This window comes from Mesoplodon mirus (assembly GCF_964341445.2).
Source record: "Mesoplodon mirus genome assembly, chromosome: 14".
NCBI classification, from domain to species: Eukaryota; Metazoa; Chordata; class Mammalia; order Artiodactyla; family Ziphiidae; genus Mesoplodon; species Mesoplodon mirus.
In genome coordinates, this window is record NC_138990.1 from 20189155 (window position 1) to 20261243 (window position 72089).

The 72089-nt window shown below is 42.0% G+C and overlaps 1 protein-coding gene across 1 annotated transcript; it reads left to right on the top strand.

Annotated features, from left to right (window-relative positions):
* Positions 1–2025: 2025 nt before the first annotated feature.
* Positions 2026–53435, top strand: SLC9A4 (solute carrier family 9 member A4; the record flags this gene model as incomplete). The annotated part of the gene is made up of 12 exons (XM_082642681.1): positions 2026–2281; positions 7354–7817; positions 24757–25016; positions 26257–26474; positions 29462–29664; positions 30240–30326; positions 34070–34140; positions 37945–38106; positions 43394–43490; positions 46484–46615; positions 47372–47459; positions 53080–53435. 12 exons carry the CDS (start codon positions 2026–2028, stop codon positions 53433–53435), a joined length of 2394 nt encoding a protein of 797 aa, XP_082498807.1.
* Positions 53436–72089: the final 18654 nt, after the last annotated feature.

Sequence of the window (72089 nt, forward strand, 5' to 3'; positions counted from 1 at the left end):
TCAGATATCAACTGATTAAAACATGTTGTCATGTATTCACAAAGATTCAGACATTTAGAGCAGGAAAAGGATACCTGGTATAGCATCTTCATTGTAGAAATGAAAAAATTGAGGCTTAAACGGTAAAGTGACTTTCTCAAAGTCAGTCAGATAATTAATGCCTGAGGACAGAGGCTTCCTGGTGCTTAGTTTTGGTCTTTCCACAGAGCACCATGGGAAACGCTCTCTCTCTCTCTCATTTCTTTTTAGAAGAAACATAAAACAAAATTCAAATAAAAAGATAAAATATCTATTATAAAGAAGTTGTCCATCACAAGGCTATTCATGTAACCTTTTCTGAAAAGAAAAATTGACCCAATATAGCCATCTTCTGTGGTTTACCTGATAGTCTCGTTTTAGTGACTGGATCTGGTCAATTTTAGAGGCAAACTGTGAAGGAAAGAGAAGAAAAAAAATCCAAATGTGAGCTTTTAATTCTATTGCCTTACTAAGAAGTTACGTCTAGAAGCTAGCTTTCCTCAACATGTTCCACCTCAATTTTCCAGTGATCTTCGCTGAGTGTGGGGCTGAAGTGGGAACCATCTACATGCGCTAATATGAATGAAGAGAAAAGATGCAAATCACCCTGCAGTTTGATATGGAATAGGTGTTGAGATAGTCTATGGATTATGAATAATAATTCTCATTCTCTATTGAGCATTGTTCATCACTGCAACAGAATTCTTATCCTCAGACAGAATAATAGATGTGATTAATAATAAAAACTAACATTTATTAAGCATCAGTTATATGCCAGATACTTTACTTGTTTTATCTCATTTAATGATCCTAGCCACTCAATGAGATAGATATTATTCCATTCCCTCTTTTTAGACAGGGACGCTTTGAAAGGTAAGTGACTTGGCGACAGTCATCTGGCCAGATGTAGAGGAAATAGGAATAGATTCATGGCATCCATCTCAAAATTCTTCCATAAACAGTCTGTTATACTGCTTCTTTTGAACAAATAGGCCGTAATAACACGATTCTATCAAATGAAAAGTTTGGATGTGCCACAGAATTTTTCAAAACTGGTTTTTAGAGGTATTTCATGGAGCTTGTTCCTCTGCTTGTTCTTTTTTTTAATACTATGTAAAGTTTATGGAGCGCTAGAGCTTCGTGTTTTGAATTACTATCTAGACATATTCTATGCTGCCGCCTCCTCCTCCCTCTTTTACAGTGACCACATGACACAGTTTTCCAGCACTGTTCTGGTTTCCAGCTGTGGTCTGGTATGATTATTAATAGGTCTCCTGTACTTTCAGAAGTGCCCTGGTTTAGATGAGAATTACACGGTCATTCATCCTTGAACCGGTCAAGGTGTAGTATTGTGGCCGCCCACTAGGTGTCAGCAGTGTAACCCCCAGGGAACTCAGGGAAAGCATTTCATTACAAAAGTCAAATCTGAGCAAATAATTAAGTGTAGTTCAAGAGCTACCTGCAGCCTCGGCCATTCAAAACAAGTGAGCTAGCAGGGGGAGGAGAGAAGGACCGGGTGCAGAACAGGTAGCTCCTTTCCTAGGGTCTGGAGAAGAGGGAGGGATTCTCTTCCTGGTTAGAAGGGCTCTAGTGACATCTGGAATGAGCACCGTGGCACCCTTTTTAATTTTCACTCACAAAGTGAAACCAGTGTGCAGTGAGGTGAGGAAACAGCTTGGAATGAAGAAGTATTTTTGCTTCATAAATTGCTCTTCAAATCACGATCGGATGAAGGTCGCACAGGTAGATCCCTGGGCTTTCTCAAGTCTATTGAATGACTAGATGCATTTGGGCCAGAGGTTGAGTTGCCTGAACACAAATACTTTAAAGGTGATTTGAAAATATCTATACTCAGAACTCAGTGACGTGCTCGGACTCTTCCTGGAATGACCCACGGACTGTGCGTATTTCACCTGTTGCCCAGGTAGATGCTGCCGCTCTCTGGAAACCCTCCTCACTTCAGAAGTGCAGCACCCAAAGGCACACACAGTAAGAGAAGCCCACAGCATGGGTTTTCAGATGCTTGTGCCTTTCGGTCCTTGGAATTGGTTGTTCTTGATAGTGGCCCTCAAGTGTGGTGGAGCATCTTCTGATTTGAATGAATCCACAAATTCCTCTGCCCAGCATGAGCTTAATGTTCGGTTTGCTGCTGCCAGCTCTGAGCCAGCTGAGACGGTATCTGTTTTCGCACTGGATTATGACTATGTGCAAATTCCTTACGAGGTCACCCTCTGGATCCTCCTAGCATCCCTTGCAAAAATAGGTAAGGTCCCAAACATCTACCTGGTTTGAGGAGTTGTTTTCCACGTGAGATAAAATGCCTTGTAGATGGTGAATTAAGTGGATTTTAACTCTTGCTGCTATTACATAAAAAATTCTATTCCTGAGTCAAGGGAAAGTCATAACTGATTTTTGTCAAGCCATTTAATACTTCAGGTTGTGTTTTGAAATTTAAGAGCCTACTTTTGGGCTCTCGGTTGTTTGGATTTCCTCTCCTTTCAGGGTGGCAGCCATGTGACACTATTTGGCATATAAAAATCTCGAGTTCTATGCTTTAAGAAATACAGAGTAAAGTATGTTGAGCTTGGAATGATGCCCACTGGAAATTTCAGGAACCATATAATGATTCTTCTGTAAAATGTGCTTCTTTCATTCTTGGCCATGGAACCAGGGGCTTCATCAACGACGCACATTGTTTATTCTTTAAAAGTGGCATGTGCTCCTTGCAAATGGACAGAAAGCAAGAATCAAGGCAACCAGAAGCAACTCGTATCACTCAGTGATGGGATACGGTGGAATAGAGATGGTATCTGTCAGTAAAATCTTTGTTTACACCTGAGCCGAATGGAACCAGTGGAGCACCCCTGGTTTCCTCTGTGACATAAAGTGGATTCAAGTTAATAGATGAAATTCTAACTAGGGTTCTTTGTGCCCAGGGCAAAGTGATGGTTTCCACTCTGTGACCATTTAATCTCCAAGTTCACCCCCTTGTCTCCTTAGAAACAGCTTATTCCAGAGTGGGAAACTAATACAAATATCTTAATTGTCAAGCATAATGTCTCCTTTGCTTTAGTTATGAACTTTGTTATTTGAGTAGATAAGATTGCCTCATTGAAATAGACCTTATGAATCATGTTAGTGCTTGTTTATATGATTCCTCTGGAACAGCTATGAAATATGGGGTGAGCCATGAAATCGGGCAGTTAACTCCTTGGCATCAGGATGCTGGGCTCTGTCTTTTCATCTAACTCCCTGCCCATGGATGTTGGCGGGGTGCTGGCATATTCATTAGGTGCCCGTCATAACTGCTGTTCATTTTGAGCTCATAAGATGTGAAGATAGAATGAAATTCTTAGTTTGAAGAACTCTTGTGCAGTTTATCAAATGACTAAATGACACAGAGGGTTGCACATTATTTCTGAGAAGGGCTCAAGTAAAAATGGGTTTCCAAAGGGATGATATTCTCAGTTCAGAGCTAGGGGTCTAACACCTTTCATGCAACCACGTGGATACTGAGAACGTTCAAGTTGGTCTTATGTGATCTTGAGTTTTCCTTTGTCAAAATGCCAGAGATTCTGACCCCACCCACTCCCTTCCTTTTCACAGTAATGGGTGAAGTTGGTCTGGAATCAGGAAACTAGCTGATTCCACTGACTAGCTCTGTCTTTCTTCATCTCAGTTCATTCATCTGTGAAATTATTTCTGAGATCTCTTTTTGGTACAAATAAGAATTTTCTAATGGAAAGAGCCTTCTATTCTATATCAGTGAACATCTCAAGGCGCAAAGTATATGTTTTATATTAGCATAAGACACAGATTGTCCTTTAGAGATGTTGTGTGTGCCCAGACTACAAGTTCAGAGTCCTGTAAGGATGCTATTGTTCATAGAATTGCTGTTTAAGTGTTCTTGATTTTCATGAGGATGCCACTCAACATACTTTAGAAAAAGAAAATAACTGAAGTAGGTTATCAGTTGAATCATGCTTATTCAAGCACAATTTCATATTTACTGGACTTTAAGAATTCAGATTATTTTTATATTGTACATGAAAAGAAGGTCAAATTTACTGAATATATACTGTGATCCAAGTACTGGTCTTGTAGCTTTATATATGGTAGCTTGTTTACCTGGGGCAAAAAAATAATAATAATGACATAAAACTTTAACACTTAAGGAAACCATATCGCTTTTTTAGATTCTATATTATAAATCTTGAATCAAAATATAATTAATAATCGCTAGTATTCTTTTATTCCATCATTCTATCAAGACACATTTATTGAGCACCCAGGCAAGGTGTAGGAATGACTGTGGTCCCCAGCCTCAAGGGGGAAGATGGGTGAATCTAGTACTGCCTAATAGGTGCTCTGATAGGGCCATCTTTGACTTTCAGGCTGGACTTTGTTATTCGTGGCCTTTTAAGTTTCAGGCCAGGGAACTAAAACCTCAAAGTGACTGACTCTATTGTCCATTATGGAAGGGGAGAAGAATTTTGAAATGTGAAACTCACGTAGCATTTCCCTTAAAGGGCCCTGCTTACAGGTTAAACCCTCTTCCTGCTATCACTGTGTAGATGCAACTCGGCTTCAGGAAGGTGACATTGGATCCATTTCAGGAAACTAGATCCCTGGAAGCAGGACCAGACTGGGGAGACATGGGGCCTGAGAAAATCACACTATGGGCTCTTCCGCCTACTTTACATATTTAAAAAGCTAAGTGTGGTTAAATAAGCACTAACTGAAGAAGGAGGAGGAGAGAGGAGAAGGAGGAGGAGAGAGGAGAAGAAGGAAGCTGTTATTAGGAAATGGACAGAGCAGGACTTTAGAAGGAGGCCTTAAGCTGGTCTTGAAGCCAGTGGGCTGTGTGGTTTGGAATAATGTCTCTTGACACTCCATTGTATTAACCTGCCTGCTGATGGTGGATGGAGAAGTTCAAAGCTGTGGTCAGGGAAACCCACGAGTTCTTTGGATGGCTGAACCTAAAACTTCCTAAGGAGACATTCCATGGCCCCAAGGCCTATGGGAGGGAGCCTACCTCCTTAGCCTTGAACTTCAGGCCCTCCATTGCTTGGCTCAAAATCAGTACACTTCCAATAGCCAGGACATGGAAACAACCTAAATGTCCATCAACAGAGGAATGGATAAAGAAGATGTGGTACATATATGCAATGGAATATTATGCAGCCATAAAAAGGAATGAAATCGGGTCATTTGTAGAGACATGGATGGACCTAGAGTCTGTCATACAGAGTGAAGTAAGTCAGAAAGAGAAAAACAAATATCATATATTAATGCATATATGTGGAATCTGAAAAAAATGGTATAGACGAGCTTATTTATAAAACAGAAATAGAGACACAGACATAGAGAAAAAACCTACGGATACCAAAGGGGAAAGGGGGGTGGGGGGAATTGAGAGATTGGGATTGACATATATACACTATTGTTATTATGTATAAAATAGATAACTAATGAGAACCTACTGTATAGCACAGGGAGCTCTACTCAGTGCTCTGTGGTGACCTACATGGGAAGGAAATCCAAAAAAGAGGGGATATATGTATACATATAGCTGATTCACTTTGATGTACAGCAGAAACTAACACAACATTGTAAAGCAACTATACTCCAATAAAATTTTTTTAAAAAAATCAGTACTCTTCCCAATTAAAATTTGCTCTGGCCAGATGTATCTCCTCAGTGAATGTCAAAAATATCTGGCTGGGCCATCCCTGTCTCTCCCCTCTTTCTCCTGGAGTTCTCCCCTCCTAAAATGCCTTCCCTCTGTTGTCCAACTATGTAAGTCCCACTCATTCTCCAAAACCTGTTCAACTTCTCCTTCCCATGCAAGAGCTTCTCTGATGAACAGCTGACCTGTTCATTCATTCATTTATATACTTAAGAAAGATTCTTTTAGCAATTAGACATGCTGTTATGGACAAGACATCTTGCTAAGCGCTTTGGGGAGATATAAAGATGTGTGCCATCCTGCCTGAGTTTGAGGAGTTTAGAGATTAGTAGGGGAGAAAAGTCATGGACCAAAAATGGTAGAAAAGGATCGTTGTTGAACAGGTACAGATAAAATGTTACAATAATTCAAAGGAGGACATATTATTTCTTGGGAAGAGATTGGGAAAAGCTTAACCTTAAGGATTGAGCAGGACCAAAATAGGGTGGAGAGAAGCACAATGCAGGCAACAATAATAATATGTAAAGACAAGAAAGGAGGCCTCCAGGATGAAAAGGCGTGAGCTTGGCTATAATGTAGGTTGCATGAAGACAGTGCAGGGTGTGTGGGATACGGACTCGGGGAGAGCCCCAGGTGGCCTGCTGTGCCTGGATCTCTTGTCATATTTGTTGATATATTCAATATACCCTTCTCTGTATACTTATACATTATATTGGCTTTATCTTCTTATTTGTTAAGAATGTTTCTAAAATTTCATCAGTAGTTGGAATTGTAGAAAACATGTTTGGTCCTCCACCTCACAGGACTTACAGTGGGTTGTTCTTGTCACAGGGATGCTTAACAAATACTCTCAGTTTAAATTCCATGAGACGCTTTGTGTGCCTTCAGAGTCTTAGGTGGGGAATTGAACAATCAGATAACATGGTGTAGAATAGTCATGTGGCAGCAGGATGTGGAATAGACCGGGAGGGGGAGGGAGAGGGAGGAGATCAGGAAGACACCACAGTAAGTAGGATGAGAAGTGGGGCAGTCCTCAGTGAAGGTAGTGGCTGCAGGAGTGTACAGGAGGAGACGGACTTCCGGGGCAGCCAGTGGGAGACGTAACTGATGAAATAGGTTGCCAATTGCATGAAGGGGCAAAGGTGACGGGGTCCCCATAAGAATGCGACTTGATTTCCTCTCAAATGGCTGACTGGGTGGCAATGTCATTGGTTAAGTAAAGGAAACAAAATAAAGACTTTTCATTTTTATTCATTTGTTTGTGGTGGAGAAGGAAGTGAGATGAGGTAAATTTGGAAGGAACTGGGGTTTAGGTCACTGTGACAGACTCTTGCAGGAGCTTCAAAGGTGGGTTTTGCATGAGAGCAGAAGAGTCCCACCACTCGGATCCCTCAGGATGGGGAAAACAGGAGGGCACGGCTGGCTGAGAAGATGCTGGAACCTGCACTGAGCATGGGAAGCACTTCCTCACATCAAGCCGCAGCCACACTTGCAGCTCCTGCTACAGGTGGGTGCTGAGGCTGGGCCCGGAGATGCTGCCATCTGCGTGGCTTTGAAAGGCCTCTTGCACACCCCTCCCCTGGTGTCCTGGGGGCCAGAGCCGGGTTACTTGCCAACGTCTAAACGTGGTTCTTTGCTCTCCGCAGGCTTCCACGTCTACCACCGGCTGCCGGGCCTCATGCCTGAGAGCTGCCTGCTCATCCTCGTCGGGGCCCTGGTGGGCGCCATCATCTTCGGCACCGACCACAAATCGCCTCCGGTCATGGATTCGAGCATCTACTTCCTGTACCTCCTCCCGCCCATCGTCCTGGAGGGCGGCTACTTCATGCCCACCCGGCCCTTCTTCGAGAACATCGGATCCATCCTGTGGTGGGCAGGGCTGGGGGCCCTGATCAATGCCTTCGGCATTGGCCTCTCGCTCTACCTCATCTGCCAGGTCCAGGCCTTTGGCCTGAGTGACGTCAACCTGCTTCAGAACCTGCTGTTCGGGAGCCTGATCTCGGCCGTGGACCCCGTGGCCGTGCTGGCCGTGTTTGAAGAGGCGCGGGTGAATGAGCAGCTGTATATGATGATCTTCGGGGAGGCCCTCCTCAACGATGGCATCAGCGTGGTGAGATGCGGCCCCCCACCGTCCCCAGGGAGATGAGGGGCCTGGGGGGTGGAGAAGGCCAGGCAGGCCTGGGCCTCAGCAGGACAGAGGTGGGCCAGGGCAGTGTGGCCCCAGGTCTGGCCACTGCCCTTGGGATCTGCACGGTGCCCGCGCTCGCTCACTACGCTGCTTGCCATCCACTGGCTTCTTTAAAGGAGAAGCAGGAGAGAGGAAGTATGATTCTTTAGTGAATTCGGTGTTTCACTGAGCAAGCAGAAACCGTGGCTAAAGGCTCTTCTGGGTTTAAGGCTCTTCTGGGTTTTCTCATTAGGACAAGCAGTACCTGTGCTTTTATTTTCTCTCAGTCACGGGACCTCACCCTCCTTCCCTTTAGATGCTTTTTTTTAAGCTCTGTTTTAGATGATGAAGTTAAATAAAAGGTAGGGGTAGGGAGAGAGATGACAGAGGATTTGCACAAATGCATTGGCGTGTATATCAGTCTCAACTGTGTGACTCCCCCGGAGAACGTGACGGAGCAGCTTTGCTTAGGAGTCCTTCCAGAGAGAGGCCGAGAAGGGTTTACAGGCCACATCAGCGCAGAGCATTAAGGCCCAGGGATGACTTTGGCTAGAGGTGCTGAAATATTCCAGATTGGCTGCTGCATTGCCCAGTTTCCTTACGTTACTGCAAACCTTCACCAGGAGTTAGTCTATGTGATTTTATATAAATTTTTATGTACTTTTCTTATTCTTACATTTATATCACACCACATAAGTAATACTAGAATGCATTTTCAGTGTAAAAGACTTAAATAGTACAAAATCATACAGCATAAAACACAAAAGCCTCCACCTGACCCTCTTCCCTCCCCCTTGGATGCAGTTTGCATTTCCCTCCCCATTTTTATCATGGACACATGCATATACGTACGCAGATATAGATGTATTGATACATCATTCTACATAAAGTGGGTGGCATTAAATCATATGTACTGCTTAGACGTACCAAATCTTGGACTTCTTTCTAGCTCTTTTCCACTGTTGCAGAGTATTTCATAGATTATGTTTATAAAGATTTATTTAACCAGTTCTTGATGGGTGAATATTCAGGTGGTTGTCAATTTTTCACTTTAAAAAACAGTGTTGCGATAAGTATTCTTGTTTCTGCATGCATCTCTTTTCACACTTGTGAGTCTTTTTTTTTTTTTTTTGCTATACGTGGGCCTCTCACTGATGTGGCCTCTCCCGCTGCGGAGCACAGGCTCCGGACGCACAGGCTCAGCGGCCATGGCTCACGGGCCCGTGGCCATGGCTCACGGGCCCTGTGAGTCTTTTTATAGGATATATTCTTGGAAGTGAAATTTTGGGGTTAAAAAGTAGGTATACTTAAAAATTTGAGAGATGCTGCTATAATCGCCTCCTCTTCATTCAAATGATGAAGGAGGGATTCCCACCAGAAGGTTATGGAGTGACACCAACGCTAAACAGATGAGACTAATGACAACTGTGTGCGTCACCTATACTCACAGCCCAGAGTAGGGGGCCACCGCACACCATGCCGGGCCACATGGGTGCTGCCCTGGGGAACAGAGTGAGCTCTCAGGGACTGTGGGAGGAACTAGTAGAAGGATGGGGTACCTCCTGGTTCCTAGGGGATGATGTGATTGACTTATTATTTTTTTATTTAACAAACTTTCATTTGGTACATATTGTGTTCTGGGCACAGTGCTAACTGCTTGGGTGGCAATGATGTTGAATGAGATGAGGTTCCCTGCTCTCTTTTTTTGTAAATGTTTATTTTATATTGGAGCATAGTTGATTAACAATGTTGTATTAGTTTCAGATGTACAGCAAAGTGATTCAGTTATGTATATATATGTATCTATTCTTTTTCAAAGTCTTTTTTTAATCTCTTTTTTTAAATTTTATTTATTTTATTTATTTATTTTTGGCTGCGTTGGGTCTTTGTTGCTGCGTGCGGGCTTTCTCTAGTTGCGGTGAGTGGGGGCTACTCTTCGTTGCAGCGCCTGGGCTTCTCATTGCAGTGGCTTCTCTTGTTGCAGAGCACGGGCTCTAGGCACGTGGGCCTCAGTAGTTGTGGCGTGCGGGCTCAGTAGTTGTAGCCTGCGGGCTCTAGAGCGCAGGCTCAGTAGTTGTGGCACACGTGCTTTGTTGCTCCGCGGCATGTGGAATCTTCCCAGACCAGGGCTCAAACCCGTGTCCCCTGCATTGGCAGGCGGATTCTTAACCACTGCACCACCAAGGAAGCCCATCAAAGTCTTCTGAGTAATTCCACAGACTGTCAGGGAAGTGATCCCCAGTACACATAGATATACGAATACTGTGCCTGGTCCCTTGATAAGGAGGGTTATTGGGCTGGGGGACCTTACCGCGGGGTCAGATTGCAGGGGGAACTTGCAGTAGAGCCATTCAGGACCCTTCTCATTTTACCAAATACATTAAACCTTAATTTTAGTTTTTATGTATACAGCTGCCAAGATTTTCCAGAAATCTTTATGGGCTTGCATTTCCATACGCAGTGTATTAAGTGCATATTTCCTTGTATCATTGTCAACAAGGGGTATTGCTTTCTTAATGTTTTCCCATCTAATGAGCAAAAAAGGATGACACATGTTTGCTATAATCTGCATGATGATATTAAGCATCTTTTCAAAGATGGTGGATCATTAGTGTTTCTTACGCTATGAATTGGAAGTTCATGTCCTTTCAGGGTTGCCAGACTTAAAAAAAAATACAGGTTACAAGTTAAATTTGAATTTCCTATAAACAATGAGTAATTTTTTATCAGTATGTCCCAATTATTGTATGCAAATATCGCTTCTTGTCAATGTTTCTTTGAGACCAGTTGCTGTTTTTTTTCTTTTTTAATTGATTTGTAGAAACTCATTAAATTATCTAAACTTTAAGCTTTAGATAAACTTTAAATTATATAAACTTGAATGTTACATAAAAAGCAAATATTTTCTCCCATTCTGTCACTTAAATTTTTTTAAGTCATGTATCTTCTATCTGTAAAAGTTTAAAATATGTATGTAGTCAAACCTACTAACATATTCTTTTATTGCCCTGGGTTTCACATTTTGCTTTCCGAGACTGTGCCTAACCAAAGAACATGCACACACGTTTTGTTTTGTTTTTTAATTTTTTTCCCTTTTACAATTAATTATTTAATTCACCTGGCACACAATTTTTTAGTGATGTTATTCATAATTTTCTTTATTTTTTCTTTTTTAAATTTTAATTTATTTATTTTATTGAAGTACAGTTGACTTACGTTGTGTTAATTTCTGCTGTACAGCAAAGTGACCTAGTAATACACATATATACATTGTTTTTAAAATTCTTTTCCATTATGGTTTATCCCAGGATATTGAATATCATTCCCTGTGCTATATATCAATAGTAGGACCTTGCTGTTCATCGTGGCACACACTATTTTATCATGAGGACTTTATGCCAAAATGGATAGTACTGGGGGAAAAAGCATTTGAAAATAATCCAAGATATCCGGGGTGGATTCACCAAGTGGAGGAGACCCACACTTGAAGTCAGAAGCCAGGTTATTTATTCATAATGAGAATCTCTAACTATTGAGCGAGATACTAGACTCATCAGACCTGCCTGTTCTTCCCTGCTGGGCGGGCATCTCAGAAAGCCAAGGTGTCTGCCGGTTGCCAGGGGAGCCTGGACTCCAGCCTGCCATCTCATTTACATATCTCATTTCTCAGTGTGTGGCCCTCAAGCCACGTGCCTCAGAATCCCCCAGGTGGGCTTGGTGAGCACTCAGATGGCCAAACCTCAACCCAGGACCACTGACCCCCACTCTCTGGGAACAGAGCCTGGGAATCTGTATTTTTAACCAGCACCTCAGAAGATGGCTGATGTTTGGGAACTACTTGTTCACGGCCTTTAGGTCGAAAGAGCTGATATATCTTGATCTAAAACGATGCTATGTCTGGGAAAGGTCTGGGCTAGATGTGCCTCCACCCATTCTCCCTTCAGGTGCTTTCTGACTTTGGGTTTTGTTACAGTGGAATAAGTCCCCTTGGCTGGGAACCAGTTCCACCTCCTAAGGCACCCCTCTGAGCCACGATGCCTCCGTTTCACAGTTTATCCAGAGAGCATCTCATTTTACTCATATCCAAGTTCTTTGGGGTCCCTTGCTGACTGTAACCCCACGAAAGCAATGCCCTTGAGGGTGCTCATCTGGGTCAACATCAAGGCCACCTCCTGGCAGCCCATTCTGAGATAATTATCCAACTTTCCCTTCCTAAATCGTTAGAGAAATTTAGCAATGACAATATCACCTCACTTAATTTTCACAGACCAAGCTCTTTCTTGATACAACCTACAAACGTTGCTGCTGAGACATAGTCTTTGTTAACGACCCACGAAAACATGTGGCTCTGTTCCCTCTGTGGTGCTGCTTCTGAACTTGAGACGCACTTCAGCCTGAGTTTTCCCTAGACTTTACATCTAGAGCCAATCACGGCCTGGGGTTTCTTTGCTAACTGCATTTGTTTGACTTTCCCAAAGTTTAATTGTTTCCACTTGGACTTTTTTTTTGAAATGATTGTTTCCAAATAAAATTGTAATTTTCAGCTGACCAGAGTATCTGCTTGAGGGCACTGCTGTGACCTCCACGTGGTGAAGCTGCCGCGGTGCTGGCTCCGGGGTGGGGATGGAGGTGCCCACACGTCACTCGGGGTCACCCTGGGGTCACCCACAGCACAGTGATATTAAGTGTGTGCTGGGGCACTTGTGCATCCCTGCGTGAAACTGGAGAAGCTCGGGGCCGGATTTAGAAAGCAGTTTGAGAGCAACTGGTATTTAATGCAGTGCAGTTGTCTTTTGAGCCAAGGGCCTTGGACTCACCCTTTCATTGAGGAGGGAGCCTTCCCGAGGGCAGCCATCACAGGCGGGCTCTTTCAGCAGAAAGTCTGAGTCATCCAGAGAGAGACCTGTGATTAGTGGGTTACATGTGACAACTTTGCAGATCCTTATCGCACGAAAAGAGCTGCCTCTCACGAAAGAGGAGGTGCTCCAGAGGAGATGCAACCATCGAAAGAACAATGAACCTGACCCTCCAGGTCTCTTGTCCACTTATTTCTCCCTCTCGCTGAATATTTTAGGTTATGACTCCAATCATGAGAACTTCCTTAATGGTGGGCAAAGGGAGAAGAGACAAAACCCCAGTAGCTTTCAAATAATAACTAGTATCCCCAGCTGAAATCTCATGGCCAGCATCATAGCAGTAAGACAGATGCAGCCACTATACCCAGGCCCTGTATGGGGTCACTTGTACATTTATTATTTTATTAAATCCTTAGATTTTACTGTGAGCTGAATTAATAGTCACATTTCACAGATGAAGAAAATAAGGCAAAAGGAGTACAATAAATTGCACAAGGGTATCCTGCCTGGCCATGACAGAGCAGACATGGGTGCCCAGGTCTGTCTCTTCCCAATCTCTTTTCTTTTATTCTTACCTTTTGAATTTTCAACTCATGGAGCTGAGAGGAACAGGAGAGAACCAACAAGTTACCTGTGAGGAGACTGGGCTCATGTCCAGTTGGTAGGAAATCCAGTGCTCTTTCTCCAAAACAGAACTGGCTTGTTTGGCCAAGTCCAGTATGTGGCTCCGGGAAAGATTCTGGTCATCTCTGTGCCTATTTCTGTAAAATTGGGCTGATGGTATTTCTTAGCTCATAGGGTCACTGGAAAATTCCCATTAAGCTATTAGTATAGTGAGCATTCATCATACAGTGAGAACTCCAGGCATGCTGGCTATTATTTATTTTTATTATTATTATTTTTTGCGGTACACGGGCCTCTCACTGCTGTGGCCTCTCCCATCGCGGAGCACAGGCTCCGGACGCGCAGGCTCAGCGGCCATGGCTCACGGGCCCAGCCGCTCCGCGGCATGTGGGATCTTCCCGGACCAGGGGCACGAACCCGTGTCCCCTACATCGGCAGGCGGACTCTCAACCACTGCGCCACCAGGGAAGCCCAAGCATTTGGTTTTAAACATGGCACTGCGTCATGTATCGTAGGCAGATTGTTCTTATATTTGTATTCCTCCCTGGTTTTCCTGCATCAATTTGCTGAATAAGCAGCAAGGTGATGCCACCACGGTTTCTATCATCTTGCCCCATGTCCCCTCCTCCACCTCACCTGGGAGGTGCCGGCATGCCCCCCTGAGGTTGGAACCCAGGCAGCCTGGCTCCAGAGCATCTCTGCTCCCAACTCCTACTTCATGCTGGTTCTTCACCCACCTCCCTCTCTCCCCACCACTTTCTTTTCCTCCTTCCTCTGGTGGTGTCTTCATTTCACGTCTTGCTGCCACTGTAGTCCACTCTCTAGGCATAAGGTGGGCGAGAGAGTGGTAGAGGGAGAGCTGCAATAAAGTTTCTGAGCAGGACCCTTGGACTAGTCACACTGGCAGGTATTTTATCTACTCTTTCTTCTTAGAGCTTTATAGCAACCTACTGTGGTGGGATTGCTGTCCCCATTTTGTGAAGGAGCCCGCTTGATCTAAAACAGTGCTTCAGAGCAGAGGACCCCCCTGACCCCAGGTGTCTGTCAACTGAAAAAAATTGCACAACGTGAAAGTCTCGAGTTAAGTGGTTTGGGGCAAAATGTAGACCATAGCCTGGGAGATAGCCTATCAGAGAGCTTGGACGAACTGCTCCAAAGAGGTCAGAGGGGAGGTCTTAAATATGTGCTATTGGTGAAGGGGGTTCGTGGAGTCAAAGCACACACTTTGGCAGAAGTGTGTCACTTCGCTAGTCATGAAGAGCAGATGTCACCATTAATGATTTTAGTGCTTTTCTAGATATGAGAAGATGCAAGAAATTGGGCTCATAAAATCTTCTCCTGAAACTATCTACCTGGGACACAGAGAGTCTCATTCTTGATCTCTGCCCTGAACTCCTTGCAGGGGGTGTTTGAGGTCAGCGACTTCAGAGGCCGTTGGTTTCCTCCTTGTAGAACCCACTGGTGAGCAACAATTTTCAGTTGGCGTGTCTGTGCCCACTTGTCTGTACTGGCCGTTCTTGGTCCTTTGAGCCTCTCAGGTGAATTACCAGATCTCCAGGTGCTTAAGTTTCTTCATTGTTATTTTTATTATAAACCCACAGACTGTCAGAGAAGTCATTTATTGAATATAATTTATTCTATGCGGCCCAATATCCAAAAGATAGAGTGAAAAGTTGTCCTCCACTGCTTTTCCCAGCCCACAATCAGTAACAACAGTTTCTTAGCATTGACCTTCTACCTTTCATTCAATTTGCCCCTCTATTTATTATGCATTCTTATTGCTGGCATTAGAGCCTGAATTTCCTGATCGCTTATTCTAGAATTCCTTTGACCTCTTCTCATCTCCTCTTTGCATCCCTTTATCAGCCCAGCTTTGCTGACTAGTTCCTTGTCGACCCTTATGATTTTTCTCCTAAGGCCTCCCGCCATCATCGTAGGACCCAGCAGGTAGCTCTGAGCATCACAGATGCTGATGCTGCCTACAGAGAGGATAATTGAATGATGGAAGGAGTGATGCGGACTAGGAAAGGCTGTGCCCAGGCTGTGCCGTGACCACAGCCCTCCTCCTCTAATTCCCAAGAGTGATGCTCCGTTTGAATTGGGATTTGTCAGGGAAGCTACGAGCAAACCAGGGGGCTCTCCCTCTGACCAGCTCCCATCATGGAACTTTGGAATTGCTCCCTGAGACTAAAGCCTAGAGGTGGGATGCAACCACGGGTAGGCACACGCAGGGAGAGAAGTGTCCTTCCTTGCCACACCTTCGTGGAGCCCTGTCCATGGACGCTGTCCTGGGTGCTGTCCTGGGCACTGTGCGTGCGAAGATGAGCTGAGAGCCTCTGCCCATCACTCAGTGGTGGGGGACAGTCGTGGACCCGCCGGTGTGAGGATGCCATGGCGAGTTCAAACCAAGCTAGATGGCAGGGAACAGCTTGCCAGAGGAAGCTGCGTCTAATCCGGGAAAGATTTTTAAAAACATTCATTTGAGGGTGAATTTTCCTCCAGGATTCTCCCTGGTTTATATTTTCCTACCTCAAAGAAATCCTAGCTCCAGGAACATCCCATTCAAGAGGCAGTAAATTGTGCCCAAGAACATGGACAGTGAGGCCAAATGCCTTGGTTCTAGTCCTGGCTCCTGTACTAGTAAACTGTGTGACTTCAGATGAGTGACTTAACCTCTCTGGGCCCTCAGTTTCCTTTCTGTAAACTGGAGACCAGGTTGTTGGAGGGTTAAAGTGAGTTGATACAGGTAAGCATTTAAAACAGTGCCTGGCACAGGGTTCAGTACAAAGTGTTTCTAATATTATGATTTATATATTTGGTCTTTGTCCCCATTCAGGGCACAGAGCTCATTAAAACCTTGAAATTTCTTAAGCGAAGAGAGCTGCCTTTTGTTATGCTAATGAGGCGAATTTTGGAAAGCCCCTAAGTAACCTAAGGAAGGGGGCTGGTTGCCAGTGGAATGGATTTTGTGATTAGGGGGTTGGAGCTTTCAGTCTCCCTCCCTAAACCACCCGAAATCCCCACCTCCAGGAAAGGAGCTGGAGATTGAATTCAGTGACCCATGGCCAGTGATTTAATCAACCAAGTGCAAGTAATGAGGCCTCCATAAAAACTCTAGAGGATTGGGTTTGGAGAATTTCCAGGTTGGTGGAGATTCGGGGAGGGTGGAGCTCCTGGAGAGGGCATGGAAGCTCTTCACCCCTGCCCCAGAACTTGTCCTTGACCCATAACTTGTCCTAAGCATCTCTCCCACCTGGCAGTTCCTTTTTTTTTCTTAATTAAAAAAAAAGTTTTATTGGAGTACAGTTGATTTACAATGTTGTGTTAGTTTCAGGTGTACAGCAGAGTGAATCAGTTATACACGTACAGATAGGTCATTACAGAGTATTGAGTAGAGTTCTCTGTGCTATACAGGAGGTCCTTATTCGTTGTCTATCTTATATACAGGAGTGTGTATGTCAGTCCCAATCTCCCAATATATCCTTCCACTCCTTAACTCCTGGTAACCATAAATTTGTTTTCTACATCTCTGTAACTCTACTTCTGTTTTGTAGATAAGTTCATTGGTACCCTTTTTTCTAGATTCCACATATAAGCCATATCATTTGATCCTTTTGTAGTAAACCGGTCATCTAGTGAGTAAAATGTTTCTCTGAGTTCTGTGAGCCATTCTAGCAAATTAATCAAACCCAAGGTGGGGTTGTTGGAACCTCTCAACTATGGCTGGTGGGTTAGAAGCCCAGGTGACAGCCTGGACCTGAGATGGGCATCTGAAGCAGGGTGGGGGGTAGGCTGTCCTGGGGGGCTGAGCCCTCAACCTGTGGGATCCGACCCTGTCTCTAAGTAGATGGTGTCCAATTGAGTTAACTGCTTGATGGTGTGAGAAAGAAGCACACACGTTGGAGCCTGTGTCAGGGTCGGTGTGTTATTTATAGAAGTCCACCTCCATGGGTGCCTGAGAGCCACAGAGCCTTCCTTACAGCCTAAGCCATGCCCCATCTGTCTGGACTTGGCGGTCTCAGCTTTTCTGCAAGAAGCGCTGCACACAGGCCTGAACAGACTCTCTCTCTGGGGGAGTGTCGGGCAAGGTTTTTCTTGTCCTCTTTTTATCTCCTTATTTACCTTCATTTTTGCAGGTTCCTAGGAAACGAGAGAGGCTGCAGATACCTTTACAAGTAGACAGTTTCCGCTGGCCAAGAATGTGGGTATATACAAGGGAGGCGTGAACTCAACAAGTGTGATCTTGAGCAAGTGATTCCATCCTTTTGTGCCTCCGCTTCCTCATGTGTAAAATGGGAATGTTTAGTCTGACCCCAGAGGGTGTTTTGGGTTTTTTTTTGCGGTACGCGGGCCTCCCACCGCCGTGGCCTCTCCCGCCGTGGAGCACAGGCTCCGGACGCGCAGGCTCAGCAGCCATGGCTCACGGGCCCAGCCGCTCCGCGGCATGTGGGATCTCCCGGACCGGGGCACGAACCCGTGTCCCCTGCATCGGCAGGCGGACTTCCAACCACTGCGTCACCAGGGAAGCCCCCAGAGGATGTTTTTGTGGAGACTCTGAAATCAGACACACAGACGCCGACACCTAGTAAGTGAGGAATCAGAGTCCCGTTGCCCTTCCCGGGTTCGAGGGGAGGTTCCACGCAAGATGGACCATCTGGTTGGTGTCTGTCGGCCTGGAAATGGGGATCAGGCCTCAACCCCAGATGGACACTAGGCGCACCACCCTCCTAGCAGCAACAGGGAAGCGCCCACCCGGCCCAGGGCCCAGGCATCTTCCTTCTGGCCTGACTCTCATCAAAGCCGCTGGAGGTCTGCCTGGTGAGTTTCTCCCCAGATCACAGCTGCCATGGGTCATCAGTTATGGTACTGGCTGTGGAGCCCGCGGTGGGGTGTGTGTGTGTGTGTGTGTGTGTGATGCAACACACACAATAGCTTGGGTTGGCGCTTGGACCAGGTTGGGCAGTGGGAGGGGCTGGAAGAAATGATGGGCAGAGGGCAGCCCAGGGTTGGCCCCAGCAAACAAGGATGTGCAGGGGGTCAGGTGTTCACCAACAGAGAAGCCAAATTTGACTCCTAAGCTTTCCCAGCTGGGACACACCTTTACCTCCCCGTGCCTGGGGTTTCAGCTGTGCGCTCCTGTTAACCAGAAGCCTGAAAGATCTGCTCCTTGGGCCTGTATAAATAATTCAGAGACGCGCTCAGGCAGTGCAGGGTTGCAGAGGGACACTTCAACCGTAGGTCATTGGAAGTCCTCAAATCTGTTTCAGAAACACTGCTTTGGTTCATTGTCTTCTGGTTGAAGAAACAGACTAATTGAAGTCTGAGGGGTACAAGTAGGTTTTCCAGCAGCCTGCACTGTGAGCCCCTGGAGGGTGGTTAGAACTAACTCCAGTTCACAAGGGCAGCAAGAAGAACGGATCCCCGCTGGTTACCACGTTGTCCTTCCTTTGTCAGGAGGTAGGGTTGAGCAACTATGGACATGGATTTGGAAAAGAAACACTTCTTGGGAGAAAAGCAAACTCTAAGCCGGGGACTCCAGACAGCCAAGAGAGTTTCCTAGTTCAGTGGTTTTCAAGAGACTCTTCCGTCCCAAAGAGCACGCCTGCATGCGTTCTCAAGGGTGTGTCAGGTGTGTCGGGCTTTGGTGTGGAAAAAAAAAATCTGCTCAGGGTCATGTGAGCAGTGCCACGAGCTGGCCGTTTGGAAGAGGTGGTGAGCAGCTAGTCTGTTCCCCCGTGGCTTCCTCAATGATTATGGAAAACTGAACGGTCTCTGGCAGAACCTGTCCTGCGGGCCAGCCCTGTCACATCACATCCAGGTGATGGGTCAGAGACAGAGCCATTGGTTGTGTCCCCGGGCTGTGGTTTGCCCCAGTTCCCTCCTGCTCACCTGGGATCACGTAAGTGAGCATTATACTCGCAGCGTGGGAGGAAACGGAGAGCTCCCGAAATCCAGCTACTTTATTTCAAAGTTTAGTCCTGTTTGATTGAGACAGAGTTCCCTTGAATTTGAATCTTTCATTTATTTATTCGTCATTCATTCATTCGTGAAAAAAAGTTACTGAGCAGTACTTTTTCTCAGAAACTGCTCTTTCTGTAACAGAGAAGAGCCAAATCTGACTCCATGTTGGCTCTGGTTTCTTTTACTTTAATCTTTGCTTTCTGCTGCTTTTGTTGCCTAAAAGGAGACTGTCTATACACAATGGCCTGCCTCGGGGAACCCCGCCCCTCTGCCTGAAGGTTAAACCAAAGTGCCTTTGTTCAGGGAAGCATCCAGACCCTGTCCACCTGCGAATGGCTGCAAGAAAGAAGAAATGAACACATCCCCTCCCCGAGGCTGGCCATTCCAGGGGATATTTGCAAATCTTAGGGCCTTTTTACTTTACCTCCTCATCTCCTCCCCCTCTCTGTGCTATAAAAGAAACTGGCATCCAAACCCCGAAAAGATGGTTATTTTCAGACACTAGTCTGCCATCTTCTCGGTCTGCCCAGCACCTCGTCTCCAGTTTATTAGCCTGTCGTGCACCCAGCAGAGCAAACTTGGACTCGGTAACATTTCCACTGTGCCAGACTGACCCTCTCAGAAGAAGCAAATCACTGAGCTAGTCTTCAGTGAATTGACATCTACTGGTCACAACCGATGTTTGCTTTTATAGTTTAAAAAGTTTGGAGGTTAAACAGCCTTAAAATGACTTTTCCTGTCCTGCAGGTGTACTAGCACCAGAGGGTGAAAGTCAGTCCTCTGGGCGTTTGCTTCAAGTTGGCATGGAGGTGATGGGAGGGGAAGATTGCACAGACTCAGAGGGGCCAGGCTGGGTGGTTCCTTGAAGAGATCATGGCTGAGGAACAGGGGTGGGTGTGGGTGTGTGATTGCTATTAGCTCTGAACTGCTCAGTTTCATTTACCTACAGGCCACTGAAAAGAAATTTTACGGAGTTTTAGAGATAGAAGTCTGGAGCCTGGGGGAAAGATTGGAGGGAGATACATATGTTGGCCCGTCCTCTACCCTGCTGTTCTTCAGGCTGAGAAGAATGTTCAGACTTTAAATTGAAAAGAATTTCCTTAAAGAAACATCTTGGCTGCGCCCTAAATCAATAAAATGCTACTGCTTACTTCTCTTTGTTAAATTTTCTGACCTCCGCTTAGGTCATCTTCCTGGCCTTTCTGAAATTATAAGCAGCTAATGATCAAGGATGTCAGTCCTAAGAGACTCGGGAGATTCCCATATTTAATCTCCTGTCCTGAGTTTCAGATCTTTTTTCCCTTCCTTTAAGGAGTGAAGTATAAAAGCTTCTTCCCTTCTGTCTCTTTTTTTTAGCTTTTTTTTTTTTTTTTTTTTTTTTGCGGTACGCGGGCCTCTCACTGTTGTGGCCTCTCCCGTTGCGGAGCACAGGCTCCGGACGCGCAGGTCCAGCGGCCACGGCTCACGGGCCCAGCCACTCCGCGGCATGCGGGATCTTCCCGGACCAGGGCACGAACCTGTGTCCCCTGCATCGGCAGGTGGACTCTCAACCACTGCACCACCAGGGAAGCCCAGCTTTTTTTTTTTTTAATTGAAGTATAGTTGATTAACAATGTTGTGTAGTTTCAGGTGTACAGCAGTGATTCAGTTATATATATATATTTTCCAGATTCTTTTCCCATATACAAAATGTTGAGTGTAGCTTCCTGCTATAAAGTAAGTCCCTGTCGGTTATCTATTTTATACATAGTAGTGTGTATATGTTAATCCCAAACTTCTAATTTTTCTCTCCACCCCCCTTTCCCCTTTGGTAACCATAACTTTGTTTTCTATGTCTGTGGGTCTGTTTCTGTTTGGTAAATAAGTTCATTTGTATCATTTTTTTTAGATTCCAAATATAAGCAATATCATATGCTATTTGTCTTTTTCTGGCTCTGTCGTTCTGGAGACTGCTAGGTAACTGCTGGGTTTCTTATTTCTTAGTTAATTTCTTTTAATAGTCAAAGAAAGTGGTTGCCAAGGAACTGCTCTATGACAACTTAACGTGCCAGTGCCCTTTCATACAAAATGGAAAATTAACGGGATTCATTATTTAATTTCCTGTGTCAGGTTGATGAATACAATTTGTGTGTGTGTGTGTGTGTGTGTGTGTTATTCTCTGTACCTTTCTAGCATCTGATGTACAGTGAAGATCATTTCTGCTGTACTGTGCTGTGACTCTGAACTTATAATGTTTTTTTTTTAATAGATCTTTATTGGAGTGTAATTGCTTCACAATACTGTGTTAATTTCTGTGGCAGAACAAAGCGAATCAGCTATACACATACACCAATGCTTTTTTACATGTGTAGAGTCAGTACTTAGTTAGGCTTTTTTTTTAAGGAACTGGGTTTATGGCAAGCTCAAGCAATAAGGATTAATTAAAAAGATACACAAGACAATCAGGAAGACATAGATCTTCTATTCGTCCACTAAGGCTGCCATAACAAGATGCCACAAGCTGGGTGTCTTCAACAACAGAAATGTATTTTCTCACAGCTCTGGAGGCTGGAGCCTTTCTTCCTGGCTTGTGGCCAATCACTTGCTGTGTCCTCACAATGGCCTTTGCTCTGTGTGCACTCCTGGTGTCTCTTCCTTTTCCTTATAAAGACACCAGTCCTATTGGATTAATGGCCCCACCCTTAAGACCTCATTTTAACTTAATCACCTCTTTACAGGCACTATTTCCAAATCCAGTAACATTCTGCAATTAAGACTTTATGAATTTTCTCTTATAATTTTTTAAAATTTATTTATTTTATTTATTTATTTTTGACGACGTTGGGTCTTCGTTGCTGCACGTGGGCTTTCTCTAGTTGCGGCGATCAGGGGCTACTCTTCGTTGCAGTGCGCTGGCTTCTCACTGCAGTGGCTTCTCTTGTTGTGAAGCACGGGCTCTAGGGGCACGGGCTTCAGTAGTTGTGGTGAGCAGGCTCAGTAGTTGTGGCGCATGGGCTTAGTTGCTCCGCTGCATGATCAGGGCTTGAACCCGTGTCCCCTGCATTGACAGGCAGATTCTTAACCACTGAGCCACCAGGGAAGCCCAAGACTTCAACATATGAATTTTGAGGGACATAATTCAGCCCATAGAAGACACCGCAGTAACCCAGGAATAGGAAGTGCTTTACGAGGGGTCTCACAAAGGCTGTAACTAGAACCTAGCTGGTTTTAGTGATTTCAGGTCTTATCTTACAGTCAGGATGGACCAGGTTATGTTCTGGTAATAAACATCCCTCCAAACCTCAGTGGCCTACAGCAACAAAGGTATATTTCTTACTTACACTTCTTGTCTTCTATTGGCCAACAGAGCCCTCTATCTATTCTATTCTATTCCATTCTATTCCATTCCATTCCATTCCATTCTATTCTTCAGGATCTGGGCTTATAGAGCAGCCACTGTATTGAGCACTGCCGGTCTCTGTGCCAGAGGGAAGGAGAGGAGATTCATGGAAAGCCCCACCTCGGCAAACAAATGCCCAATCCCGTAAAGGACATATCGCTTCTGCTCAAAACTCATTTAAACACAACATTTGTCCAGGCAGAGTCACATGGTAGAGGCTGGACATGCAGTCCTATCAGATGCCTTGAAGGAAAAGAAATACTGGGTGAACAGTGCTAATAACTATCATATTCTTACTCCAGAGCCCCTCCATAGATGCAACTTGGCCACTTGCTCAGACTCTGCTGCATTTTTGTAGATCTTTGCATTTCTCTTCCCTCTCCAAGTAGCTTCCACATAATCTCCTCCATCATCTGTCCCCTACTCCTTAGTTTTTATTATTCAGTTTTTTGGTGCTCATAACCCATCCCTCCTTATGGCCTCTCATAATCTCTTAATCTGCCTCATTAGACTTCTCTATTCAGCCACACCTGGTCCATTATCTCTATACTTCTCCGAAGACATGGTTGCTACAGCTCATAACTGAACAGAGGGTTTCACCTCAAGCTACTTCATGGTCCCTAGTCTATGAACACATTTCTCAAGGGTCTGTCAACTCCTGTTCTTGAATGAGAGGTCTCTGGTTGAAAGTACTGTAGCCACACAGGGCTCCTCCTCCTCAGATGCTTTGTCATAGATGTTACCCTTACAAGGAGCCATGAGCATGGTGGGGACTTCGGTTATCAAGTCTAGGGGGATTGGTAGCCAAAAGTATGCAATCAGTTATCATTAAGCTATCAGCTTTCAGTGTCAAAGAAATCCAGGAGATTTAATATTGTGAAGAGCTTTTTCACTCCAGTTCTTAAGGATAGTTAAAAGTCAGTACGTTTAATGAACCTACATGGTTATAAGTTTTCTTTATTTATGTGAAGTGGTATAATGTTAACCCAGAGTGTACTGTAAAAAGTTAAGAATGTTATATTGTAGAGTGCCAGTGAACATAATGCAAAGAGGTATGGCCAATAATAAAATTATAAAAGAATTCTAAAAAGTATTCAAATAATCAAAATGAATTCAGGAAAAGAACAAAATCAGAGGAGGAAAAGAGAAAACAGGTAATAAAATGGTAGATCTAAATCCAAGCATGACAATAATTATACTAAATCTTAGTAGACTAAACACTCCAATTAAATGTCAGAGATTATCAGAATTGATTATAAAGCAAGACCCAAGTACATCCTATTTGCAGAAAACACAACTATAAAGATGCAGATAAGCTGAAAATAAATGGATGCAAAACTATACCAGACATATGGTAGACCAGGCATTAGAATGCTGGTGTGGTTATATTAATGTCAATTAAAATAAACGCAAAGGTAGAAAACTTTACAAAGATAAAGAGGGATGTTTCATAATGACAAAAAAATGTCAATTCATCAAGAACACCTAACAGTTATGCATGTGTATGCACGCAGTAGTAGGGCCATGAAGTAAAAATGGACAAATTTAAAGGAAGGAAATGACAATTCCACAATCACAGCAAGAGTTTTAATGCTTTTCATTTAGAAAATGATAGAACAAATAGGCAAAATGGCATCAACACACTGAGGAACTGAGCACTATCAACCACCTTCTTCTAACTGGTATTCATAGAGCGCTGCGCCCAGCAGCTACAACCCATCGTTTTTGTTTTTTTGTGTGTTTTTTTTTTTTACTGTACGCGGGCCTCTCACTGTTGTGGCCTCTCCCGTTGTGGAGCACAGGCTCCGGACGCGCAGGCTCAGCGGCCATGGCTCACGGGCCCAGCCGCTCCGCGGCATGTGGGATCCTCACGGACCGGGGCACAAACCCATGTCGCCTGCATCGGCAGGCGGACTCTCAACCACTGCGCCACCAGGGAAGCCCTTGTTATGTAATTTTTGTGGTGTATTATTTAACTAGACACAAAGTTAAGAATCTGTGTGTAAGCTGTTTCTCATTTCTAATTCATGTTTACTTTTCTTTTCATTTTCTTTTTGTCTAGGTCTTATATAACATATTAATCGCCTTCACAAAGATGCATAAATTTGAAGACATAGAACCTGTGGACATTTTGGCTGGATGTGCCCGATTCATTATCGTGGGGTGCGGGGGAGTATTTTTCGGCGTCATTTTTGGATTCATTTCTGCGTTTATCACACGTTTCACTCAGAACATCTCAGCGATTGAACCCCTCATCGTCTTCATGTTCAGCTACTTGTCCTACTTAGTGGCTGAGACGCTCTATCTCTCTGGCATCCTGGCGTGAGTACAAACCAAGGACCAACTCTCACCCAATAAAAGAGAGTTTAGCACCGCATCTTGTGGACCAGGCTTTGAGAAAGGCCTGACTCCTAATGCTAAATCTTCAAAAGCGTTTCAGGATTCAGGTTTTTTGAACTTTTGTAAAATCCAATTCAGGTCCTTTGCCAAACAAATGTTCTCTCCAGCATTTGCTTTTGCCCTGTTCTGGTGATTTTCCTGCATAGCAATTATAAGGTCAATTTATAACTCTCAGAAAAGTTGGTGCAGAGAAGAGCTGGGGGAGGTTCAAGGTTAAAGTCTCACTTCAGTCATCATTTTTTTCCTTGAAAAATGCATTATTTTAAGTTAAAGGGAAGCATGCCATGAGCTACTATCATTCCTGGGTTCTGCCTTCTGCTATTTCCCTCAAATCACATCACAGCTCCAGGACTGGTCAGTGTGGAGTGAAACTAGGTAGATGGGATAAGACTAGAAATTCAGATTTTTTTTCCTAATGAAAATATTTTTGAAATGTTTATCCTTGTGTAGATCTTGGAGTGAGGCTTCTCAACTTGGCTTATTCTATCTGATCGTGTTGCCTTCTTTATGACATCATCCTCATACCCAGCCACTTGGGCACAATGTTATTGTATAGAAATATTTATCTTAATTAAATACAGTAGTGTAAAGTCTAGGCACTCATCATTTTCCCACCTTAAAAGTGAGCAAACTACTAAGACAAGGCAAAGTCCTTTCTTTCCCATCCAGACTTGCTAAGTGGCTCTAGAACAAAACATTTTAAAGGAAAAATTTCTCATTAAAATTTTGTCGGAAACATTACAACATGAGGGGGTCTCGCTGAAGTATTCTTTCTAGGTAACTGCACTGGGTTATTTTGGTTTAAGGCAGGTGAGGTAGAGACTATGAGGTGGGGCTGACAAAGCTCATGATGGGGGTGGAGGGAGCAAAATAAAAACAGTCCTGCTTCTGGCTTGTGCGTGAATTGTGTTCCATTTTGTTGTGGGAAAACCATGTCATGCCCACCTTCCCTACCACACTCAACTTGTGCAGGCCCCTTAGGGAGGAAGAATAGGAAGAAGGAAAATCTCAGGAAAAACCTGCAGCCAGAAAGAGGACTGGAGAAGATGTTCTCTCTGGATAAAAACAGGATTTGTGTCTCTGTGCCATCACCAATAGGGAGGACTTTCCAATGAGGGGCAAGGTCTTGTGGCTTCTCCCTGAGACTCTTTTCCTTTTACAGAATCACAGCCTGTGCAGTGACAATGAAAAAGTATGTCGAAGAAAATGTGTCCCAGACATCCTACACGACCATCAAGTATTTCATGAAGATGCTGAGCAGCGTCAGTGAGACCCTGATCTTCATCTTCATGGGCGTGTCCACCATTGGGAAGAACCACGAGTGGAATTGGGCCTTCATCTGCTTCACCCTGGCCTTCTGCCAGATCTGGAGAGCCATCAGTAAGACACAGCAGGGCCCGGAGAGTCCCACCTGCTTCGTTTTTTATTTTTCTTATTCCTTCCTGCAAGGCTAAAGCATAAGCAATGAGGTGATGCCAACTGGTTTTACTGGTGAGGGGGGTTTGGGTACCTTGTAGTGACCAGGAATGTTCTCCGTTTGCTTCCTCAATCAGTTCAGAATAATTACTGGCCAATAAGCTTCTGCACTGAAGCAAGGCTGAAGCAGGAGCACTTTTTTTTAATTGAGAGAAAACCTTCACATCTACACATTTAAATATAACTCAGTACATTCATCCCTTGCTCTTCACTTCTTTGCCAGCTTATGAGTTCTTGCACCTTAAATCAGATATAGATTATAAACTGTGGGCTTTCTTTTATACTTTTGTTACAGGAAAAGTGAGATCTCACAAACTGTAGTCTTTGTAAAGCAAGTACTGTTAGAAAACAGTCTACTAAGTATTACAGGTGGTTTTAGTCAACGGTTGAGTGTGATATATAGAAAACAAAGGAAGTGAATCTCTATTTTTGAAAAGTGCTTAGTAAAGGCAACTCTACAATGTAACTGGTATCACCCCTATAAACTATGCCTAATTTAAAAACACGAGGTGTCTTGACTAATGGCTTTTAATTTAACTTGTATATTTATGTTTCTGGAGCTAGAAAGAACACTCCAGTACTGAACTACAAGATATGCTTTACCTTTTGATTAGAAGCGATTATATTTTTAAATGACTTTAACCAATATTTGAAGCATTTTTTTACATGACTTTGACCAGTATTTTCAAGCCAATTGCTCAAAGAGAAATTAGGAGAAATGGCTCAGAACTCATCTTGAACATATCCATTCTAAATTTAGAATGGTTTTTAGGATTTAGGCAAGAATAACAAGAATGTAGAAATATAAAAATTATTCATAGGGCTTCCCTGGTGGCACAGTGGTTGAGAGTCCGCCTGCCGATGCAGGGGACACGGGTTCGTGCCCCGGTCCAGGAAGATCCCACATGCCGCAGAGCGGCTAGGCCCGTGAGCCACGGCCACTGAGCCTGCGCGTCCGGAGCCTGTGCTCTGCAACGGGAGAGGCCACAACAGTGAGAAGCCCGCATACCGCAAAAAAAAAAAATTATTCATAAAAATAACTCTGTATATATGTGCCTATTAGGTCTCCAGGGGAGAAAAGAATTAAGGATTCTGTGATATAAATTTCTAATCTCACAAGTCCTATCAGTATTGCTAACTAGCTATTTGACCTTGGACAGATAGTTAACTATGCAAAATCTTCTTCCCCAACCACAAAATGGTGGGTCTGGACAAATTTCGTAGGTCCCTTTCAGTTCTAATACTGTAGGGATCTACAGGAGGGTAGGGTGAATGTCAAGAGGCACCACCTCAGAGCTTCTGCCCAGCCAACAAGCATAGAAACCAGCTGGGAGATTAATGTTCGGGAGACCTCACGATGCTTCACCCTTGGTGACCAGCCACCCAGCTCCTTCATTTTCCATCTGAGGGAAATGATGTAACAGTTCCCAGGAGAATGACTTGGCCACGTCACAGCAAGGGACAGAGCCAGGTGTTGGAGTCCAGCTCTCCCACTCCTGCCTGACTCATCGTAGCTAAGAATAGTTCACACTCATGAAGGCTTATAACATGTTATTCATAGATATTAAATTATTAAACCTTACGTCCACCTTCTGGTGTAAAAGTACTCAGTACCTCCAGAAAGCAGGTGAGAAGACTGCGTACATGAAAAGATTGACTTTTGCCCAAGGTCATAGGACTAGCCCATGGAGGAGCCGGGACAAACAAAACAAAATGAGAAAAATTAAATTTTACTGTCTCCTGCACTGTCAGTTTCCCTACTATCAGAGGATGCTAGGAAAAAATAACAAGAATGTAGAAATATTAAAAATATTCATAAAAGTAACTCTGAATATATGTGCTTATTGGGTCTCCAGGGGAGAAAAGAATTAAGGGTACTCTGGTATAAATTTATAATGTCACATCAAGTCCTATCACTGTTACTAACTAGCTCTTTGACCTTGGACAGACAGTTAACTACTCAAAAGCTTCTTCCCCAACCACAAAACAGTGGGTGTGGACAAATTTGTTAGGTCCCTTTCAGTTCTAGTACTGTGGGGATCTACAGGGCAGTAGAGTTAATGTCAGTGATGCTTGCTGTGATGTCTGTGCGATTAGAAACCACATGAGGATACCGAGAGGTTTATTGTTCTCCAGGGAAACCTTTGCTTTGATGAGTCAGAGCATCAGTGAAGGGACCTTTCTCACTAGGAACCACTGCATGGGTGGCAGCTCAGCCACATGGGGATGAAAAACCAATGTGGTAGAAAACACCTCTGTGTTTTCAGCAAGCTCTCCTGCCCTCCACCTTTCACTTACTGACAGTAAGAAGCCCCCCCTTGGACCCCTTGCCAACTTCCTTTCTTTTTTGCATTGAGCCTCAAGAAGATCCAAACCAACCACAAAAGATCTGCTCACCTGCACAGACCCCAGGCACTGCGAGGGCTAATCTCACCTTCAAAATCACACACCTCCTCTGCTGAACCAGTGAGAGTATGAGCTGATAAAAATGCTTCTACCCTCCAAGTGATACCCTTGCTTTTCTTAGTTTTGAAAGGCTGAGCCAAATTTATAAAATAGATTAGAAAGTATACACCATTTCTTATATCAAAAGTATCAAGATTTATTACTTTAAATACACACACACACACACACGCGCGCGTGTGCGCGCACAGAGGCAGTCATGCTGGGAAACTACCAGAGAACACTTCTGACTTGAAGCACTGCCGTCTCACAACTACCCAAGAAGTAAAACGTTTTGTAAGCTGTTCTGTTTGGGACAGACTGCCATGGGTGTGATGGAATTAGGTTGCCTTGTTTTGTGGGCACATGCACATGACTTGGGTTCACTAACGCTGCTGTGTCTCCTCATTCGTGACCCTCTGCTCTAATACATATTTCCCCCCTTCTAGGCGTGTTTGCTCTCTTCTGTATCAGTAACCAGTTTCGGACTTTCCCCTTCTCCATCAAGGACCAGTGCATAATTTTCTACAGTGGTGTCCGAGGAGCTGGAAGTTTTTCACTTGCATTTTTGCTTCCTCTGTCTCTTTTTCCTAGGAAGAAAATGTTTGTCACTGCTACTCTAGTAGTTATATATTTTACTGTATTTATTCAGGTTGGTAGATTTCTTTCATATTTGAAATAAGTCGATTCTTCTCAGGATTGTGTATTAAATTAGTAAAATACCAGGAAAGGGACACTTTATCTGATTTTCAGACAAGTGCCCAATACCCAAACTGAATTCCCAAATATTTCTAGATCATGTTTTTGGTCATCCTGTAACCTCGACATTTTGTGACCTTTTAATTGATAAAACGTATTAATCAAAATATCCCTTTGTACAGGTGAATGATAGCTCGCCTGATGTCTATTGCTGAAAATGAGATAAGAATTGGTGGTACTAAATAGTTTTTATTAGAGCTGATATTAGCTCTCAGCAAACTAATGGGAGGTTATTTTAAGGAATGAAACTAAATCCCTGCTTTAAATTATAGACATCAGGCCTATTTTTATTGCAGAGTGTCAAGGTATTAAGTAAGAACTAAAGTAAACACTGGAGCATTTATCCAGGAGAAACTAGTACAAACCAAAGACATTAAAATTGGAAGTTCTAAATTTGCAATCGCTTTGCTCTCTATCCTGACAGTCTTCACTACAACAAAATGCTTTGTTTTGTGGTTTATGATCTAGGGAATCACAATTGGCCCTCTGGTCAGGTACCTGGATGTTAGAAAGACCAATAAAACAGAATCCATCAACGAAGAGCTTCATACCCGTGTAAGTTATCTCTTGGTCATGATTAATAAGTTGATAAGTCGTTCCCTCTTTGCCACCTATGGGGGCGATTTAGAACTTTGATGAGGTGTGTATATGTCACTCGACATGGCCTCTTTCCTCTCCAGCTCCACCAACAGTGATTATACTAGTTTCCTGGTGCTGCTGAAGGAAATTATCGTAGACTTAGTAGCTTACATCTCACAGTTCTTATCTTACAGTTCTGGAAGTCAGAAGTTCACAGTGGGTTTCACCGGGATAAAACCAAGATGTAGCAGGGCTGCATTTCTTTCTGGGGGTTCTAGGAAAGGGTCTGTTTTCTTGCCTCTTCCAGCTTCTAGAGGTCCTTGGCATTCCTCGGCTTGTGGAACTGTCCTGTCTTCAAAGCCAACAATGACCAGTCAGGGCTTTCTTATGCTGCATCACTCTGATACTGACTCTTCTGCCTTCCTCTTCCACATTAAAGATCTTTATGGTTATACTGGGCCCATGTGGGTAATTTAGGGTATTCTCTCTATCATAAGGTCAGCTGAATAGCAAGCCTGAATTCATCTGCTATCCGTTCCTCTTTGAATAAAAACTAGCATGTTTGCAGGCCCTGGGGATTAGGACCCTGGACATCTTTGGGGACCATACATTCTGCTTATTGCATCTGTCCTTTGCCCTCATGTCTGTTCCACATGCAAAATACATTAACCAATCCCAACATCTCGAAAGCCTCAATCCACTATAGAATGAACTCAGAGACCAAAAATCTCACCTACATCTTGTGAGTTCAAAAGACCCAAATCTCAGCATCTCCATCTAAATCAAGGATGGGTGAGGCTCTGGGTATAATCCGTCCTGAGACACAGTTCCTCTTCACTCTGAACCTGTGAAACTCAAGAAACAAGTCATCTTCTCCCAAAACACACTGGTAGGACAGTCATCAGATAACGGCTATAGATATTCCCTTTCCAAAAGGGGGAAATATGGAAGGAAAAAAGGAGTCATCCACCCCAAGCAACTTTCCAAGTCCGCCTGGGTTTCCAGTCCTGGTTTCCAGTCCTGGGAACAATCTGCTATGATTCTTTGCTCCACCTTCTGTGTTCTCCCCTCCACCCTCTGAGTCATAGTTCTTTTTTCATGAACAGTAGCAGGTGTTTGTGACTTATTAGTTTTGTTTTGTTTTGTTTTGTAATTTTTATTGGAGTATAGTTGATTTACAATGTTGTGTTAGTTCCAGGTGTACAGCAAAGTGAATCAGTTATATGTATACATATATCCACTCTTTTTTAGATTCTTTTCCCATATAGGCCCTTACAGAGTACTGAGTAGAGTTCCCTGTGCTATACAGTAGGTCCTTATTAGTTATTTATTTTATGTATAGTAGTGTGTATATGTCAATCTCATTCTCCCAATTTATCCCTCCCCCACCTTGCCCCCTGGTAACCATAAGTATGTTTTCTACATCTGTAACTCTAGCGGCTTATTAGTTTGATCAGCCTGCTTCTTGCCTGTAAAATTTGGGGCCCAGTAGCTTTCTTTCATTTCATCTTCTCTCTCTCCCTTTTGAGTCCCAGCTAGCAGTGTTTCTGTCAGGGTTCAACAAGGGGAGCAGAACTAGTAGGAGATATATATTAAGAGCTTTGTTGTAAGGAATTGGCTCACCTACTATGGGTGCTGGGTAGGCAGGTCCAAAATCTGTAGGACAGGACATCAGGAAGGGTGGACTGGAACTCTCAGGCAAAAGCAAGTGGAATTTTCTTCTGCTTTATTCTTCAGGCCTTTCAAATGATCAAATCAGACCCACCCAGATTATTTAGGATAATATCCCTTACTTAAAGGCAACTGATCAGTGACCTTTAATCCTATCTACCAAATACTTCCACAGCAACATCTAGACGGGCATTAATAATAACAGGGGAGTAGCCTAGCCAAGTTGACACCTCAGAAAACTATCACGATGAATAATGTTCAGAGTTGCCTGACTTGCTTCTAAAATCATTACTCTGAAAAAGAAAGAAAGAAAGGAAGGAAGGAAGGAAGGAAGGAAGGAAAGAAAGAAAGAAAGAAAGAAAGAAAGAAAGAAAGAAAGAAAGAAAGAAAAAGAAAGAAAGAAAGAGAAAGAAAGAAAGAAAGAAAGAAATCATTATTCTAATGGAACATGGGATTTTCTGCTCTTCCTGAACTTATAATAAAGAAGGGGTAACAGCTTCCACTTCAGCAGACATGGCCTAGTGGCAGTTTTGGTGAAAACTCTGATAAAAGTGAAAATGAAGTTGATCATGATTTCTGCCAGTTTGTTTTAAGTCCAACACAGTATTGAAGGGATGGCGTTTCATGTGGCTACAGGAAATAGAAATGAGAACTAATGTATGGAAAACATAGGGTGAGAGGCTTCAGCTCTGTTAATGAAGAGTGTTTGGACAGTTGCTTGTATGGCTCACCCAAAGGTGAAGTGGATGTGTGCAAGCAATAACCGGAAACACTTGGCATAGTTGCTTTACAAGAGATTCAGGCTTGGAGGGGATGATTGGCCCACATAATTTGGAGGTTTCTTTCATGCCTGAAAGTCCATAACTTTAATGCTGGAAAAACTGATGAAGTCTTTCTAAAGTCAGACCTGAATTTCATGGCCAAAGTCACCTAAGGAAATAAAGTAATTTTAATTCCAGGAAACGCAAATGAAAAATTTTCAAGGCCATATGAAACTATTCAACAGATGGGGATAGGGAGTGAGCATTTTAAAATAAGTAGTGCTTTAACCCAATTGAAGACTTTTGTCTCTATCTTCATCCCCTCTGTTCATTATTTTAAGAAATTAGATATATACCTAAGACAATAGAACTTGGATATTTCACCCCTTTCTTATTTTTCTTTTTCTCAAAAAAAGGTATAATTATTGGTAGAGAGTACATCATTATTTCAGAATTAATTTAGTATTTTAATCTATTTTGCAAAAAAAAATTTAGAAGCCATGTTAAACTTCAATGATTACAAATTTAAATTATATGTAAAGTAATAAATTATGAAGAGACTGTTTTTTCCTAAATTCCTATAAACAATTTGGATAAAGCAAATGTAGTGTAATTGGCTTGGATGGTGAAATGTAAATACTGAGACAAAATGATCAGATAAAAACTGAGGCATGGGAATTCCCTGGTGGCTCAGTGGTTAGGACTCTGTGCTTTCACTGTTGAGGGCGCAGGTTCAATCCCTGGTCGGGGAACTAAGATCCCGCAAGCCGCATGGCAGGGCCCCCCCCAAAAAAGAAAAAACAAACAAAACAAAAACTGAGGCATATAGATAAATTTTGTTGTTATATGTTGCTACTATAATAGAATACCTGTTGAATTATATTTTCAGGAGCTGTATAAATTGGATACTGGCATATTCTTTTCTTTCTCAATGAAATTAAAAGAATAGTTAATTATTAGGCTTTATATCCATGTGATATCAGTAATGAGAAATTTCCTAGATCATTCTAGAAAAATAGTATTCAAAGCAAAGCAGGTACCTTGTTTTAATTGCAAGTTATGTGCTTTATTAAAGAAATTATCTACAGAGACTTTGCATCACGAAACTAAGTGGTGTTACTGGGAAAGGCATTATAAGCATCAGTTACATGAACAGAGTGATAGAAAAGAGGGTATGCTCCTGGAAAGTAAAGCCCCCTTTGTTTTCCAAGGTGTATTAACCTTCCTTGTGTGTCTTGTAGTGTTAATGTTTCATCAACAATCATTTTTCTGTGTTTGGTTTGGCAGCTGATGGATCACTTGAAGGCTGGAATTGAAGATGTGTGTGGGCAGTGGAGCCACTACCAAGTGAGAGACAAGTAAGGAGGCAGAGGTTTCACCACCGAGGAGGGATATATGTGACATGGGGAACCTCAGAAGGTTCCACTGGAAGCTGAACATAAAACTAGAAGGAGTCCTGAGGAAGGTGGCCAGGAAGATAAAGGACCTGGGAGCCATGCCATACAGGAAGCAGGCAGAAGCCCTGGGAAATGGAGAGCTACCAGGTGGAGGAAGCAGTGAACTTGGGCTTGGTTGCTTTAGAGGAAACTAGTACAACTGACAGGTGGAAATTAGAGACACCAGATTTAAGTTTAAAACAAGGACAAGTTTCCCAGTGATACGAGAAGCACAACCAGGGAATGACAGGCTTCAAGAGGCTGCAAAGGAGGGTTGGTGAGTCATCAGGGATCCTGGGGAAGAGATTCCTCCATCGTGGGGGAGGTCCTTCCCACATAACGATTCTGTAAAGATTCCGGGGGGCCCTCTTCTCCACCACATCTCACATTTCAGAACTCATCCTCTTCTGGATTTAGTCTACAGCCATATTTCTTAATGACATGGCTCTGAGAAGAGTTTACTGATGATGAGGAAGATGAGATTTTTGAAGTTTCACACTGCTGTTTGGAGGATGAAGGCGTTAGCAGTAGTTCAATTAACCAAATGGTAGACATTTCCAACATATTGATGTTGGTGATGCCAAGAGAGACTAGATCTTAAAAATTCTGGCTCTTGCAGGGTGGTGGCACAGAAACTGAGAGCTTTTGAGTGGGATTTTTTTTAAGATTTTTTGATGTGGACCATTTTTTAAAGTCTTCGTTGAATTTGTTACCATATTGCTTCTGTTTTATGTTTTGGTTTTTTGGCTAAGATCATGTGGGATCTTAGCTCCCCAACCAGGGATCAAACCTGCACCCCCTGCATTGGAAGGCGAAGTCTTAACCACTGGACTGCCAGGGAAGTCTCCTGAGTGGGATTTTTTTTTATGAGGTAGAAAGAAGCATCGTTTTAGCAGTCCTTACAGTGTTAAAATAGAATTTAAATTCTGTGACTATCCACTGATCTAGAATTTAGGCCATGGATTTATTTTTAAGTTCAAATGCCATAGTTATTCCAATGAAGCATTATTAAATATTCTTCCATTTAGCCAAATCTATACCTAACTTTCTAAACTATGTCAAGAGTAGTAAGACACCCTCACTGTGTTCTAGGTCTTCACAATGTAGTACATGTGGTCCTGGGGGTGGGGTGGGGGAGAAGAGAAAGAGCCTGAACAAATAATTATGGTCAATATGGCACATGTTATAACAGAGGCAAATGCATAGAACTATAGTAATACAGAAATGGGAGTGAGTTTGGAAAATAAATCAGTTATCCAGACAAAGAAGAATGGAAAGCCTGTCAAGCAACAGCAGTAGCGGCAGTGTATTTCCATCTGCAAAGGCAAGGAAGAGCATGTCATGGTTTGGATATGGTCAGGGAGAGTGACAAGGTAAGAAAAAAGGAGGACATGACCGGAAAGACAAGGACACACTTTTTATGGTATAGAGCTAAGGAGCTCTCTAGAGCCATTAACACTATAAAGTTCTATTTGACCTTTAAAACTCATATCAAAAGGCTATTAAATAGGAGAGTAGCATGGCCATACTTGACTTTTGGAAGGCAAACTATAATAGCCATATGGAAGCTGGATTAGAAAGAGAGGAATTATCTGTCACATGATCTCCTTAACTCTCCTGTGTTATCACTATTCGTCTCATTTTATTTTATTTATTTATTTTAAACTTATTTATTTATTTACTTTTGGCTGCATCAGGTCTTAGTTGCAGCACGCAGGATCTTTTGCTGCAGCACACGGACTTCTCTCTAGTTGTAGTGTGCAGGTTTTCTCTCTCTAGTTGTGGTGTGCGGGCTTCTCTCTAGTTGTAGCATGCGGATTTTCTCCCTCTAGTTGTGGCGTGTGGGTTCCAGAGCACCTTGGCTCTGTAGTTTGCGGCACACAGGCTCAGTAGTTGTGGCCCGTGGGCTTAGTTGACCCGCGGCACGTGGGAAGTTAGTTCCCTGACCAGGGATCAGACCCATGTCTCCTGCATTAGAAGGCGGATTCTTTACCACTGGACCACCAGGGAAGTCCCTAGTCTCATTTTAAAGATGAGCAAACCAACTCCAAGAGGTCGATTAACCTGTTGTACAGCACAACCTTGCTGTGGGTTCAGGTCTTTTGTTTTCAGTGAGCTGCAGAGCTTTCCGACCAGTGAGGGTAAGGGACCAGCAGAAGGGGTACTGAAATACTTCTGGGGTAGACAGGCTGGCTATGGCATAAGGAGGGGAAGATGAGGAAGGGGAAAATGAGAGTGACCATCAGATCTTCAGACACGGAACCTAGGGAGGTAACAGTGCCGTGGTTAAGCTTACAGTCTGTAGAAGAATGTTTGGAGTTAAATAACAGATTCTGTTTAAGACGCTTCAGATACTCACTCAGCCCCCATTTGGAATTTAGTCTCAAGCTCAGGAGGAAATCGTGGCTGTGATAGAGGTTGTGAGTTGTCAGTGAGTATTTGGTAACCAAAGCCGTGGGTGTGGGTGAGATGACTACCAGCCGGTGAAGAGGGGAAGCTTCCTGGGGACGGGACTCTGAGAAGCTTCCATCCCTCTGGGGCAGGTAAGGAAGAGCAAGGGCAGAGGAGACTTGGAAGAAGTCGTGAGCAAGGCTGGAAGGGAAGCAGGATGTGCAGGGCTCAGAGTAAGTGACCCAGTGGCCCATCAGAAGAAACCAGTGGCTAATAGGGCAAGGACAATGGCAACCACTGGCCTTGACCAGCCCAAGGTCAAGGTGAACCCGAACCCAGTGTGAGGAGCATCAGAGAAGTCCTGATGGGTGGAGTGACGATGGCAGTAGATTGAGGAATAAACAGCAACAATAGCTTCTCACGAAGAAAGGCAGAAAGCGAGAAGGCTGAGGGGTGACCCAGTTGGAGCCAGAGTGAGCCTGGTATGAACCAAACACAGATCACAGAGCCCAAGGAATCACAGACTGCTCAACCCAGAGGAGCCTCGGCTGATACAGAGTCCATCCACCTCACAGACCGGGAGACTAACCAACCACCAGATAAGCCAGCATCCCAGAATAAATCAGGCAGCAAATTACTCTTTGAATGGAAAATGATTGAAGGTGTGGAAAATTCCTCCTCCCAACAGATGGTGGACTCTGAAGGCACCGTATGCTCCATGTGGCTCCGTCTAATGGGTCAGCCAGAGCTTTGGCGCAATAGTGAGCGTCCATCAGCGTCTGGCCTATTCAGATGCTCCATCACTCAGACTGTCAGGGTATAAGTGGGTTCTCCCCACACCCCACCTAATTGGCAGGATTCAAAATGATCTGCAGTGTAATGGGCAAAACTACTGTAACTACCAGGCTGTTTAAACTTGTGGGTTCTGGTTGAACAGGCCAGCATCACTGTAAGTGAAGCTGCCACTGTTACAAGCTACTAGGACGGTACAGCAGACTCCCCGACCCCGTTTCTTCTCCCACAGCTAGAACTCAGCTGGCCTCCCCAGCTCCCCACTAATGTCCACTTTTTGCCCTGATTACAGCTTGTCCCTTCCTTTTGTTTGGTTGATTTTCAGTGTATTCCGGTCACTAGGCCATTCTTTCTTCATTTTAAAAAAATGTATAAATGCTATGATTATTTTTTTTTAAATGTGTTCAAAGTCACATGTGTTCCAGGCACTGTTGTGGTGTTTTTCAGAATAAAGTTAAGTGTAGTTTGTTTCTAGAAAAAGTATATACTTACATAACACATACAGAGATTGAAGATTTCCAAACAGTTGGTTTCCGTTTTTAGGTTTAAGAAGTTTGATCATAAGTATTTACGGAAAATCCTAATCCGAGAGAACCTGCCAAAATCGAGCATCGTTTCTTTGTACAAGAAGCTGGAAATGAAACAAGCTATTGAAATGGCAGAGACCGGGATACTAAGTTCTACAGCCTTTTCCATGCCCCATCAGTAAGTGACATCTGCCCTCGATCTAGACTTTCAATGTCAGGATTACAAGGGGCACTAACTCATTGTTCCATTTAAAGGTACCATTAGGAGTGAAGAGGCAGAGATATGACAAAGGAAAAATGGAAGAAATAAGATCTAAGTCTTGGCATCTTATAGCTTGGTCCATGCTTGATCTGTTTCACCTAGTTTCTGAAAATTACTTTCCAGCAAAAAGATGAGAGTTTTTTGACATCTTTCTTTGGGAGGGCGGAGCAAATGAATTTATAGAAGATTTTTAGCATATGTTACAAGTCTTCCTGTTTAGACATGTCTACCCTTTAACCTATGCTCATTTGCTTCCGCTAATCTTGCCATTGTCTTTCTCCCATAAGTCATCTCTCTTCCTGTCTTCTATGAGGAGAGACCAGGTCAGCATCCTAGGATGCCAACTTGGATTTGGGCAAGAGGTGTGGTGATTGGTGGGATATTTAAAGAGAAGGCCGTGTTTTGTAATTGTGTCTCAGGCAAAGATCTGTGTGCAGTTGGGAGAATGCCGCATCTGTGTGAGACCAGCTGTGAACAGGAGCAAGGAGGGAACTGGCTACCGGTGGAACAGAGGGTGGGGTAAGACTGGTACATACCCCATCATCACAAGATGATGCCCTTTGAAGGCTGGTGCTTCAGTTGGAGCATCTGGAAACCAATTGTCCCAAGAGCTGGTTAGACATTTTTTAAAGCTGCTTTAAGTCTCTGACATTTAACGAGAACTCCTTGAATGTCATAAGAATTAATTCACTCCCTCCCCAAAGATGCCCAATTTTCTCCCAAGAAATTGTTTACGAATTGGGGAAGTTAGTCACAACGTATATTTAGCATAAAGAACTCCAGCCCCTCCATCCTGACTTCTTCAGAAGATAATGAGTTTCAATTATCTCCCCACATCCTCACCTTTGAAAAGCAAGTTGAGAGAAGAGCTAAGAATAGATAGCAATGAAATTGTCATTAACACCTGAGTGTTATTTCTCATCCCTTACTTGCTAATGAACCAGAAACACCATCACCTTTCTTTACATGGGGAAAATTTCCAGCCAGGGAAAAATCTAAAGGGGCATCCCTGAGGGCATCTTTGTATAAACAGAAAGCTTTCTGCCTTATTTCTCAGTGAGACTGTGGCTTTAAGGAAATTTCTAGTCCTAAAATGGGAATGTGCTAACAAATATTTATTGGCAACACCGTGCTGAGCCATATGAGAGCCTGAGGCAGAAAAAATAATCGGGGATACTGATCTCGTCTTTATTTAAAATGTTCATATATCACTCATCATGGATACTTTTGCATTCTTCTATTTTCTACAATATTGCCTTCAAATCCTACTTCACTTGATTCCTGAACTTTGGGGCATCCCCTTAGCGAAAGGGAGTACCGGGGCACCTGTTATGTGCCACGGCCTGTGGAAGCAGATGGTCCCTGCCCTCAGGGAGCTCACCTCTGGAGCAGGGTCCCGATGGTAATAAAATAGGGCACACAAACTTACGATCATAAAGCCCAGGGAGCTGTGAGAGGGTGAGAGGGAACCTCATCTGGTCCCCAGGCATTTGACCTGCTCACTGAAGGATGGATGAGAATTAACTCAACGCTCAGCAGGAGGGCTGGACCTGGACGGGTACAGGCAGTTTAGACCATGAGGAACTTCCTCGACCTTCTGCTCACTAGTGATGTAAGCGCTTGGTCTAGGAATGTAGGGGCACTTATCTCAAATGAGAATCAATCTCTCATGTGCTAAAATATATTTTGAATCTCTGTACATTACGTTGCACTGGTCATAAGCAGGTTTCCCAGTTCCTAACCTCAAGGCAATTTTTAAGCCAGTTTCATTTAGAGGATGCCCTTGTGTTGAGTCAATTATTTTTCAGACATTGACTCAAGATTAGTAAGAGAGCCTTCTAGGTTGGAGACATTTTTTCCCCTATAGCCCAAACCGGTTAGTTAACCAAGGTGGGAGAGGAGATTTTTTAAACCGATATTTACTACAAGTTTAGTATTTAAATTGCATTCATTTGATCTCATCAGAAATCTGTAGGACGTCAAGCAAAAAGGAATTCCTCTCCTAAGATCAAAGCAGTAATTTCTTAAAAAACAAACCTTCATACAATAATAGGAAAAAGAAGTGTGTATTCAGCTCGCTTTTTGTGACTCCGTATGAGAGGATAACAACAAAACACACATATATTTTTTTTCTTTAGAAGTTTAAGCAATTGTTCTACAAGAGGTTTAGATTTCCAAACTCTGTGACCTTCAAGAGAACACTACCCCTAGAAGCTGTCTATGGCACACTGCAGACAATGCTGATTCTAGGGAATTCCTTTACTTTTACGTACATTATTTTATTTGACTCTCAAAACAACCCTATGGAATAAATAGGCTATGTACTTGGATTATTATTCTAACTCTGAGGCACCTTGCTTTACCCATGAGTAGGAAATTCTTAGAAACATCAGTGGGTAGAGGCTCAAGCTGATTAAAAACTATTTGGTTACTATTAAAGAGAAGAGATATTAAAATATTTATAATAAAGATGTTAAAAAAGAAGAAAATGAAAGATAAAAAATGTTTATAGTAAATGCATAGGCATAACACACTACAGCTGTGTGACTTCAGGATATTGTCTTTAGACACTCCCAGATAGTTATAATGTCATTTATTAAAAAGCACAAATTAATTTATTGCAGTTGAAGAATTTTTCAATTGATCACATATTGACAGGTATAAGTTCACCGTCATGCATTCTGACACCAAAGACACTAGTATGAAGATTCTGATGCCATGTTCACTTCCATGATGGAACGTTGCCTTGTAGGGAGCAGGGCCCACAGCTCTGCATTCTTCACTCGTTCTCAGTGTTGGTCACCTTGGTGACCTTTCTAAGAAGACACAAGGCAACCACATACACAGAAGAGCTGTTAGTACCATTGTTTACTTAGTGGGCACATCCTTCAGTCAACATACATTTCCCTGGATTTCACGTATAAAACTACTAAAAGAGGATGGATTCTTCCAAATAAATCAGGATATATTTGATCTTTGGGGACTTCATCTTATGGCATGAAGATAACATCTACTAGATTTCATATCTCTGTTGCTGTGTTTAGAATTGAAACCTCTTTTTACAGCATTATAGCATCTGATTTTTTTAAAAAGTTAAGGGAAATGTGAGCTTTTTATTCAAATACATTTAGATTCAGATTTCCCAGTTTGATTTCAATGGCCATGAAATTACCAGTGGTCTTTTATTTAAGGTAATAGAGGCTTCTTTTATATCTTGTTCCAGTGACGAGAATTTCACTTTATAATTTTACTTTTTTGCCCTAGAGATTACTAACATTCCGTTTTTCTGAGGGTTGTATCTTTCCTGTGCTCATGATATGATCATTTCAGGAGTGATTTTGCTAACGAAGTAGCAGGTATGAAAGTCCATGCATCAGTAATTGCCCGAATCAATAATTCATCCTTCTGATTCTATAGCTGCAGCTTCTCAGTGTGAATAAATACGAGGCAATGCTGCCGGGAACCCTGTACTGCACATCCAGCCAGCAGCCTAAATGGGCTCGAACTAAGTCTGGGCCTTCCCAGAGTGGTTAATTATAAACTGGGGAGAATGCCAAGTTAGATTTCCTATCTCAGGTTTAACTTTACCATGTCCTTTACCCATAGTTTTTTCCTATTTGGTCATTTTATTATGAACACACAAAGTGAAACTATTTGGTTAGCTGTTGTTTCTGTTTAGCAATAGATTCCTTCCACTGTAATAAAGGAATGTGTTCAGATTGTGGGAATGCGTGGGTGTATCTAAATCAGAATAAATTTTATTTGAAGGACATTTAAACAGTTAGGTTGAAATGCCCTGATAATAATGTTTAAATCACCGAGGGTGGTAACTGAATATCAATAGTGTTGACGTTGGCAGCTCCGCGATATGGAAACTGATTTCAGTGATTTTGTAGGAAGGGCATTAGTCAGTGGACAGATCGCATTGCTAAGTAAATGCTGGCGTCCTGTGATATCCAGCATCCAAGCCCTTAAAAATCTTTTACCCATTGTGCCTTACTTACAAAAATATCCTTGCTATTTATGGCGATATCGCTGCTAATGTTTGGGGAAAGGGACTTAAAAAGTGGCCTGTCTTGAAACCAATAACTTCTTGTCTCTATGGTCAATTATCCTAAGACCTGTGCAAGCAGGTAACAGCACATCAGCACATGGGTGCATTTCAAAAAGCTGCAGCCAGAAAAGAGAAAACATCACAGCTCTGTAAGGGTTTATACCAATATGTCAACGGAGGTAATAGTACTGAAAGATGGGTTTAGTTTTCTCTAGTTCTCCTTTTTTTGTCGTTTCTATGTTCTACAATGAGTGTATATTATTCATACAATAAGTTTTTAGAAATTACCACCACTAGACCGAAGTGATTGAAATCAAATATGTGTGTCACATGAGAATTCTGCACATAGCGATGTCATGACTGAAATCCTCAGAGGACAATTGTTCATTGACTGCTAACCTGGCCATGACTTGGCTTTTGAGCCCTTTTTTGGTGAGGGAGGGAGGGGTGCTCATGGTGAAGAAGGCAGAAAGAAGTCAACTGCTTCTAGAATCTCAGAGGGTCCAGTGTCTCTGAGCTGGCCTGATTTTCATGGTGGCAATGGTCTAATTCTCCTCGTAAAATATGATTTTAGTTTCTTACCATTATTCTTTAACCAGAGATAAAGTCCCTAAAGGGACAATTCCAAGATAAATGTACTTATAAAGGTACTCGTAAAAATTTAGTACTGCATAGATTAGTGCTATTCAAAATGTGGTTACTACATGGTGTTGTCCATGAGCCTTGAAGGAATAATCTTATTTCTGTTGACTCTAACAGTGAAACATTTGGTTTGCCCTTTGTGGTATCCTTTCCAAAAATGTATTTCCTAATCATTGATTTTTATTTTTTTTTACAAATGTGTCTGTTCATAATAGATACGGAGGAAAAAAGTAACTGGTTTGCCACAACTTTAAACTCCTTTTTAAAAATGGGTTAGAGAAATTCCCATATACAAGCTATAGGCAAAGAAGCCACATGTTCAAAATGTAAGTCAAGACACACGTGCTGACATTTCATATGAATTTACTAAAACAATATGAAAAGTTATGTTAAAAACATAACCTTTATGTTTATCAATTAGAACTCCTGAAAGTAAATTCATGCTTTTGTGGTCCCCTTGCCAAGATGGAAGAATAATGCTTGGCTTCCCTCCAATGATGTTTCCAGGGCCCAGAGGATACAAGAAACCAAAAGACTCTCCCCTGAAGATGTGGAGTCCATGAGGGACATTCTGACACGCAACATGTACCAAGTTCGACAAAGGGTGTGTATAAGACGTGTCCCTGTTGCCTGTCCTCGGATCCAGTCCTCCAGGAATTATTTCTTGTTCATGTTATTCTCTCCAAAGCAGTCTTCTTGATGAACAGTTTCTCTCTGCTTAGTTTGGAGAACAGAAAGTTAATTGTTATGTTTCTGCAGCAAAAGTGGCACCCGTGGTATAAAGAGAAATGCAAATCCAGTTGCTGGCCCTAGGGGTCAGGCTGCCCTAGCCCTGCAGCCCCAGAGTTTTCCAGAGCCAGCAGGGCTCCCTCCCCCTCCGGAGTCAGAAAAGCGGTGACACTCATCCACCACGGAAGAAAGATGGCCCCAGGATGCCTGTGATGGTGGAGTTGTCTCAGCGTGGTTGACTGTAATAGAGCTTAGAAAACTGAGATGGTTTAGATTAGAATATCGAAACCACAGTGCTGAAAGCCCAAGGTAAAAAAAGGAGACATTTCAGGGACTTCCCTCGCGGTCCAGTGGTTAAGATTCCAAGCTTCCACTGCAGGGGTCATGGGTTCGATCCCTGGTCCAGGAACTAAGGTCCCACATGCCACTAGGCCAAAAAAAAAATATATATATATGTATATGTATATATCCACAAAAAGGAGACATGTCAGGCATAGTATTTTTCAATTTGGGAAAAGGGTATGGAGGCTATACTAGCACTTGGGACCTGGCCCAAAGTTCACAGCAAGAACATTTCAGGGACAGTATGTGAGTCCTCCTGAAACTTTGATTTAATCAAATGGTATTTTCATTTGTGTCCTCTAATTAGGAGTTATTTAAGCTTGAGGATTCAATGGAACATCCCAATTGTTGAGTAGGGTTATAAGTGAGTTAACAGTGAGGGCCTTGGTTTTTGTGACCATGTCATGGGACTCCAAAAACCCATCTAGTCAAAGTTCCTCCTTCTCAAGTAGAAGATGCTGAGGTTAGAGGAGTTGTTTTTCTGACTCGTTTAAGATCTCAAAATGAATTTGAGTTAAGAACCCAGGTCTGCCAACTACCCACCTACAGCTCTTTCCATGACTTCAGAATTACATGATCCAGGGCAAGGGAATGTTTTCTGGCTGCTGTTTCGAGAAGGTCAGTGATGAAGGGGACTGTGTCAGCAAAAGGGCCCTGCACCTGCTGGAGGAACACAGGCCACAGCAGCACTCACAACGCACTTCGAGTACATTCGGCAGCTTTCAAATCGTTCCAGGTGAAACTGTTTCAGCAAGACTATCACATTCTGCCTTAGATAAGTAGTTAAGAACTTCCTGGTTTGAAGAATGCCGGCCAGCTTAGTGAGGGCTGGAGTACAGAGGGTGCCTGGTACTCAGACTTGCCCCATGGTGGTGGAGGTTGAGTTTAGGGAAAGTCCAGAAATAGAGAGAGAGATTCTGGAAATCCAAGCCACCCAAAAATGAGGCTAGCTGTCCATTCTCTCTTTTCTATCAGGTTCCTAAATAATCACCTTTCTTCTTCTTTTATCAGTGCCTACTCAGTCTGACCTCCAGGTTTCTCCCTTCTAAGCTGTGCAGGATCCCCTTTCCTTGTTGATCAAGTAGAGCCAATGGGTGATGGAAAGTCCCACGGGGAGAACATACATAGTAAACAGAGGAGGACTCCACCCCTGAGATGGCTTTTGCTTCCTCTTTTATTACTTGGGAGAATGAGACTCACCAGTCCTACCCTTTCTGTCTTTCCTTTCTCATCCTAACCTTTTAAAAAAAATTTTATAATATACTTTATTTAAACCACTATATCAAAAATATTATTTCAACACATCATAAATTTTAAAAATTACCAATGAGATATTTTATACTCTTTTCTTTTAAATTAAGGTCTTCAAAATCAGTGTATAGCTTATTCTTACAGCACATTACGATTCGGATTAGCCACGTCTTTTTTCCTTAAAGCCTCCTTTATTTTTCTTATTTTTAAAAAAATTTTGTTTTATATTGGAGTATAGTTGATTAACAATGTTGTTGATTGACAAAGGTGTACAGCAAAGTGATTCAGTTATACATATACAGTGTGTCTATTCTTTCTCGAACTCTCTTCCCACTTAGGTTATTACAGAGTATTGAGCAGAGTTCCCTGTGCTACACAGTAGGTCCTTGTTGGTTATCATCCTGTCTTTACGTAGTTCATATGACTCCTCTCCTCTGCCATGGTCCTCTTGCTCTCTTGAAGGAAAAACCAAAGATGCAATCCAGGACAACTGTCTGTCTGCTTTGTTGCTAGTGGGAAGTCTAGAGTTTTGAGGCTTGTCACAAAAGGTGACATCTGTAGTCCTCTAGCTTGGGTGAAAGAGATTCCTGTTAAGCACTTTGTAAACATCTGAGGACCATGCTGGTCTGTGGTTCAAGACAAATTTTCACTGGCCTCGGTGAGGATAAGGAAGACATTTTTCATAAAACTAAACTGATTCAATTTGAAAAACTGTTCTGTATCTAAGATCATGCCCGTCCTTCTACTTTGGTTAAAAGACTTTTTCCTTTTTGAACTGATGGTGGTGATACTAATGGGCTGATTTTTTGCACGTATCTTTGATTGGCAACATTTTAAAATAGCAACCTTCTAGAAATTGCCAAAGTCATTTGTAAATTCCCCTGATCCCCAAACACTCAGTAACCGCTGGCCTAGCATAACAAACATGACCTGGGAAAGAGAGTGTGTGTTGGCTGGGGGGGCACCGAAGTCTGTGGGTACCTCGGGGGTGATCACTGTGGGAGGGTCACAGGGGGACAGCACAGATGGGGGGCACTACCCTGTGAGCCAGAGGCAAGGCTCCCACCGCAGCTTGGTCCTGATGGGCTAGCCCCGAGCACAGACCTTTCCTCCGGGGCCACAGCTTGCGCCTGTGTAATTGAGGCAAATGCTCAGAGGACCTGAGCACCACCTTCTCGCTCTACTAGTCTTTGTTCTTGGTTTTTCCATGGTCTCCTGAGGCTGGAAGTTGTGTTGAGATGTCTGTACATGTTTGACATCCCCTTCATTCTACAGACCCTGTCCTACAACAAATACAACCTCAAACCCCAAACGAGTGAGAAGCAGGCGAAAGAAATTCTGATCCGCCGCCAGAACACCTTCAGGGAGAGCACGAGGAAAGGTCACAGCCTGCCCTGGGGAAAGCCGGTAAGGCGGGGACACTGACTCACCTGAGCTGGGCGGGTCCGGAGCAGGGCCTTGTCTGGTGACTACCTCAGTATTTAAACAAACAAACAAAACCACTACCTCGTTGCCAGAAAAAGACAAAACTAAGGGGGTACAGGACACCAGACACCCCCTTCTCTGGGCCTGGGCCCTTTGGAGCCCAAGGCATCGGTCCACGGGGTATGTGGCAGCAAACTGCCCTCCAGGATGGGTCACTGACTGGAACACACTCCCTGGGCTGTGAGGCTAGACTAGCTCCCATGGTGGCCAGGGACTGGACATTCCAGGGGACCTTCCGTGGATGGGGACCCTGGCTCTAGGAAGCTTACTTCTCCCCCAGGGAGATACAGGGAGGAATTTGTTCTCCCCACGTCTCTTGGGCCCTATCTTCATGGCAACCACTGTGCATCTGAACTACGCCATCTGAGGCCATATCCAAGCAATCTTACTGGGACTCTGAATGGAGATTGGGTCGGGAGTAGCCCCTAATCTCTACCCTAATGTCAGTGGGGCTGCAGGAGAAACTTTGAGAGGTTTATTATGGTCTATTTTATCATGAGAGGGAAAAGACATATATTGAAGGTGGAGACATTTTGTTTTCCTTAAACTGAAGTAACTGAAAGGCAGTGATCCAAACACGATGCTCCAGGGTGGGTCTGTATCTCTCCCTTTGTTTGTCGTGTGAAGCTGTCAGTTGCGTGGCTAACTCTGCTTTTTATTTCTCTTTGTTACCCACAGGCTGGTACCAAAAACATCCGCTACCTCTCCTTTCCTTATAGCCATCTTCAGCCAGCAGGCAGAGATGTGAGGGTGGCTGAATTCACAGGTAACCTGCATTCCTGGCTGCTTCTCTTTTCTGGAAAAGTTCAGATGGTAAACAGGTTCAGGCTTGTGGGCCAAAAGGCAAAATCAAGAATATTATGTAAGTACATATATGACAAGAAAAAGAGAACACAAGTATTTTATTAGTTGAATTCAGAACTATAGTGATGAACACTGAAATTTGAAATTCATATAATTTTTACTTAACAGGAAATATTCTTAAAAAAATTTTTTTTCAACCAGTTAAAAGTGTAACAACCATTCTTAGCTCAGGGGCCATACCAAAAGATGCATCAGAGAGATACACCTGGGGGCCATCAATTGCTGACCCCTGTCTTAGGGAAACATAAAATGGGCACTTCTTTGAAGTGGTGGGATTCTCTTGTGTTTTATAAATTAGCAGAATTCTCCAAAGTTGGCTAAATTTTACTAAAATAACTTCACCAAATTTACTGATTGGATGTTTCCCATTTAATACCTATTACTTAAATAGAATTCTTAGAGTTATTGAAACTGGTTATTGTGCTCATAAAAGCTATTATTTTTTAAACGTGTATATAAAATGATTTTCTATTAGCATAAAGTGGCATATAACATATATGATATGCCATGTTCTCTAGTTTAATATTCCTAAATTTTTAAGACTTGGAATCACATTGGAAATTTGAATAAACTAAACACATAGGATTTGAGAATTAAATCTTTGAAGAGGGAATATAATTATTCCTTACAATGAAACTTTATTTTTTTCTGATATAAAAACATGCTTGATATAAAATCAAAGTCAGCCAGTGGAGAAACGCATAAAAAAAAAATTTTAAAGCACTCGAAACTCCAACACCCACGATAATCACTATAGAACATTTTGGTAAGCATCCTTCTATAATTCTATCTATATCATCCTGATCTCTACCCTACCTGGACCTGAGACAAACAAACAAACAAAAAAATCACAAACACACAGCAAGGTATTATACATAAACTCATAATACAGTCATTGTTTTTCAATATTTATAAATTGTCTAGTTCACTCAACCATATGTTGTGGACATATTTTAGTATCAATAGATATGAACCTAGTAATCATTTCATGACTTAATAATAGTCAATTATATGAAAGCCCCCTAGCTTATTTAGCAAAATCCTTATTAACAAATATTTAAGATGCTTCCAATATTTAATGAATATAAGAAAAGATATCTAATAATTTCTTTGGATTACTTGTGATTTATTTTTGCTCAAATAACCAATGACTCCCTTAGTATATTTTCCTGGAAGCAAAATTTTTAGATCAAAAATTACGTATATTTAAATTTACCTTCAAATCAACGGTTGTGAGAAAGGTAATTTCTGAATGTCATCAGCATCACTGGACTATTTTGAGTTAACGTTTGAGTAGTCTACTATATGACAGGATAAAATCTATATGCCACAGTTAATTTTCATCCGAGTCTTTTTGATTTTCAGTGAGGTTGAACATCTTTTCATATTTTTAGAGGCAACCATATTTCTTTCAAGGAAGTTTTTGTTTCTGCTGTTGCCCATTTTTTCTGCTTTTTTTTTCTTAAAACGAATTTGAAGAACACTGTATAATATGAATATCACCCATTGTTTCATATTTGCTGCCAGTAATTTTTCCTAAAGTTTCACATTTATCATTTAGTTTTTAGATATACTTGTCTTCAAATTTTGTATTCTGATTCATCAGATCTGCTCAATCTTCCACAGAAAAATTAGAAAAATGATTCACCTAGTAATTTAAAATCTAGAACTTTCATAGTTTAATTTTTTCAATTTCAAGCCAAATGGCTAATAGTTATTTTGATAATAAATATAAAGATATTTATCTTTGTGTAGGTTAAGACAGAGACACATTTCAAATTGTTTTCAAATGGCCATGCTCCTGCGCCAGCACCTTCTTTTCCAATTTCGTTGTACTAGTCATTTACCCCTAAACTAGAGAGTTTGGACACTTAATTCTGTTTCATCGATCTAGTCATCTATTCCTAGGTCACACTCTTGTAAGTAATATTATTTTATGTTAAAAAGAGCTATAACAGAAACAAAAGCAAACAAACAAAGCAAAAGAACACCAAGTATAGGGTGTATAATAGATTTACTTTTAAAACTCTTCCTGGTACAAGCAGCTGGTGCTATTTATGTTGCTTGAGTGATAGAAAACACGAAAGCCTCACAGTCACTTCTTGAGATGAATGTCAATATCACAAGCTACGGTAGCAAAAAATAACCACACAGCAGCCTTCGCTGAACACTAATGTACAAACACGTTATAAATAAAATACAGCAGAATAGTAAAAGAATACTACACCTTACAAAGTAGGACTTATCCCAGAGGTGGGGTTGTTTAACATTTGGAAATGCATTTACATTATTCACCAGATTAATAGGTCAAAGCATCCTTTCAATAGATGCCCTAAAGCACATCTCACTCATGCTTTCAATAAAAATCATAAAACCCTAGGAAAACATATATAGGACTTATATGAAGACAATATAAAACTCTCCTTTTCCATGCTTCATTTCCTCTCTGTAAAGAGGAGAATGTTGGTACCTCCCACATACAAAAGAGTTGCCCTGAGTGAAGCCATTTGGTGCAGGTAAGACTCTTAGAACAGTGCCCGCAACCAAGTAAGTGGGCAAGAAATATTAGCCATTATTAATTTTATTACTAGTGAGGGGTATCGAAGAAGACTTGACTTGGGTAGATAGGGGTGTTCTTGAAAAGAAGACGGTACTTTAGAAATGTCAGTTCTACATGAGTTAATCTAGACGTGGAATGGAATCTTAGTCCCAATGAATTTTTTTTTCTTTCAAATGTGCTCAACTGGTTGTAAATTTCATTAGGTGAGGAAAAAGAGTGGGTAACCTAGAAATCTGTGAAGGAAAAGTAATGAAGTGGGACTTATTTTATCAGTTATTCTTAAGTTTTAAAGAAGTATAATAATAATCAGGATTAGACTGAGATAGTCCTCCATGGGTATCTGGGCACAATTATTTGCATCCACCTTCTCTCCAAATCTGAGGCCTTTACGCACCAGGACACGGTCAGGGAATGGCTGGAGGGGCCCTAGGGGAGGACATAGAGGGAGGTGTAGCATCCGTCAGGCGGCCCCCTGATGTCTCCCGCAACTAACCAGGCTGTGACGTGCAGAGCACCGTGCCTCTTCGCTCTCCCCTCGTCCTCCTGTGTTAGGACACCCCTTCTCTAGACTTTTGGGTGTTCCCTGCTGGATTGTAGGCTCCACACACTCTTCCAAGCTCCTTTGCCTTTGGGGCCCCCTTGGTGTTGTAAGTAGAGAGGTCCTGCCTGGACAACCCTCCTAGAACCCAGGAGCACTGGGGAAGGTGAGCAACATCTGTGGGTGGAGTGTGGTGATGGTTTCCCTACTATGTGAATGTATCTAATGCCACAGAACTGTACACTTCAAAATCATTAAATGGGAAATGTTATGTTTAGTGTATTTTACCACAGTTAAAATGAAACAAAACAAGACCATGGGGAGGGCAAGGTCTGGGTCTCTAAACAGCCTTTGTGTATCAGGTGTGGGTTAGGCTCAGCCCTGCCCTGAGCAGAAACCCTTTCCCTGTCTCTCCTTCACCCACCCCCCGGTGCCCGTGTCCAGAGGTTAAAGCTCTCAGCCAGGTGGAAGGTAGAGGAACGGACACTCAGATTTTGCTGCAAAGGTTTCCATTGATCTCTCCCTGGAACTGCGCTGCCTGGCGCCAACCTGGAGGAGGACTGTGCAAATAGGAGAGTCCCCACCCTTCCTCCTTCCGCCTTCCACTTTCCAAGCAACTCCTTCCTCCCATTTTGGACGGATCTAATGACTTAAGTTGATTGGAAGCTTGCAAGTCACCTGCCCAAGCCTCTCCCTTGTTCTAGGACGCCACTTTTCAGTAATCAGAAGGTGGTCAGGAGATGCAGCTAGAATGTGTCCTCTGAGGGGGGCCATAGCTCAGAAGGATGGTTGGAAACCAGGAGGGCGGCTGAGGGGAGACAGAGGAAGGAACAGCCGTGGGGGAACAGCCTTGGGGGAAGGAACAGCCTTGGGGGCAGAAGGACCAGCTGTTGTTTTCTTAGTTAGTGTTCCAAGCGCCAAAGCATCAAGAGGAACTCTGGTTCCAGACCAGATCGTAAAGCACAAATTAAAGGGAAGCCCTGAAAAAATGGGCAAATATTTTAACTCACTTTTTTTTTTAATTCAAAGCGGCTGATTCCCCTCCTCCCACCTCCCACCCCCTCCTGAACTTCCAGACAACCTTCTCAGGATAATTTGGTCACATTTTGGAAAAATAGTATTGAACAGGATATTTTAAGTTTTTCTGATGTCCCACATTCCGAACACATTTTGTCAAGTATAAACCTGTGTACATATTAGTTCTAGCTGTGAAGTTTTTGTTTTGTTTTTTAGAAGGAAGTAGAGAGTGGGAGAAAGAACCCTATTTCAGATTTAAATATAGATGTCTTAAAATACCTACATTTTCAGGAGAATATTTAAAGGGAAAATAAATGTATAAGGTGAGAACTTGAAGAAATGAGAAGAAATGAGATTTCTAGAAAAATAGTCCCTTGAAGGCATGTGCACAGTGAAGGAGGGAAAGACAATGTCCCAGACATGGTTTAGGTATTTGGAGGGGACATGACATAAGTACCCAATGGCTGCCCTGCATTCTTGATGGAGCTGTCCTGACCCACACACAGCTTTTATAAAGGAGACAGGGACAGCCTGGGGAGGAGCAGATGCCAGCTTCTCAGACAGGCTCTGCTCAAACTGCAGCCCCATCCTCACTGTGTGATACTGAAAGTCACTTAACCTCTTAAAAACCTCGGCCTCCTCACCTGTGAAATGAGGCTGACAATTTTCCTCCTCTCATAGTGCTCTTGTGAGGATTAAATGGCATAAGATGTAAAGAGATCAGCACCGTGACAGCTCAGAGTAAGTTCTCAGTAAGTGGACGTTCCCATCCTTCTCATTGTCGTCATGGGCCAGACGCACCCTGTCCACTCCTCACCTCCTCTGAAAGGAAGGCATCACGGCTCTTTTGCTACTCATGACTCTGCTGTGATCCTCTCCCATCCCTGTTTCTTTAAGATTAGCTATTTCAAGGTCAAAAGGATGAAACTCAGATATAATGATTTCTGGTAGCCACTGATTAAAAAACAGACCTAGAGTTAAAAAATGAAAAAAAAAACCAAAAAACACAAACAAACCTAGATAAAATCCACCCTTTTCATATCCTAGTACCTTGGAACCTTCCGTTTAGCATTGGTCTTTGACAACACAAAGCATCTTTTTGTGCTTTATGACTAATGGATCTGATTTTGTGAGAAACACTCCTTCACTTCCCTGGGAGAGACTAGCCAGACGTGCAGGTTTCCATGCATTTCTGTTTATTTCTCACACCGGGTCTATAGCTTCTACTCCACCCCACCTTGGGGTAGCAACCTCGAAAAGGGAAAACCATGCGGATGAGAAAGGTGAGTGTAGGAGCTGGAACAGCAGGAGGACTCTGCTTCCCTCTGAGTTCTCTCACCTGGATATGAAGTCTCCAGTCTCTGATCTTAAGTCGTCTTCTTTCCTCCTTCGATCATCCTTTCCCAGATCACGACGGCAGTGACGCAGAAGTCCCCTCCATCATGTTCAACACACACTCTCCAATGGGGTCACTTCAGGAAGGACGACGGACACAAGAAATAATCCCGATGAAGAGCTTACACAGAGGAGGGAAGCCACCCCACTTGGGGTATCAAAGAAATAGGACCCAAGAAGAACAACTGGGCAGGGGCCAAAGGGTGGTTTTGAGGCCCAAACCGCTCTTCCACGCAGTAGATGAGGAGTTCGAATCTGAGGAGGAGAGTGAGGAAGAGGCCTCAGCCATTTGGTCCCGATGGTCAGCGGAGCACAGACCCGGCAGGGACCTCCACAGATCCCATAGCCCTTTGCTCCAAAGAAAGTAATGTCATGGTCCACAGGATTGTGTTGGGTTTTTCCAGAGTCCATGTTCCAATGATTGTGAAAGAAGGATGTTCAGAGTGCTGAAGCGAGCAACTGAGTTTTGTTCTTGTTTATTTTTATTTTTTTGATGTGGACCATTTTTAAAGTCTTTATTGAATTTGTTACAATATTGCTTTTTTTTTTTTTATAGTTTGGTTTTTTGGCCACATGTGGGATCTTAACTCCCCGACCAGGGATCAAACCCGCACCCCCTGCATTGGAAGGCAAAGTCTTAACCACTGGACCACCAGGAAAGTCCCTTGAGTTTTGTGTTTGTTTCTGGTTTTTGGAACCTATTGTGACTCTCTAAGAGGCAAGGAGATTTTTCAGAGGACTGGGAGCAGACTCGCAGGCTCTTCCACATTCTTAGCTGTGCTTAGGTGTGCTTTGTAGACGAATTCCCTGTGAGAGACAGACGTCAGTCACCCCAGGAGTTATTCACTAAATGTGTCATTCATGTAATTTATTGTGATACAAACATGATTGGTCAATAATTCCCCTTGACTCTATGCATGGGCAACTTCTACTCAGGTCAGAACCAGGAGGGACTTTGGAAACAGCCTGGCTCAGCTCCCTGTGTTCACAAATAAGCACACCTTGCCCAGATCACATGGTGAGTTGCTGCCTTCACAAGCTGATTGTCCTCCCTCCCAAGAGAATGCATTCAATTTTGATTTTGATATGCACTATGCAATAAGTTATATGACTGTGGAGAGGTAAAATTGGTCATAACATTGCTATATTTAATCAGTAACAATAATAGATGTGCTACAGAATATAGAATTAATCTGTCAACTGTGGGCTTGTAGTCATTTTTGTACTTGGAGTGCTTCTTTGAAAAATAAGGATATTGGAAACAAAATGGCCATAAACATGCTTTAATAGCAATGACACAAACAATGTGTATTTATTAAATGTGCGTTTGTAGGGTGTGACATTTTCCCCTAGGGTTTGCAGCTAATTTCCAATTTAATTTTCAATCCTCATCATCCCCAAACTTGACCTTGAACTTCACACTCTAGCTCACCAACCTTGCTGCCTAACTTTACCTTTCCACCCTCCTTCCAGTCTCTTTCTCTTCTCTCTCTTCTGGCCACCCACCCATAGGTTAACAAGAGTTTACAAGAGCTATTGATTGTGCCAACTAACTAATCTGCACTAATCAGTTAGCCAAAGTATCTTTTATCATCGTCACTTTTGATATCTATAACCATCCCCAATTGATTTAATCCTATGCCTATTTAAAGGCAACCATCCAGTGCATCCCAGGAGTCCCCAGACCTGACTTGATCCCCTTAATCAGAAGCGATCAAGTGATCCTCTTCCTCCTAGGAGAGCCCACGCCACTTTGCATAGGTCACAGGACTTATCTGGGAATTACACTTATACGTGTGCATGTGGGTCGACCGTGGTCTGAAAGACAAAGAGGATCCCCAGCCCACTCTGGGGATTGGTAGAGAGTGTAGTAGGTACCCCAGGAGTGCTCTGGGGTATCAGTTTCGCATGATGAGTTTTTCCCACTGGCACCAAACAGTGCAGCAGAGAAGATTTCCTCCTGAGTGTTGAGAAAGATCTGGTTCTTGCTCCCTACTCAGCTCAGGAAGGGGAAGAAACCCCTGGGGGTCTCCTGGGCCTGGCCACTGGCTTGCTGAGCAGCGCACCTCACCCACCAAGGGCAGAATTTGTTATTTTATCTTTAACCTCAAAAAATCAGACACACATAACAAACTTATGGTTACCAAAGGGGAGCGTGGTGGGGAGGGATAAATTAGGAGTTTGGGATTAACATATACACACTACTATATATAAAATAGATAACCAGCAAGGACCTACAGTATAGCACAGGGGACTCTACTCAATACTCTGTAATAACCTATATGGAAAAGAATCTGAAAAAGAATAGATACATGTATATGAATAACTGAATCACTTAGCTGTACACCTGAAACTAACACAACATTGTAAATCAAATATACTGTAACGTAAAATTAAATTAAATTTCAAAAAAAGGAAAATGTTAAAAAAAAAATCCTACAGCTCAAAAAAAAAAATTGGACAAACCTATTTCTATTGCTCGCCTGAATGGTCTTGGATTTCAGTGAATTCTGAAGTTGGGTAAAGAGGCATTTCCTTGTATTCATCCTATGCAGAGGCTTTCCACCTTAAAAGGGATTCCAATGTTTTCTGGTGTTTGGGATGTGGTAAATGTCCTTATTTATCCTCCCCAGACCTGATGTGATGCCATGGGAGCTCTTCTGTCTTTAATCAACCTGGTAAAAGAGAAACATAGGCTGTAGAAGGGAGTCCTCCATGACAAAGTGCAGATGAGATTCTGGATACTTTATTGTTCTTCCTTCATGCTTTTCTCTCTCTCATAACAGCCATATACTTCTGTGCTTCTCTTCTTGGAAGAAGCTACAGGGTCACAGGAGGTAGAGCTGTAATGACCACCTGAGTTCAGTGATTAGAATGACCCTTCCTACATAGGGGGCAAGTGCTGTGACAGGTGTGTGGCAAAGCTCAGGTCTTCAGCCTGCAGGGAGGCTTGCAGAATACTCTTCACCTACTCGGGTGCCTGCCACTCAAATGATTTGGCTTTTTAAATCCATATCATTAGTTCAGAGCTCTGGCTCTGAAGTCAGACCACTTTTAGCTGTGGGACCCTGGGCAACTTAATTATCTTCCCTAAGCTGAAATTTGCCAATTGATAAAATAAGGTAATAATTTTATCTACCTCCCAGAATGATCGTGAGGATTAAATAAGATAATATATATATGTAATGCTTAGCTTTGTGCTTGATCATTAATGGCTATAATTATTTAGGCTAAAATATATGTGTTCATGAGAGAGGACATACATTGCTTTAATCACATGAACAGTGATAACAGACACCTGAGACCTTTCTGAGAGGCAGTTTGGTTGACATAACAAAGGATACTTTGGGGCACTGGGAGAAGATGTGACAGAATTAGAGAGCATTGAAAACCATCATCACAACTCTACCCGGTCGAGTCTCCAGCCATCCATCAACCAACAGCAAAACCAGAAATAAGGTCTGGATATGGATTCATGTTTTCCAAGCAAAGCTCATTTATGTTTGTGTCATTACCTCAAAAGTACTGCATTTTCTTGCTTTGGAGACAGTTACCCTGGTGTCCAATTCTAATCATGGTTGATTCTCAGAACTCAGTGAGTTGAGAAGCCCTGTCTCTGCATATTACGATAGGCACCCAGTGAGAAAGGGAAAACTCCTCATTTTTAGGGAATCATCAACGGGCTTTCATTCTTCAACTTAGAATCTTTCCTATACGGAGATCGGTCCTCCAGAAAAGTGATTCCCTTACCTTATAAATATTAACTAGAGAGATAGATGTTTAAGAATTTTAAGCATGGGGAAAAAAATAGCTTCTAGTCATAACTTTCTAAAATTAGGAAAAGTTGGTTTTTAATAAATAAAATCAGCGAACGTATTGATGTTGTCTAAAGTTTTTGCAAGTATATTTTATCCATGAATAATACGGGTGGTTTCTTGTAGTTTTTAATTGTTCTTTCCTGACTAAACTCTGTCAAGTGTCTTATTTCTAACTCTTCCTGAGAAAACCCAGCCATGCAGACAGAAAGCTCCCCTGTTAGAACATCAGTCACTGTTAATTGTTAATTGGGCCATAAGCCAAGGGGAATAAAAGAGATGCCTGCCTCAGTGCTAGCTACTCCTCTAATTAGCAAGGGATATGTTGTTTCATCTGGCCACAGTATTTGATTTAATAAATTCTTTTTCTTTCTGAGACTCTAACCAGCTTCCAAGCCAGGGATGCTCAAGAAGTATGACAGGTGAGAAGCCACAATTTCCACCCCCCAGGCTTCTTACTCAACAAGGTAACTGGAACCATGTTGTAAAATGAACCAAGAGGGTCACTACTCTGTTTCCAGGCCGAGTAGTACAGATCGTGAATCAAAATGGGTGGTCCTAAAATCAAGATACATACTCCGTGTGCTAAGAAATCAGGCTTGACTAGAACAGTCATAATAGGCAGCATTTACAGAGCGCTTACTACATGTCGGGCACTATTCAAAATGCTTTTTATACGTAGATGCAGCATCACCCCGTCTTTGTGGTGTTGCTGTTGTTTGTTTTTGGGGTGCACCGTGTGGCTGGCGGGACCTTAGTTCCTTGACTAGGGATCGAACCTGTGCCTCCTGCAATGGAAGCTTGGAATCCTAACCACTGGACCCCCAGGGAATTCCCAGCATCAGCCCATCTTAAATGAAAGGATACAGGTTTAGAGAGATGCAGTAATTTGTCCAAGGTTTCCCTGCTTCCAAGGAAGACCTTGGAAACCAAGTCTGTCTTGCTTATAGTCATTGACATAAGCTTTCTCCCTGAGAAGAATTGATGAGTGTCTCAAATCCGCACATCGTTATATTTCTCACTTGGGAAGGATCCAATGGGAAGAAACAGAAACTCCACCCTGCCAGAAAAGAACTTTGCTTTAAAATGGAAATAAATACAGTGGAAGATGATGTGATTTTGAATCTGTTTTTACAAACTTAATAGATGATCTAAAAATCAGATGACAAGCAAGATTGATCATTTGTGTCATTAAGATTATTTTCTGAAGACAAATAAAATGTTTTGTGAGTGATTTTAAACTGAGTCTCTTGCATAGCAGTTGTATGTTGTTTCCAAAGACCTTTGTTTTTGCTTCCCAAATGAGGTCCCCAACCAGACAATCTCCACAGCCCTGGGCGGCTCTGAACCACTGCACTATGCTATTTACTTATGATGGAAATATAATCCGACAACCCACTGAAAGGATGGAAGAGGGCAGGGAGAATGACTTTGACTGTATAATATTTAAAGAGGAACATAATCTTGGTAACTGTACCATGTATTGAAAGCATACTTTGTGCCCTGCTTTTCCCTAAGAACAGTACATACACATTTTAAAACATTTAATTCTTAAAACAATCTTTAGAAGTAGTTATTATGATTGTTATCCCCACTTTGCAGAGAAGACACTGAGTCTCAGAATAGCTTTCACCAAGACACAGAGCTGGTCCAGGTTTTCATCAAAGACACACAAATGGCGGTATATCTAAGTTGAGAGCTGTCTGGCTCCAGAGCCCCTCCCTCCATCCACTAAGCTGTAGTAACAGCCTCCTAGCTGTTGCAAAGAATACACTGAGTAACCTGAAAAGATGAATATGACTTCTGCCACCACCGTATGAATTCTTAAGATCGCTTCACGAAATCAAGTAATAGTTTTGGTCTTGTTTATGGGCTACTGCCACTTCCCCAATGTTCCTTTCTGTCTTACATGATGCTGAAGTGCTAACTGAAGCTGACAGTGGCTGTAGCCAAATTATTGATTCGGGAGTCTGCATCTTGGATTCAGTACAGTGAAGTGGAAACGTGAATTATCCTTTAAGAAATTTTTTATTTCAATATTTTTATCCCTATTGGCATATTATCTTTGAACTAATGGAAACACTAGAAAGAGAGCCAGTTAGAAACTTTAAAAATAAGGGGTCACCTAGCACCATGGCCCTGGACCAGTTTAAAAGGAAGGAAGGCCTCACAGGGTTTCATTTATTTTGTTTCCTCACAGGAATTTTTCTGGGTAACTAAGCGCAAGTGAAACTCGGATTCTGGGTTTCGCTGGTGTACTGTTTCACGGGTGAAGGCTGTCCTTGTTCTGAGCTTGTGCTTGTCCTGGACCTGGTTCAGGAAGCAGCCCTGTTATCTTACTATGCTATCTTCCAAAGGGGTTGTGTGTATGGGGAGGGGGGTGTCGCCAGAGTTATAAATGCAGAAGTTAAAAAAAAAACACAACGAATCAGAAAGAAGAAAGGAGGGGAAAATGCTGTCCTCCAAAAAGGGGATATTCTTAAAACAAGAGGACAAAAGGACAGGTCCTCAGCCAGGGACCCTCCCACCGGAAAGTCACACAGAGCAGGGCAGTACAAGCCAGCAGTCTGAAGAGCATGGGGTTTAGCAAACAATGCTTGCTGTTCTCCACCCACACCCCCGGAGCTGAATTTCAAGTTCTGAATGTAGACAATACCGCTGGAATTCCTGCAAGTCTCACTGCACCACACACACGGGGCTTCAGGCAGCTCTCTGTTAAAAATATCTAGAAAGATTGGTGAGTTTGGGATTGACATGGACACACTGCTATATTTAAAATGGATAACCAACAAGGACCTACCATATAGCACAGGAAACTCTGCTCAATATTATGTAACAACCTAAAGGGAAAAGAATTTGAAAAAGAATTTTAAAAAAGACTGATTAGGTTGGTGAATAACAACTTGTCAAACTTGAAAACGCTGGAAAAAAAAGTCTGGAAAGAATATTCATTACATCTCATTCATTACAAGAATGAAAATGAATATTTGCAAAGTAAAATACATCTATGGTGAATTGAGGTAATTCTTCCAGGTAGAGTGAGAGAAAATAAGCTCTTTGAAGAGGACCTCACAGATGGGGGTTAGGAATCTCAGAATGACTTGAGGAAGGAGGATGAATTTGTTGGAGGAGAAAATGTGTAATTGGGATTACATCTCATTAGAGTCTTCCTCCTGCTTAGGGTAGGCTCAGGAAAACTTCATACCCAGAAAGAGAGTTTCACATTTGATAAATTATTTTCAAGGCCAGGGATGCTGCCCACTGTCTGCTTTTAGGTTATAAACTCTTTGAATGCCGGATATAAAGCAAGCCCTGGGGAAATGTTGCTGCATTAATGTCCTAATAAGTCCTAAGATCTTTATCCATTCCTCTGTTGATGACATTTAGGTTGCTTCCATGTCCTGACTATTGTAAATAGAGCTGCAATGAACATTGTGGTACATGACTCTTTGAATTATGGTTTTCTCACGGTATATATATGCCCAGGAGTGGGATTGTTGGATGATATGGTAGTTCTAGTTTTAGTTTTTTAAGGAACCTCCATACTGTTCTCCATAGTGGCTGCACCAATTTACATTCCCACCAAAAGTGTACGAAGGTTCCTTTTTCTCCACACCCTCTCCAGCATTTATTATTTGTAGAATTTTGATGATGGCCATTCTGACCTGTGTGAGGTGGTACCTCATTGTAGTTTTGATTTGCATTTCTCTGATAATTAGTGATATTGAGCATCTTTTCATGGCCAAGACATGGAAGCAATCTAAATGTCCATCAACAGAAGAATGGATAAAGATGTGGTATATACATACAATGGGCTATTACTCTATCGTAAAAAAAGACTGAAATAATGCAATTTGCAGCAACACGGATGGACCTAGAGATTATCATATTAAGTGAAGTAAGTCAGACAGAGAAAGACAAATATCATATGATATCACTTATATGTGGAATCTAAACAATGATACAAATGAACTTATTTACAGAATAGGAATAGACTCACAGACATTGAAAACAAACTTCTGGTTACCCAAGGAGATAAGGGGGGAGATAAATTAGGAGTTTGGGATTAACATATACACACTACTATATATAAAATAGATAACCAACAAGGACCTAATGTATAGCACAGGGAACTATACTCAATATCTTATAATAACCTATAATGGAAAGAAACCTGAATATATATATATCTGAATCACTTTGCTGTACACTTGAAACTAATACAACATTGTAAATTAATTATACTTTTAAATTATACTTTAATTTAAAAAAAGGAAAAAAAAATAGTCCTAAGATCTAAGTGTCTTAGAGAATTGGTCCAAGCTTGGCTTAGCAGTCTATGATCAGTTCTTGCAGAGCTTCGGAACTCTGTCCAGGATGTCACTGAGTGTGGGCACCCGGCGGTAAACTCCTCCTCCCTGGCCTGTCTGGGGGTGACCCCACAACCTCCTCTTCCAATGGAGCAGTATGGAAGAATTCAGAATCAGAAGGTCTGGGTTGGAGAAGTAGCTCCATCACTTGGAGTTTGTGAGATGTTGACCGAGTCCTTGAACCTCACGAGTTACTCCATGTAAGTAAATTGAGGGTGACAACATCTACTCTCCCTACGCTCTGAAGGGCTTGTGACTTCGGAATGAGGCCAAGAGATTAGCAAACTCTGAAGTATAGAGCCTGCATCAGTCTTGAGCAAGCAGAAAATTTCTGTGGTTATGAAAGTACTTCAGGAATAAATATAACACAGCGGTTAACAGCTGGAGCCCAGGAGTAAAGCAGACCTGAATTTGAATCCTTTTTTGTGGCTTTGTAAAACTTTACTTAGACAACTTGTTTTAACATTTTCAAGCTGTTAGCAGAGCTACTGTGATCTACTTAGTGCACAGTAAACTTTGCCTATTACTACAGTGAAGGTGTTAGTATATTTTTGCAATTAGGGGTGGGCAAATGGAGTCAAACTGCTAGACCCTGTGAAAGGGTAAGATGTTTTTTGTTTTTTTTTTAAGGTAAGATCATGACTCTCAGAAAAAAAAAGAATAATTTGTTAAAGATTATATGTAACTCGTTAATTAATGAGGGAACCAATACGGTGTATCAAAGGAAAATTCAAAACACTCCTCATTTATAGGCAATCAGAAATGCTAAAAAGAAATTACTGATAGATGCAAAATAAGCTTTTAGCACAGAGGAAGAGAAATCAATTGTCTCTCCCCCTGATGGAATCCACTTGCCTGTCTATGGGCAAAGAATACTTGCAATGCTATTAGTTTTCTACAATTTATAGGGCTGTAATTAGCTGAAAGACTAAAACAACAGCACATGTTAGCTGATTAAAGTTAATCTAGAGAAAGATTAGAGAAATCTAATAAGAGAAAGTGGCCTTTTTTTTGTACTCTAATGTTGTGAATTTAAATTCCCATTTGCTAAAAACCGATGGGAAATACTATAACCCAGAAAGTTCCTGTTTCTCTGGCAAAGGGGATAAACATCATTCAGATTACAGCTATCCCTTGCTTTTAGAAAGTTTACGCCATTTTGCTTTTATGAAAGACCTGTTTTATTAGGTCCTGTTTTAAACAGGTCCTGTTTTATTAGGGCCTGTTCTCGCTAACTGGAAGAAATCTGAAGAGGATTTTTGCTTTTATGAAAAAAGTCATTAAGTGAAAACAGCTTTCATGTGACAAAGTGAAAGAGCGGCATGGACATATATACACTACCAAACGTAAGGTAGATAGCTAGTGGGAAGCAGCCGCATAGCACAGGGAGATCAGCTCGGTGCTTTGTGACCGCCTGGAGGGGTGGGATAGGGAGGGTGGGAGGGAGACGCAAAAGGGAGGGGATATGGAAACATATGTATATGTATAACTGATTAAATTTGTTATAAGGCAAAAAAAAAAAAAAAAAAAACCAAAAAAAAAACAGCTTTCAGCGTTGGTTTTGCAGCGATCCCATTACAGAGGCAGGGTGCACCCGGAGCACCTCAGAACCACCAAGTTCCTTCCCTGGGAACCACACTCGGCATCTCAGCATCAAGCTAGAACTTGAAGAGTTAGAACAATCCGGATGTCATTGCATGTGTTCTTTCTTTATCCCAATCCCTGCCTCTCCACTCTGTCCTGTGGTGACCAATTTTCTAAATTTTACATTTATTTTTCTGTTTGTGGTTTTATCCCAGACGTTTGCCATGCTGACACCTCGGTTTTAGCCTCATAAGACGTATTTCAGGCTTATCACCTCAAGTGTTGTAAGAGAATAAATTTGTGTTGCTTGAAGTTACTACTTGTGAGTTACTTTGTTGCAGCAGCAATAGTAAAGTAATTGTTCATTTTTAAACTATAAAGTTGTGGTATAGCATATTATACTCTTTTGAAACTGACATTTGTTAACTATGTATTAGATTTCTGAGTCTTCTAAATTATTGTAGCCAGCCACATTCATTGTTACTGATGCATAATTTTCCATTGTGAAAATATACTATGGTATGCCCACTATATATAAAACCTATCAAACGTTCTCTAGGAAAAGCTCCTAAAAATACAATTGTTAAATCACAGAGTACGTTAACGGTAAAATTTAAAGACGTTGCCAAATAGTGTACCAATTTATACCACCACCAAAGGTGTTTTAAATGTTCTTGTTATTTCGTATTTACACCATTCTTTGGTATTACTGAACATTTTTTTCCTCTAAAAAAATAGTGTGCAGACTATTTTGGAGAAAATTATAAAATTTTTTGAGATGATATTAATGAGGACCCAGTTCAAGTGAGAGGATGGATTGGAAGACTCAACATAATAAATATGTTAATTCTCCCTGCATGTGTCTGTGTATTTAATAAAATCTAAATAGAAATATGAACATTTTCTTTTTTTTCTTTTTTTTGCGGTATGCGGGCCTCTCACTGTTGTGGCCTCTCCCATTGCGGAGCACAGGCTCTGGATGCGCAGGCTCAGCGGCCATGGCTCACGGGCCCAGCCACTCCGCGGCATGTGGGATCCTCCCAGACCGGGGCACGAACCCGTGTCCCCTGCATCGGCAGGCGGACTCTCAACCACTGCGCCACCAGGGAAGCCCTGAACATGTTTAATACAGAATTTGTCAATATTAAAAAATTTTAAGAGTAAAAGGAGACTGAAATTAAAATTTATATGAAAGTGCAAAGTCTCAAGAATAGGCAAGGCACAGAAGCAGAAGACGGAGGAAGAGGAGGAGGGGGGAGAGAGAAGAGGGGGAAAGGAAGAGGAAGAAGATTTGGAGGACTAGTTAAATTAGATCTCAAGTCTTTTTATAAATCTACAGTAATTAAGACAGCACAGTCTTGGTGAAGGGGTAAATACATTGACAAATAGAGCAATGCTGAAGACTCTAGAAATGGACTCACCCATCTATGTAAACATATTATCAATTAATGTTCATGAGAAAACTGGCTTCCATCAGAAAAAAAAATTGAATTGCCCTCTTTCATCCTACACAAAAATCAATTCCTAATTATTTAATACTTAAATATGGTAATATGGCAGACTTTTCATTATAAATAAGACCTTTAGGTCTTCTAAAGCCCAATATTAATGTGGTAGGTAGCATTCTAAGGTAGCTCCTGTGCTAGGCTGGCTGGATTGTGACCCCTAAAAGATGTCTATATGCTAATTCTAGGAACCTGTAAAGGTGTTACCTTATAGGACAAAAGGGATTTTGCAGGTATATTAGCTTAAGGATCTGGAGATGTAGAGGTGATCCTGGGTTACCTGGGAGGGTCCAATGTAATCGCAAGAGTCATTATAAAAGGAGGCAGCAAGGTCAGAAGGCAGATGAGAAGATGCTGTGATGAAGGATGTAGAGATTAGAGTGATATGGCCATGAGCTAAGGAATGCCAGAGGCCTCTAGAAGGCAGAAAAGACAGGGAACAGATTCTCCCCTGGAGCCTCCGGAAGGAACCAGCCCTGCTGACACCTTGACTTTAGCCTCATAAGACATATTTCAGATTTATCACCTCACGTATTGATACTATAAGAGAATAAATTCGTGTTGTTTTAAGTCACTACATGTGAGATACTTTGTTACAGCAGCAATAGTAAAGTAATTCAATCCCTAACATTTCCTATTAGTATAATACCCTGCATAATCCATGGGACTGTGAATAGGTTAGATTTTACTTCTGGGATTCGGTTATGTTATATGACACAATTGACTTTAGGAGCTTATCTGGGTGGGGCTTATCTAATCATCTTTGAAAGCAGAGAGTTTTCTCAGGCTGGTCACAGGAAGGATGCAAGAGAGAGGCATTCAACTAGGGTGAAATTCTCCATTGCTGCCTTGATGATGAAGGGGCCGTGGGGTGAAGAAAATGTTGAGGTCCAGAAGCTGAGAGTGGCCCCTGGCTGACAGCTAGCAGGGAAACATGAACCTCCATCCTACAATGGCAAGGATCTGGATTCTGAAAAATAATAATAATAAAAAATGATAATAGTGGGCTTGAATGCAAATTTTTCGCCAGAGTCTCTAGATAAGAACTCAACTTAGCATGTGTGTGTGTGTATATATATATATATATTTGCCATCCGCAAACTGGACACCCAGGAAAGCCAATGGTACAGTTCCAGTCTAAGTCCAAAGGCCTAAGAACCAAGAATGCTGATGACGTAAGTCTCAGTCCAAGGGCAAAAGAAAATCAATATCTCAGCACAAGCTGTCAGACAAAGAGAGAGAGAATTCAACTTTTCGCTGCCTTTCAGTTCTGTTCAGGTCATCAATGGATTGGATGATGTCCATCCACAGTGGGGAGGGCCATCTGTTTTACTCAGTCCACCAATTCAAATGCAAATGTCTTCCAGAAACAACACCACAAACACACCCAGAAATAATGTTTAGCCAGATATCTGGGCATCCTATGGTCCAGTCAAGATGATACATAAAATTAACCATCATACTTCTGACCTCAAAAATTGTGAGATAATAAACTTGTATTCTTTTAAGTTGCTATAATTATGGTAATTTGTTACGCAGCAGTTGAAAACTGATACACTCTATGTTCCAGTTCTATTTGATGGTTGAGTGCTGTTTGGCTTGGTGGTTCAGGTAAAACCCCATTTATGATGGGCAACTCAGACAGCATGGCCACCTGGTGTCCCATAAACAGGCACTCTCAAAAGAAATGCAGTTACTTGCTTAAAAGTTATTTGCATAGCTTAACTCCAAACTCTTAGGGGGTTCTCCTATGATTTTTCTACTAGGACTCGCCACAGGCTTTAAAGGGCTCTGATCTTTCATAATATTTTAAACATCATTGAATCTGTGATAGCATAAGGGTCAAGAAGAAGAGCTGCTTGTTTTATAACCTTAATTATCTGGAGAGCCTTCTGTTTCTCTGTGCCTCACTCAAATTTGGCAGTTTTGTGAATCATCAGATAAATATATCAGAGAAGCACTTACAAATGCAGCATATGTTACCTCCACCTCCCAGGGTAACTATTATGATGAAGCCCTGGGCCAGCCTGATTGTAGTGTTGCAGAGTTGAAACTCCAGTTAAATGCTCAACCCTATCAGGCCACTTATGCTAAGAACAGGACAAGTGTAGAAACCTGAGACCTGAGATGGCAAAATCTGGGTAGACAAAAATGAATCTGAGAACTTGAAGCTCCAGAGCATCTTCTGCATCCATTAATAACAGAAGCAGTCTCTGTCTTCTCACTACAAAGAGCCAGCCTTCCCCTGTATAAAAATATGTCAATAACTTTACCAATGTTTATGGTAAACAGAAAAGTGAGGCAGCCACAGCCTTAGAAGGGCATGGTGAGTAGTAACTCAAAGCCATCAGGGATGTGATATGAGCCATCCCACCAGAAAAGCCACCTAGATGAGCAGAAATGATAGATGACAGTGAGGGGAATCCAGAATGAATAAGGCAGGAGGAAGATGAGGGTATTAGTTACAGCCCCAAGACCAGCTAGAGGGTTGAGGGCCACAGTTCATCCTACTAACCTTCCTCTTTTAAGATTCCCTTGGAATCCTGAATTTGCTGTCCCCAGATAGGGGCAACTTATTTTACAAGGCAAGTGGATTCAAGTGGTGCTAAGGGTGGACTATATTGGATCCTGTAGTAAACTGCCCAGATCCCCCTTCAAAATTTTGTACTCATACTGCCAGCTTTCAGGGGTGTTGCTCGTTGATGGCTGAGTCCTTCCCCAGAAACTATCCTCAGGTGAAGAGAGCTGCCTTGTGAAAGTTTTCTCCCACTCCATAGGGGCTGACTGCATCCAGTGACTCATCTGTATGGAGACAAAAAGGCCATCCCTCCTACATAATTCAGGACCTTTCTGAATTTTTCAGCATCTGAACACCCTGTGAAATCAGCTGAAACTTTGTTGCAACTACATTGAATTTAACTTCTCTCTGTGCCCAAAATGGCCTCCACCTGTTTCTCCAGACACCGCTCTCCAAAAAACTTTCTGCGCACAAAGCTCCGTCTCAGAGATTGTTTCCTGAGGAACCTGACATAAGAAAATGGATCTGGGAAAGTAACAGTGGATTATTACAGGCTTAATCGTGTTCTGTCTTAAATTGCAGTTGCTGTTTCAGATCTGGTAGATTTACCAGAAGAAATTAACAGAAGCCCTGATATTTAGTATGCAGTTATTTAATTCAAAAATGCCTTTCTTCTCTATTCCAATAAATAGGGAACACCAGCAGCAGCTTTCTTTTACTTGGAAGGTGTAATAGTATACTTTCACCATTTTGTTTTAGGTTATAATAACTTCAGTTCTATTCCATAAATTAGACTGTAAGAACTTTGGTTATTTTACCATCCCAGAGGACATCCTTGTCCACCATATTGATGACATTCTGATAAGGTTAGGTGACCAGGAAATAGCAAGGAGTATTAACATCTTGCTAAGACATATATGTGTAAGAACATGGGTACTTCATTCAGTAAAAATCCAAAGGTCATCCAAGTAAGTCACAAGACGGTGATAGTTATAAAAAAGCAGGGGAGGTACACCAAAATAAATGGGCTTAATTTATTTGCTTATTTATGTAATTATTGTTTGTTTCTTCTGTCTATAGTGTAAGTTTCATGAGTCCTAGGAGTATCATGTTCATGAACATATCTTCTAGCCCTGGCTAGGACAGTGTCTAAGCCATAATAAATACTCAGGAAATAGTTATTAAATGATTTAAGAAATAAATGAATAGATGCCATCTAGCTAGGCTTCTTGATATATGGCCTGCTATGATGCACACCAATGAGTTCAAAGTTTACTATTGTTTTTTCTAGAGTCGAAAATTAGTGTTTGAAATATAGCAGGTGCTCAATTAATGGTAATTATTCTTTTGAAGTAGAACAAATACTATCATTTTACTTTTAGGAAAATAACTTGTCTGAGACTACCCAGTTAGTGAAAATATGTGATATTGGTGATAAAAATACAGATTCTGTAGTCAGAATATTTTTAATTGAAAATATGGTTTCACCTCCTCCAGCAGGGTGACCCTGAGCAAGTTACTCTACTTTTCTGTGGCTCATTTTCTGTATCTATAAAATGGGAGTAATAATAGTTAATATCTACTTTCTAAGATTGTGGAGAGTTTTTCAAATTCCACTTAAAGATCCTAAAACAATGTCTGTCACATGGTAGGCATTCAACTGCTTATTATTATTATTATTTTATACAAATGACCAATTCATTTGATCATATATGGAGATGTGGTTTCTGCAGTCATAGGGTCTCAGTCTGGAAGTCAGACTGGGTTTTCTTCTCTAGCCTTTCTCTAACCCCACACAGGAGTCTATTAACCAGTCTGCCACTGAATCATTCATTAGCTGCTTGAGGGCAATTACCAGGTTTTCTTTATCTTTATTTCTTCAAAGTCTGGTATGGTACCTAACACATTTAGCAAAACGATTTTCACCTCTACATTAAACAAACTCAGATAAAGGAGTCACACATACCAAGTTCTTACTTCAGCAGTGTTGTTTAAATACAAGACTTTTGTAAGTTTTCTGAAAGAGTGTTTGGTTTGGTACAAGATAAGGAAATGAGCCTGAGATTCCCTGAAACTTAGACATCTCATACAAAGGACAATATGGAAACCAAGAAATAAAAATGGTAAATATGACTCAGAAAGAGAGGTAAGGAATCATACTCAGAAAATGTAGCAATTCATCCCTGCACAGACTGGTAACAAGGAAAACAGGTTGAGCACAGGGTGGGGAAATGTTTGTCAAAGGAGATTGGAAAAAAACGAGACTGGTGTTTTTGATATGAATGGGATGTTTAGAGCACTTGTGCGTCAGTATTTTGCAAATAATCCAATTACACACAACCTTTGTAGAATACAAATGGAGAGGACATTTGGTAGAATTTTATGAAAGTTTCCTCAAATACATATACCTCATGGCTGCTAAGGCTTATTTTAAAGTAGTATGCCGAGTGGGGAATGAAACAAGAATTGTAAAGATCAAATGTGGGGAAAAATGCCAAGAAAAGGAGGCATCAAAGTGTTTATTTTGGGGGAGTTGATACCAGTGGTTAATTAAGAGTGTAGCTCTGGAGCCTGAATACCTGATTTTTTATATAAGCTTTTATATTGATTGGTTTTATAATGTTGGGCAAGTAATCTTTGTTTTTCTCATCTCAAAAATGATGATAGTGGTCATGTGAGTTGGGAAATTAATACACTTCTTGGAAAGCATTCAAGATATTCATCAATAGTAACTGCTCAATCCATGTTAATTGCTATGATTATTTTCAAACAAAATATGAACCTCCTTCAAACTTCGTTTGGCCTGTCAATAATACTGATAAACTAGCACATTGTCATTTTTTAAAGTACACTTTAATCTAACTAAACTAGAATGCAATTGACCCCTTTTATCCAGGAGAATTATAGAGCCACTTCCAGTGAAAGTTGTGGTATACTGAGCTAGGGAAGGAGTCCTCTGTTGAACAAACTCAGAAAACCTTGGCTTTTCTTGGCTCCCTATCTTCCATCCATCACATGTAAAGACAGAGTTGCTTGTCACTAAAACATTTTCACACCTACAAATCTCCAGTGATTGCAGTTTGGATGAAGCTACCAAAACTCTGTAGCTTTAAATTTGTAAGTCCAGCCATACAGATTCCACATTGACCTACCTGAACTTGAATAGATAAATCAAAAATCACTATGTACGTATGTGTGGGTCTGTACCTGGACACTATAATGGAAAAGAATCTGAAAAAGAATACACACACACACACACACACACACACACACACACATACAGTAAGTCCCTTACATACTAACATGTTCCATTCTGAGAGCGTGTCCGTAAGTCCAATTTGTTCGTAAGTCCAGCAAAGTTAGCCTAGGTACCCAACTAACACAATTGGCTATATAGTACTGTACTATAATAGGTTTATAATACTTTTCACACAAATAATACATAAAAAACAAACACAAAAAATAAAACATTTTTAATCTCACAGTACAGTGCCTTGAAGAGTACAGTGGTACAGTACAACAGCTGGCATCCAAGGCCTGGCATCGAGTGAACAGGCAAGAAGAGCTACTGACGGGAGGAAGGAGAGGAGGTGGGAGATGGTAGAGCTGAACGATCGTCAGCAACAGGAGATGGAGGGCAAGCTGCAATTTCACTCACATCTGACATTGATGGCACAGGTTTTGGTTCCTTGCTGGATTCAAGTCTATCTACCCTCTTGAAAAAACAACCCAATGATGTCTGGGTAGTAGGTCATTCACATCTTTGAAAGTTCACAATTTGAAGTTTCGTATGTGGGGGACTCACTGTTTATGTAGAACTAAATCACTTTGCTGCACACCTGAAACTAACACAACACTGTAAATCAACTATATTTCAAAAAAAAAAAGATGGCATGGAAAATTTGTTCATCTCTTAGCAAAGGAGCCCTCTAATTTGTCATCCACATATGTTCCAGTGAATGAGCCTGAAATAGCTCTCCAGCCAGGCTCTCAACGCTGCTCTCAACTTGATCTCAATGTTCACAGACCAACTGTGAAAACTGTGATCAAGTATTCAAACGAGTCATGAGAGGAGAGTCAAAATTCAAGCAGGTATTATTTGATATCAGTAAGAGAGAGGAAGTATTTGAAAAAAAATGGAGATTCCATCAGGTCTAAAGAGCTTCAGGGTTAAATGAAAAAATATTATGTATCTTAAGATCCAATTAAAACTTTGCATTATGGTGCAACTTCTGAGGGTCTTTCCCAAATAGTTAGTCCTTATATAATTAATTGTAAGTCTGGGACTATCTGGTTACTTCCTTTGAATATTGGATTCATGGACCCAGCCACTGCATGTAGGGTCAGGTATAATCCATTAGCATCAGGGACAAGGATCAGTGATGTCCTGAATGAAATCTCTGGTCATTAAGAAACTCGCCAAGTTGAGAAGGCACCCCTAAAATTGTATAAGAAAGTGACCCCAAATTGTGTGAAATGCCATAATTTTTTCCTTAATGGATAAATATCTTTCAATGGTGGGAAAGCTTAACACTAAATATAGAAAATATTTGTGACATCTAATCTGTGATATTGATATCTTGAATTAAGGAAACTGTGCATGTTTGCGACTATATTTGTATGGTTTGAGATTTTGATTTGATAAACAGATTGGCCTTAAATTCCAATATAAAATGAATACTTGAGCACTTGAAACAGTCCCATGATTTTTAAATAGGCATCTTAGCAAGACTACAAATAGCAATGGAAAGTTTAAAAGGATTGAAGTTTCTAGGACTTCCCTGGTGGCTCGGTGGTTAAGAATCCACCTGCCAATGCAGGGAACATGGGTTTGAGCCCTGGTCCGGAAAGATCCCACATGCCGCGGAGCAACTAAGCCCGTGCACCACAACTACTGAGACTGCTCTCTAGAGCCCGCAAGCCACAACTACTGAGCCCATGTGCCTCAACTACTGAAGCCCACGTGCCTAGAGCCCGTGCTCCGCAACAAGAGAAGCCACCGCAATGAGAAGCCCACGCACCGCAACGAAGAGTAGCCCCCGCTCGCCGCAACTAGAGAAAGCCCGCGCGCAGCAACGAAGACCCAACGCAGCCAAAAATAAATAAAATTTAAAAAAAAATCTAATGGGTTCAAAAAAAAAGAGGATTGAAGTTTCTCAATAATTATAAGTTTGATTCGTCAGATGAGGGCCAACCTTAAATGTTTAGAGAAATAACTTTGAATTTGAAA